At 41.7% G+C, this 72,089-nt stretch overlaps 1 protein-coding gene and 1 pseudogene across 2 annotated transcripts; both read right to left on the bottom strand.

The window, feature by feature from the left end:
- Positions 1 to 21,772: 21,772 nt before the first annotated feature.
- On the bottom strand, positions 21,773 to 63,006 carry FMO4 (flavin containing dimethylaniline monoxygenase 4). 2 transcript variants are annotated; one of them, XM_069545647.1, is made up of 9 exons: positions 62,598 to 62,978; positions 58,059 to 58,198; positions 52,685 to 52,873; positions 51,898 to 52,060; positions 38,604 to 38,746; positions 37,300 to 37,499; positions 35,822 to 36,174; positions 33,140 to 33,209; positions 21,773 to 23,710 (listed from the first exon to the last, which is right to left on the bottom strand). In XM_069545647.1, the coding sequence occupies exons 2-9, from the start codon at positions 58,188 to 58,190 to the stop codon at positions 23,557 to 23,559; spliced, it is 1,404 nt and encodes a 467-aa protein (XP_069401748.1). In that variant the 5' UTR covers positions 58,191 to 58,198; positions 62,598 to 62,978; the 3' UTR covers positions 21,773 to 23,556. The 2 variants fall into 2 exon arrangements, with proteins under 2 accessions (XP_069401748.1, XP_069401747.1); XM_069545646.1 differs by lacking the exon at positions 21,773 to 23,710 and adding an exon at positions 24,454 to 27,078 and having other exon boundaries at positions 62,598 to 63,006.
- A 1,724-nt stretch (positions 63,007 to 64,730) lies between these two features.
- On the bottom strand, positions 64,731 to 64,816 carry LOC138416711 (small nucleolar RNA U13; annotated as a pseudogene).
- Positions 64,817 to 72,089: the final 7,273 nt, after the last annotated feature.

The raw sequence follows: 72,089 nt of genomic DNA, 5'->3' as shown, positions 1-72,089 counted from the left end.
ACAGAAAATAAATGCTGAGAAGGAGGTGGAGAAAAGGGAAACTTCCTACACTGTTGGTAGGAATGTAAATTGGTTGGCTCTTGGCTTGGTTGTGGAATCAACCAAGAGCGATGACAACAGTTTGGCTAAAAAAAGCATAGAAAATCCAAGGCTTCCGATCTTCGGAGAACGAGGGTGGGAGATGGGAGGTTGATGGATGGTTGTAAACTAAAGAGTTAATAGACTCTGGAGTCTAATGGTGTGCTCTTTAAAGGGCTGAATTTTTGTTGGCACAGGGAGGGGAATTGGTTTTTACATGAGAAAGAAGAACAAGGATATTTATACCATCTCCAGACATTGTGATATGTTGAATGTGGGAAAAAATATTCACTTGGAAAGGATGCAGAGGCAGCAGTATATTCACAGAGGCTATTGGGAAGCATGCAGTAGGGCACACTCGGAGAATTATTTCAGAAAAAGGAGTTTGATGGGAGTTCCATAGGACAGAATGGTTTGGGAGCCTCAAGAAAATTGGGCCAGTCAGGTATGTACAGTGTCCTATGAGAAGACCCAATGATGATGGGTGATCTGGAAGCTTGGGCTTTTGTGGGTGACTAAGGTAAACAGAGAGGTGAGGCATGTGGACATTTGTCCAGGTGAACTCTAGGGAGAAGGTGAGCTCTCTCAGTTCATTTATAACCCCTTGCTCTGGTTTGGATTCCTAGATGGTTTCCAGTGGTAAGGCTGTAGGAGGAACAATCTTTCCAGGAGCTGGAAACAAATATTCCATAACCCCCCAGCTTCCTCCTGGTATTATTTCTAGCCTGGATATCCTGATGCCTTACCATCCTGATCACCATCTACTGGTTACATTTTACTTTATCAGCATCATTGTTAGAATGTGTTTTTTAGAACTGAATGTGAGAATTGGACTGTGAAGAAAGCTGAGTGCCGAAGAATTGATGCTTTTGAACTGTGGTGTTGGAGAAGACTCTTGAGAGTCCCTTGGACTGCAAGGTTGGTCCATCCTAAAGGATGGGTGTTCAGTCCTGGGTGTTCTTTGGAAGGACTGATGCTAAAGCTGAAACTTCAGTACTTTGGCCACCTGTTACGAAGAACAGACTGATTGGAAAAGACTCTGATGCTGGAAGAGATTGGGGGCAGGAGGAGAAGGGGACAACAGAGGATGAGATGGCTGGATGGCATCACCAACTGATGGATGTGAGTTTGAGTGAACTCTGGGAGTTGGTGATGGACAGGGAGGCCTGGTGTGCTGCGATTCATGGGGTCACAGAGTTGGACACGACTGAGCGACTGAACTGAACTGATGATACTCTGAAAGTGGGCTGGGAGGTACAGAGTGCTCTTAACTTGTAACCTCCTTTGATTTAGGTGCTATTGTTACATTCATCCACTTGTTTGCATTTCTCAGCTCATAGTGAATAATCATTCTGGGACAGTTTTTTTCCCCCTCAGAAACTGCTGTTGTGCCTATTCTTCCTACAACTCTATACTTGTAGAATCATATAGTTCTTAAGCGAGATGAGTACAAGGTATCATTGACTCTAACATATTTGATACACGAGAAACAGAATTCTAGTTAGAATAAGTGATGAGCATGATTTCATACATTTTAATCAAATACCGGACTGGTTTAGAAAAATAAAGGATTAATGAAATCATGTGCAACTAGTCTTAGTTTATTAATAGGAGTGTGAGTCCAAATCTCCTCCTCTTAGACAAGTTTAGACTGTTCTTTAGGGGGAAAAGGGTGTTCTTGTGGTGTAGGGATTTACCTTTGCAGTATTTCTTTTTTTGCCTGCAGTATTTCTTTCTTTACCTGCAGTATTTCTTTTTTAAAAAATCTTTTGGCCATACCACATCGCATGTGGGATCTTAGTTCCCCAACCAAGGATTGAACCCACAAGTCCCCTGCATTGGCAGCTCAGAATCTTAACCGCTGGACCACCAGGGATGTCCCTACCTATAGTCTTGATAGCTCAGTTATGTGACTTGGAATCAGGACAACTGATCCAGCTACTTTATGGAAGCTGAACTACCTTGACATTTTGATTTATTTCCTTTACCCTCTTAGCCCTTTTATTTGAAAGATGAAATGGTCGATTAGACATCCTGAATTTCATCCTGTCTTTTAAAAATTACCCCACTCAACAAAGTACTGCTCTTTTCACTTATTGTGACTTCTAGATTATATTTTTATCAGGGACACTGAGTATTTTTCCTGTGGCCTACTCTGACCCACCTAATCTGACTTGATCTATTCAGCAGATTTGGCTAAAGCCTGCTGCTTATATTAATAATTGCTGCTTATGTAATAACAACCACCTTACACACTGCACTATAGATGTCACCTATCTATAATAACACAAAATAAGAAAACATGCATAAAATGGACTTATTTGGAGTCTATGCCAGCAATAAATAATAATTATTAAAAAGTAACACTTTCTAATTACAGTTTGAAATTAAATTGAACATTTGATTGTGGTAGGAGGATGAAAATTTTTGCCAAATTGTTGGCAGTGCAGGCTGGCTTAGTGAGCCTGCCTTTTGTTGCACAAGATGAACAACAACAAATTAAAAGTTATCTAAATTATTAAAGATCAACTTCTTAAACACCACAGCTGTAGGATAATTCATGTACTTTGGTTTATTGAGAATCAACATTGCTTCCTCTATTTTCTCTCTAGAGAAATCAGATAAAATCTACTCTCTAATAGTCTCCTTGCTACACAAGGATGACAGCATACTTATCTCACACCTGTAGCCCTATTCCTTCCATCTGTTCCCTTTGGGCTGGTATGGTACAGTGGTTGAGAACTTACACCCTGGAATCAGCTGGGCTGGATTGGAACCATGTCCACGCCATATACTAGTTTTAAGTTACTTAGCTTCTTTGAACTTCAGTTTTCTATAAAAGGGGGACAATGAGACTTATTTAATGGTGGTGGTGGTTTAGTCACTATGTTGTGTCCGACTCTTGTGTGACCCGATGGACTGTAACCCACCGGGCACCTTTGTCCATCAGATTTCTCAGGCAAGAATACCGGAGTGGGTTGCCATTTCCTCCTCCAGGGGAATCTTCCTGACCCAGGGATCAAACCTGCAACTCCTGCATTGCAGGTGGATTCTTTTACTGCTGAGCCACCAGGGAAGCCCACTTATTTAATAGGATTGTTCTAAATATTAGTGAGAATTAATGTATAACAGGATGCTGACTGGTACATGCAAAGAAATTGCTCAATAAATACTATTTTGATTTCATGGAGTTTGAGAAGCAGGTATCTAGTAAATTGCTCTTGTTTTAATGAGAACATTAGAAGGACAAACTAAAAATCCTCGCTCTTATTTTCTTAGGATTATATCCATAGAGGAAGACCAAGTCAGGAAATCAACTCTGAGTCTTTTCCTGATTGATCACACGTTCACACAGCAGCCACAAGTAAGCAAAATGTGTGGTGTAAATCTCCTTCCTCTAGGATATTCAAGCCTTGTGGAATAATAGTTTCTCATTTGTAGCAGTTATTTGTATTTTAGCCCTATTTGGAGGTCCCATCTGGTAGGCCTTAAAATGTCTATTCCATTTTTTAAAGGTCATTTCTTCATTCCTCACAGATTATAGACCTTTAATTCATCAGTTGTTAAATCTAAAATGCTTGCCAGTAAGTCTATTCCTGGACAAACTCCATTTGGAATCTCTTAGGTAAATAGTTTATAGGACAAGCAGGAGAAAATTTTGCACTGCTCTTCCATTATTGACCATTGTCTTACTCAAGTATCACCTTGTGATGAAATCTCTTAAAAACAGCATAAAATTATGTGCAGCTCTTATTGATCTTTCTTTGGCCTTTGCCTCTGTGGTCAGGAATCTATTCTGAACTTAACTACTTAGCTGCATATAGTCCCCAGAATTGCTGAAGCTAATATAGAACTTGTACTTTAAGAGCATCAAGAGAATCTAGGTCAATAGATATTTAATTCAGTTGGAAGTAAAATGTAGTGTGATGTAGTTTATATTATGATATAGCCTGATGATTTGTATTGAAAGAAATACAAATGAAGGAAGAAAAAAAGAAAGTGAAAGTTGCTCAGTCGTGTCTGAATCGTTGTGACCCCATGGACTAAACAATCCATGGAGTTCTCCAGGCCAGAATACTGGAGCCTTACTCTCCTCCAGGGAACCTTCCCAACCCAGGGATCAAACTCAGGTCTCCCGTACTGCAGGCTGATTCTTTACCAGCTGAACCACCAAGGAAGCCCATATACCCTCCTTTTAAAGTAGCTCTTCCATAATGTCTTAACATCCTGTCCCTTTGAGCTGGGTACATGATCCCTTGCTTGCTAAGGTGTGCTAAGCACACCTATATGCTGATACTATGATTTTATTATCAGGAATAACTGTAATTCTTATTGTGAAAAAAAAAAAAAACTTAGATCAACTTTGGAGAATCTGGCTTCACTTGTGTATTTATGAAAACTTAGTATATTAAAGGTAATATTTCAAATCAAAGGGGAATAATGCAGTATTGAATAAATGCCATTGAGAATATTAGTCATTATTTAGAAAAAGAAAAAGTTTATTTTTATCTCACAGCATATCATAAAATAATTTCAAACTGTTTAGAGGATTAAGCTTAAGAAACTCTACTATGATGCACTCAAATAAAGCAAAGATTATTTTAGTAATTTGGGAGAGAGAAACACACAAGCAAGACCCCAAGCCCAGAAGCTACAAAGAAACAGAGAAACAAAAGTTCTCTTGTAAAATTAAATGTTTTCGTGATGAAAGTTATCATAAACTAAAGATAGAAAAATTGGGAGAAAAAAATATGTGCAGCATATGTAACAAGCAAGAGGATCATCATAAAAGAGTTCCTATTACCATTAATTATTAAGCAAACAGGAAATAATAGGAATTATGAAACCACAAAGGAAGAAATACAAATGGCTTCTTTACTTAAAAAGTTGCTAAAGTTTCCACACCCAGTTCCAATGTGTGGGACCAATTCCAATGTGTATGGAAAGGGGCTTTTTCACACCAGCACCAACTAGCAATTCTCTGACACCAGCTAGGTATAAAATTCGATTCAACCTGACACTGTCTACACAGAGACAGCAGCAGATTCTACAGGTAAGAACTCAGTCCCACAAGACTGCCCCCAATTTCAGATGCCAATCACAAGTCCCAGGTTGTTGCCTGTCTGACCTATTGGTTATAAATAATAGATATCAGAGGTTCCCATAGTCCCCCTCCTTTGGTTAGATTAATTTGCTAGAATGGAACATTTTACCTACTAGACTATAAGTTTATTATATAAAAGGATATAGTTCAGGAACAGTCAGATGGAAAAGAATCACAGGGCAAGGTGTGGGGGAAGAGTGTGGAGCATTATGTCCTCTCCAGGTGAACTACTCTCCCTGAATCTCCACATGCTCACCAACCTGGAAGCTCTCTAAACCACCTCCTTCTGGGTTTTATGGAGGCCTTATTATAGAGGCCATGAAATTAAAAGATGCTTACTCCTTGGAAGAAAAGTTATGACCAACCTAGATAGCATATTCAAAAGCAGAGACATTACTTTGCCGACTAAGGTCCGTCTAGTCAAGGCTATGGTTTTTCCTGTGGTCATGTATGGATGTGAGAGTTGGACTGTGAAGAAGGCTGAGAGCTGAAGAATTGATGCTTTTGAACCGTGGTGTTGGAGAAGACTCTTGAGAGTCCCTTGGACTGCAAGGAGACCCAACTAGTCCATTCTGAAGGAGATCAGCCCTGGGATTTCTTTGGAAGGAATGATACTAAAGCTGAAACTCCAGTACTTGGGCCACCTCATGCAAAGAGTTGACTCATTGGAAAAGACTCTGATGCTGGGAGGGATTGGGGGCAGGAGGAGAAGGGGACGACAGAGGATGAGATGGCTGGATGGCATCACTGACTCGATGGATGTGAATCTGAGTGAACTCTGGGAGTTGGTGATGGACAGGGAGGCCTGGTGTGCTGCAATTCATGGGATCGCAAAGAGTCGGACACGACTGAGCGACTGAACTGAACTGAACTGAATGCCATAAAGAACCATCTTGTCTGTGTTTCGATGCTAGTTTCTTTTACAGTACATAGATGGGTGGAGGGGTGAGGAAGTAAAGTGAAAAAGCAGTAAGCTGCTGCAGATATTTCCTGGTTCTGACCATACTCCAGAGGAGATGTGCTAGTCTTTCCTGCAGCTATTTACAGGTGGGCCTGGTCAGGATGTTTTTTGTGAGCTAAGCAAAAGTGTTTTAGTGTAACACTCAGATATGGCAGCAGGGTTCCCAGAGATGGATCTTAATGTATGTTTTAAGCTATAGGCAATCTTCCTTTGGTGATTCAGTTCAGTTCAGTCGCTCAGTTGTGTCTGACTCTTTGCGACCCCATGAATTGCAGCACGCCAGGCCTCCCTGTCCATCACCATCTCCCGGAGTTCACTCAGACTCACGTCCATCGAGTCCGTGATGCCATCCAGCCATCTCATCCTCTGTCATCTCTTCTCCTCCTGCCCCTAATCCCTCCCAGCATCAGAGTCTTTTCCAATGAGTCAACTCTTCGCATGAGGTGGCCCAAGTACTGGAGCTTCAGCTGTAGCATCATTCCTTCCAAAGAAATCCTAGGGTTGATCTCCTTCAGAATGGACTGGTTGGAACTCCTTTCAGTCCAAGGGACTCTCAAGAGTCTTCTCCAACACCACAGTTCAAAAGCATCAATTCTTCGGCTCTCAGCCTTCTTCACAGTCCAACTCTCACATCCATACATGACCACAGGAAAAACCATAGCCTTGACTAGATGGACCTTAGTCGGCAAAGCAATGTCTCTGCTTTTTTAGCTTGCAGTAAAGGCAGTAGAGTATAGTGGTCAAGGTAAAAGAAACATCCAATATGGAGTTAGACTTGTTCTTCCCTATTATAAAAAAATTATCTGATGACCAGCATGCACATGAAAAGGTGCTCAACATCACTAACAGAGAAATGCAAATCTAAACTACAGTGAGGGCTTCCCTGGCGGCTCAGTGGTAAAGAATCTGCCTGCCAATGCAGGAGAACACGGGTTCCATCCCTGATCAGGGAAGATCTCACATGCTGCAGAGCAACTAAGCCCATGTGCCCCAACTGTTAAAACCTCTGCTCCAGAGCCTGGGAGCCACAACTGCTGAAGCCCTCATGCCCTAGAGCCCTTGCTCCCCAACAAGAGAAGCCACTGCAGTGAGAAGCCTGAGCGCCGAAAACTAAAGCGTAGCCTCCACTCACCACAACTAGAGAAAAGGCTGTGCAGCAACAAAGACCCAGCACAACCAGAAATAAAACAAATGAGTAAATTTTGAAAAAAAAAAAAAAAAAACCACAATGAGATATCACCTCACACCCATCAGATTGGCCATTATTAAAAAGTCTACAAATAACAAATGCTGGAGAGTGTGTAGAGAAAAGGGAACTCTCCTGCACTGTTGGTGAAAGTGAAAATCGGTATAGCCACTATGGAAAACAATATGAAGTTCCCTCAGAAAGCTAAGAAAGCTAAGTTGCCAAGATGGTAAAGAATCTGCCTACAGTGCGGGAGGCCTGGGTTTGATCCCTGGGCCGGGAAGATCCCCTGGAGAGGAGGATGGCAACCCACTCCAGTATTCTTGCCTGGAGAATTCCATGGACAGAGAAACCTGGTGGGCTACAGTCCTTGGGACTGCACAGAGTTCAACATGACTGAAGTGACTTACTTGAACTTTACTATGATCCAGCATTTCCGCTCCTGGGCATATATCCAGACAAAACTATAATTAAAAATGAAACATGCACCCCAGTGTTCATAGCAACACTATTCATAATAGCCAAGATATGGAAGCAACCTGTCAAAGCTGACCTATTGACAGATGAATGGCTAAAGAAAATTAAATGTTAGATAAATATTATACTGCTTACATGTGGAATCTAAAAATACACAAATTTACAAAACAGAAGAGATTCACAGACATAGAAATTTATGGTTACCACAGGGAAAAGGAAAGGGGGAAGGATAAATTAGGAGTATGGGATTCACAGATACACAGTACTATATATACTATATATAAAACAGAAAAACAGCAAGGGTTTACTGTAAAGCCCAGGGAACTGTATTCAGTATCTTGTGATAACCAGTAATGGAAAAGAATCTGAAGCTCTGTGCCTGAAACTTACATGATATTTTAAATCAACTACAGTTACACTGAAAATAAATGAGATATTAAACATCATTATTCATTAGGGAAACACAAATTAAAACCACAAGTGATATTAATAGTATTACACACCCACTAGAATGAGTAAGATGAAAAAGGTCAGACTGTCCACAAAAAAATTAATCAGTCAATTTAAGAAAGAAATGGAAAATTTATTCTAACCAAATTGAGAATGATAACCCAGGAAGAAGTCTTTCAGAAAGCTGAGGACTGTTCTGCCCATTAAAGGTCAAAGCACAGTTATATAGGTTTTTGAGATAGAGGGCTGTACCTTAAATGATATATTCTTGACAGATTACACAGTCTGGATCTACAGGTACAAAGTAATGGGTCATGGGTCACTGTGGCCTCTTAAGATCAAGGAAGGTTATCTCCTAAGTGGTTGTGACCCTTGAGATTAAGAAGGGATGTTATCTCCTAAGGAGGTCTGTTTAATGCACAGGCATGATACCTATGAAATGGGAGGAAGGTGGTTGAAACAGCAAAGAAAATTTTTATATTTCAATTTTTCTTATCTTGCCGTAAAATATGAACTTTATTTCATCAAACAATAGCAAGTGTTGATGAAGATACGGAGAAACTGAAAGTCACATGTATTTCTGATGGGATGGAAAATCATGCAGCCGCTTGGCAGTTTCTTAAAATAGTTAAACAGAACCTTGCCTTAGGACCATGCAGTTCTGCTTCTCTACTTCAGAGAAATAAAACATATTACGAGACCAAGATTAATGAATTTTCACAGCATTCTTATTCATAATAGACACCGCCTGCAGATAATCCAAATGTCCTTTGACTGTGAATTGATAAACCTGTTTTTTGTACACATTTGAATGCTACTCAGTAATAAGAAGGAACAAACTACAATGACATTGCTGAATCTCAAAAACTGTGCTAGATGAAATAAGCCAGACACAAGAGTCTACATATCATATGATCTATTTAATAAGTCTTCCAGAAAAGAGAAAACTATGGCGACAGTCATTGAAGCTGAACAGGATCCTTTGGGGGCCCTCCTGGGTACAAAAGCCCCTCTGTGTCCCCCATTTCTTATTTGTAGAAGAAGGCTTTAGTCTCTTAGGCCCTCCCTGAGTTCCAAAGAGCATACTCTTTAGAGCAGTTACTAATTAGAGAAATGAGTGAATGTAAAAACAAAAGCAGTCAAGCAAGAAAAGTAATGATAGTTTAAACAATAGTTCAGAGATAAAGCAGAGTCTAGTTTTTCCTCAGGGGATATACATAACAACCTGACACGTGTCTTTGAGTTGTTGTGCAGAGACTAAAGTAGGTGGAAGATAAAGCAGGTAGACCCCAGACTGGTTGGAACCAGAAGGTAAATGATTAAGATTTCTGAAACATCACCCTGTTACTTCACCACCAGCCAATCAGAAACCTATAAGGTGCTCCTGTACCCTACCACCCTCAACAGCAGTGTTGCCTTTAGAAACGCTTCCCTGAAAGCCTCTCGGGAGTTTGGGTCTTTTGAGAATGAACTACCCATTCTCCTTACTTGGTCCCCTGCCTTACACTGTGCTTTCCTTCACCATGATCCAGCATCAGCAGATTGGCTTTGCTGTGCATAAGTTAGGTTCAGTAACAACATCAGATTAGTAGTGGCCTCAGGTAAGGGTGGGAATGAGTGGGTGCAAATGGGCACAACTGAACTTTTGGATGATTGCAATAATGGTTGCACAACTGTATAAATGTAATAAAACTCACCAAACTATATGCTTACAGTGGATTAATTGTATGTATGGTGGATCAATTATACCTTAATACATCTGTTGTTCATTGTTTAGTTGCTAAGTCGTGTCCAACTCTTTGCGGTTCCAAGGACTGCAGCACAACAGGCTTCCCTGTCCTTCACCAGCTCCTGGATCTTGCTCAAACTCATGTCCATCAAGTCGGTGATGCCATCCAACCAGCTCATCCTCTGTCATCCCCTTCTCCTCCTGCCTTCAATCTTTCCCAGCATCAGGGTCTTTTCCAGTGAGTTGGCTCTTCGTATCAGATGGCCAAAGTATTGGAGCTTCAACTTCAGAATCAGCCCTTCCAATGAATATCAGGGTTGATTTCCTTTAGGATTGACTGGTTTAATCTCCTGGCTGTCCAAGGGACTCTCAAGAGTCTTCTCACCACAATTGAACACCACAGTTCAAAAGCATCAATTCTTTGGCACTCAACCTTCTTTTTGGTCCAGCTGTCACATCTGTACATGACTACTGGAAAAACCATAGCTTTGACTAGATGGACTTTGTCAGAAAAGTAAAAAAACCTTTTCAGTACTTAAAATTTTTATTTACTTATTTCTTTTTGGCTGTGCTGGGTCTTCGTTGCTTTGAGAGGACTGTCTCTAGTTGTGGTGAGCCACGGCTACTCTTCATTGCCGTGCATGGGCTTCTCATTGTGGTAGCTTCTCTTGTTGCAGCACACAGGCTGAGGCATCTGAGCTTCAGTAGTTTGCAGCAGGCAGGCTCAGTAGTTGTGGCACATGGGCTTAGTTGCTCTGCAGCATGTGGAATCTTCTCAGACCTGTGCCCCCTACATTGGCCGGTGGATTCTTATCCACTGCACCATCAAAGAAGTCCAGTAGTACTTTTGTTTACAACACTTATCTGCTGCTGCTCCCACTGCTGCTGCTAAGTCTCATCAGTCGTGTCCGACTCTGTGCGACCCCATAGATGGCAGCCCACCAGGCTCCGCCATCCCTGGGATTCTCCAGGCAAGAACACTGGAGTGGGTTGCCATTTCCTTCTCCAATGCATGAAAGTGAAAAGTGAAAGTGAAGTCACTCAGTTGTGTCCTACTGTTAGCAACCCCATGGACTGCAGCCCGCCAGGCTTCTCTGTCCATGGGATTTTCCAGGCAAGAGTACTGGAGTGGGGTGCCATTGCCTTCTCCGAACACTTACCTAGGTAAAAGCAAATATCCTTCCCATGACCTGTAAGGTCTTGCTTTGTTTGGTTTGTTTAGTTTTACCTCCTGGCCAATTACCTTGCTTACTGATTTCCAGCAGCGCTATACCATCTTCTGCCTCAAGGATTTCCTGCCTGCTGGCCTTTGCCTGAGATGCCCTTAATCCTCCAGTCTTTAGCTGGGAAGTTATTACTAATTTTTTGCATTTTAGTTTAAATGTCACTTCCTTAGATAGCTTCCCTGATAACATTCCTTCACAGTTTAAATTAGGTCACTCTGTCATTTTCCTTTTATTAGACTGCTCCTTCAAAACTTCTTTCAGTCTACAGTCACATATTTACTTATGATTTGTTTAATTTCTATCTCTCCGCTTGGATGTAAGCTCGAAAAGGGCAGGAACTACACCTATTTTGTATATCACTTTCTATATCATTTTCAGGAAGTATGTTCTAGTGTTAATTCACATGAAATGAACAGATTAATTCATTTAATTACCCAGGATTACATATTGCAACTTGAAGGGTTCACTGCAAAATGCACTGCTAAATTTAAAATAAAAACATTTCATTGAAATATTCTTTTCCTTTTTTTTACCAGTTGGGCAATTGGTAATATGAGCAAGAAGGTTATTTTTTTTTTTTTTTTAGGCTAAAGTTATTGCAGGTATAGAGGACTGAGTTCTCAGAGTTGTGTAAATGTTTCTGTATACATTGGTAGAGTTGATTGTCAAAGTGCAGAGAATTACTCCCTTAATTTGCCACATATCTGTAAGGAGCTAAACCCTTGCCAAAAGCTCATTTGAGAGAAAAATAATATTCAAGGAAGATTTCTAAAGGATAGGTAGTCCTTCCAGACTGTCGGGTGCCTCTTACTCGTACTTGGCTCTTTTGGTCCCTCCTAAAATTGCTTTTAGTGACTTATGCCATCAACTAATACAACAGCATTATAAGAAATGCTCCTCCTGAATTTATCACAGAAATGCAGTGTTCTATATTATCCAGTGCTTTTCTTTGAATGAGAACCCACTGTCTTTTGGGGGCTTCAAACTTGAATATCCACCTACTTCCTGGGCATCTCCACTTGGTTGCAGGACTAGGGATGAGAGTGAGCTGACTGAGTATAACGTTTTTACACAGAATCCTTTTCTGTGTAATCCTTTGAATTGGTAGGAATGAGTGGCCTCTAAATTTTTTGCTGTTGTTCAGGTGCTAAGTGGTATCTGACTCTTTGCCACCCCATGGACCACAGCACACCAGGCTTCTCTGTCCTCTGTTATCTCCCGGAGTTTGGGGAAGTTCATGTCCATTAAGCAATATAACCATCTCAGCCTCTGCTGTCACCTTTTCCTTTTGTCCTTCTTCTCCTGCTGTCGCCTTCAGTCTTTCCCAGCATCAGGGTCTTTTCCAAAGAGTCGACTCTTTGCACCAGGTGGCTAAAGTATTGGAGCTTCAGCTTCAATAACAGCCCTTCCAACGAATATTCAGCGTTGATTTCCTTTAGGATTGACTGATTCGATCTCCTTGCAGTCTAAGAGACTCTCAAGAGTCTTCTCCAGGGTATAATAGTCCCTCAAAAAATATTACTGTGCACCCCAATATATAGAGCAGATAAAAAAGCAGGGGTGTGGGTTGAGTTGAGGGGAAGCCATGTTTTAATTTTTCCTCCCACCCAGTTATCTTTGATCTCCCAGAGGAGGTAACAGGAAAGTTAAAAACCACTGACCTAGTTGAATCCCTTCGTTTGGGACAGTTGTGACTCTCACTGAAAAACAGGCATATAATTCATTTAATGGAATGCAAACATAGTAAATGACTTCTCAGAAAGCTATAGGGGAGAATTTCCTCAAATATTTAGCAGACATTAATACAGCATACAGTGACAGGAGGCTATCCAGGGTTAGCAGTATGTGAGCTGGACCCAACCATGGTCCAGGGGATTCACCAAATGTGCCCTGGCTTGTCAGCAATCTTGTCTCCTGAAGCGTGACTTTTGTTTCTTTTTTTCAAAAACCTGACTTTTCGTATTTCACCCCAAATGTTTTTTTTTTTAATTTTTATTTTATATTGGAGCATGCTTGATTAGCAATATCGTGTCAGTTTCAGGTGTACAGCACATAATTGAAATATAAATACATATTTATCTATTCTTTTTCAAATTCTCTTCCTATTCAGGTTATTACAGAATATTGACCAGTGTTCTCTGTGCTATACAGTAGATCCTTGTTGATTATCTGTTGATATTTTCAATATAACAGTGTCACTTTTGAAGGCTTCTCTAAAACTTGAGTCACCAGTAGGAGCCATTTGTTAATGTATTCATGTTTTGGGTGGGGCTTCTCAAACTTTCCCATAGAATTATTTTATTTATTTATTTATTTTTGACCTCAGTGGATCTTTGTTACCGGGCATGGGCTTTCTCTAGTTGTGGCCAGTTGGGGCTACTCTTCCTTTGGTTTGTGGCTTTCTCACTGCAGTGGCTTCCCTTGTTGCAGAGCATGGGTTCTAGGCGAGTGGGCTCAGGCGTTGTGGCTCACAGGCTCAGCTGCCCCGACGCATGTGGGATCTTAGTTCACCCCTGACCAGGGATCAAACCCATGTCCCCTGCATTGGCAGACCGGTTCTTAACCACTGGACCAGCAGGGAAGTCCTCCCATAGAAGTATTAACATATTAATATTACTAGGTCTGGGCAGCCCTGGGTGCTGAGCAAAATACTTCTGTGAGGTTTGGGAGAGAAGAAGCATATGGCAGCAAAGCCCTCACATGGCCCAGTTTCTCTGAGGTCTCCTAATTTATTTCAGAAATTAATGTAAATACTGTATTCTGTTCCATAAATTGTCCACATTTATTTTAATATCTAAACAATGTTTTATATTATCTGGCACTTAAATTGTTAATATCCTACATCTTTCCCTATCCTACCATGTTGTTGTTGAGTTGCTAGGTTGTGTCTGACTCTTTGAGACCCTATGGACTATAGCCTGCCAGGCTCCTCTGTGGGATTTCCCAGGCAAGAATACTGGAGTGGGTTGCCATTTCCTTCTCCATTATCCCACCATACTCCGACTGTAATCTTTGAAAAAATCAATGCTTCTAAAAGATGTGCAGTTCTTACTAAGATGACTGGTGCTCTCCAATCAGTAAATACAAGAATTAAATCTCCTCTGTTTCCCTACATTGTGGTTGCCTTTGATACAGTTGATTTTGCTCATCATCGGAAGTACTCTTTTCTCTGGTTCTCTGAGACATTGTATTTATCTCCTCTGCAGGACTTTGCTCTGAGCTCTAGTCTCTTCCCTTCTCTCTTTTCTGTTTCTCCTTTCTATTTAACTCTCTGTAGGTTATCTAATCCAATATTTTGGCTTCAAATACTTGTTTTTTAACAAGCTAATGGATTCCTATTTGTATCTCTAAACTTGATTTCTCCCCTAAGCTCCGGGTTCCTATATTGAACTATTTATGTGATATCTTTTCACTATTATTTGTAACAACAGCTCAAAACTCACATGTCTAAAACAACTCCACCATGCTTTTTTCATTCATTATGCTGAATGAAATGAGTGGGCTTTTCCACTGGGTCTTCAGTTGAGGGAGGGGAGGTTGTATTATTTCTTTAATCATGTTGGGGAGGAAAAATTTCCTCTACTCCTTTAGGTTCTTCTGGCTGGTATGAGAATTAAACTGACATGAGACAGATAGAAGAAAATTGAACAAAGTTTAATAACATAGATACATGGGAGAGACCCAGGAAAACTGAGTAACTCATCAAAATGGCTGAAGCCCTCACATTAAATACCATCTTCAGCTGAAAACCAAACAGGACTGAAGTAGTAGTTTGAGGAGGCAGTTGAGTAGTTGAAGGTAATTGACATGGAGATGGAAAAGACAGTGTTTGGTAAACAGATGTTTGCTGGGCCAGGCAGAGACAACAGGACACCAAGTGGGCTCTGATATCTGGGCCCTGCCAAGTCTCCCCCACCAGCCCAGCCCATGTTTTATGTAGATGTCTTTGGTTGGAGAAGGAAATGGCAACCCACTCCAGTACTCATGCCTGGAAAATTCAATGGATGGAGAAGCCTGGTGGGCTACAGTCCATGGGGTCACAAAGAGTCAGACACAACTGAGCGACTTCACTCACTTCACTGGTGATAGCTCAGTTCCAGGAACAGACCCTTAATCTATTTTTTAAGCAACTAAGGGAGAGGGAAAAACAAAAACTTCTTGAGACTTCTGGTTCTTAAAAATAATCAGCCTAAAATAATCTTCATGCCAAAGAGACCCATTTTGGGTGGCAAACTTTACTTCTCCACAATAATTTAATCATGCTTAATCTCTTCTGAAAGTCCTATTATTCAGATGTTAAATTTCCTAGATGGGTCCTTACATTTTCTTTGCTTTTGTATTGTCCATCATTTTATTTGTCAGCCCCACCTTCTGTGAGAATTCCTGAACTTTATCTTCCATTCTTTTTTTTTTCTTACAAACTCCTTGTTCTATTGTTCTTCTTACAATAATATTGTGTTCTTGTTTCACGGGCCCGATACTATCTTTTATATCTCCGAGAAGATGGATTATAATTTTTTTTTTGGCCATGCCTCACAGCGTGTGGCATGATGGTTCCCTGACCAGGAACTGAACCCAGACCCTCAGCAGTGAGAGTGAGGAATCCTAACCACCGGACTGCCAGGGCGTTCTCTGGATTGTAATTCTTTTGATGATAACTCATACATTATTTTTATTCCTCCAAGTTCTTGTCTCCTGTGTTTGTTTTGGCCCCTGCCTTCTGTATTAGATGATTTCCTGAAACGTATATTGGCCCTTGTCTTTTGTTCACATTTCAGAGAACAGAATCAAACTGTTAATTTGTGACTTTGTATGCTTAGGCAACAGTTAGAACTGGACATGAAACAACAGACTGGTTCCAAATAGGAAAAGGAGTACGTCAAGGCTGTATATTGTCACCCTGCTTATTTAACTTATATGCAGAGTACGTCATGAGAAACGCTGGGCTGGAAGAAGCACAAGCTGGAGTCAAGATTGCTGGGAAAAATATCAATAACCTCAGATATGCAGATGACACCATCCTTATGGCAGAAAGTGAAGAGGAGCTAAAAAGCCTCTTGATGACAGTGAAAGAGGAGAGTGAAAAAGTTGGCTTAAAGCTCAACATTCAGAAAACGAAGATCATGGCATCTGGTCCCATCACTTCATGGGAAATAGATGGGGAAAGAGTGGAAACAGTGTCAGCCTTTATTTTTTTGGGCTCCACAATCACTGCAGATGGTGATTGCAGCCATGAAATTAAAAGACACTCCTTGGAAGGAAAGTTATGACCAACCTAGATAGCATATTCAAAAGCAGAGACGTTACTTTGCCAACAAAGGTCCATCTAGTCAAGGCTATGGTTTTTCCAGTGGTCATGTATGGATGTGAGAGTTGGACTGTGAGGAAAGCTGAGCGCTGAAGAATGGATGCTTTTGAACTGTGGTATTTTGAACTTTTGGGAGTCCCTTGGACTGCAAGGAGATCCAACCAGTCCATTCTGAAGGAGATCAGCCCTGGGAATTCTTTGGAAGGACTGATGCTAAAACTTAAACTCCAATACTTTGGCCACCTCGTGCGAAGAGTTGACTCATTGGAAAAGACTCTGATGCTGGGAGGGATTGGGGGCAGGAGGAGAAGGGGACGACCGAGGATGAGATGGCTGGATGGCATCACTGACTTAATGGACGTGAGTTTCAATGAACTCTGGGAGTTGGTGATGGACAGAGAAGCCTGGCGTGCTGCAGTTCATGGGGTCACAAAGAGTCGGACACGACTGAGCGACTGAACTGAACCGATGCTTGTGCAGGACTTCTCTACTAGTGGGACTGATTAGGATGTGATCAGGCTGGGATTTTAGGCACTCCACTTTTTTTGCTGAGGTCCCCTGAAAGTTAGAATCCAGATATTTTTTGCTAAAGCCATTCCAGAGAAGTGAGTGCCACACTTATGAAGGGCAGGAAGATAGGATCTGGGGCTTCTTTAGAATACAGACTTTACCTCACCTGGTTTTATCTACTTGCCCCATCCCCGTCCTTTGCCACGCTAGATGCCTTTATGTTAATTTAAGCTATAAAGTTCCTCTACTTTGCTAGTCAGTTGCTTACCTTCCATATGCTTTTTGTGTTTTGTGTGTGTGTATGTGTGTTTGTTTTTCTGGTTACACTGTGCTGCATGTGGGATCTTAGTTCTCCGACCAGGGATTGAACCAATCCCTGCAGTAGAAGCACAGTCTTAACCACTGGACCACCAGGGGAGTCTCTTCCATATGCTTTTTTTTTTTTTTTAATGGATAGTTTTTAAAATTTACATCTTTTTTTTTTTTTTTTTTGGCTGCCAGACCTTCGTTGCTGTGCGAAGGCCTTCTTTAGTTTGGTGAGTGTGGCTGCCCTCCAGTTGCAGGGTTCTGGCTTCTCATTGGGGTGCATGGGCTTCAGTAGTTGCAGCTTGTGGCTCTAGAGCTCAGGCTCAGTACTTGTGGCATCTGGGCTTAGTTGCCTGGCTGGATATGGAATCTTTCTGGAACAGGGATCGAACTCATGTCCCCTGCGTTGGCAGGGAGATTCTTTAACCGCTGGACCACTAGGGAAGGCCCTTCCATATGCTTTTTATTTGCTGAAAATGTGATGACATTGCCCATCTGCTGTTGTCTTTTTTTCCCCTTTATTGTTGTTTTAAAAAGATGACATAAAAATTATCATATGTTCTGCCGTTAATCAGGAGTTTTAAAAAGACATTTTTTATACAACACTTTAGAAAGTACTTCAAAATAAGTGTTTCTTTTTTTGGGGGGGTATACTTAGTTTAACTATGTTGCCTTTGAATAGTGAAGATGATAATTTTGAATATAGAAAAATACTTCTAGTTATGAATGAAAATTATTTCTCTGGAACAAAGTCAAGCTGAGTAAATGTTGATCTTAATCTATAACTTGGATAGAAGGCATTTTGTATGAGTAGTGGTAAGAAATGTTGGACCTAAAGCAAAGAGACTGCCAGATATTTCTACAGCAGAGATGAATTTGTTTGGGGTCAGTGTGCATGTATGTGTGCTAAGTCCCTTCAGTCCTGTAGCCCACTAGGTTCCTCTGTCCATGAGATTCTCCAGGCAAGAATATTAGAGTGGGTTGCCATTTCCTTCTCCAGGGGATCTTCCAGACCCAGGGATCAACCATGTCTCTTGTGTCTCCTGCACTGGCCAGCGGATTCTTTACCACTAGCACCACCAGGAACCCAGCAGGAAATGGAAATTCTGGGTCTGCCACCATGGTAAGCCACATGAAGGTTCCCACGTGGCAAGGGAGGAAGAACATTTTTATAGTGGGGAAAAGGGCAATAGTAAAAGTGAGTCCATGGCTTTTCATTACCAGTCCTTACCGGGGAAGAAGAGAAGTCTTTCTTCCTGTTGAGTTCTGCTATAATCGAAGGACAAGAGAGCTCCCTTTCCTGGTTTTCTGACTCTATTTAATTGAAGGCTCTACTTACTATTATCCTATTTGTTAATTTTTTATTTTTACATAAATATATGAAGAAGAGAAGGAAATTGGATGTGGACTCAAGTTCTGAAGTGGACTCTGGAGAACAGTCTCAATCACAGAGACATTACAGGTGACTGCCATTCAGAAAGTTTGCCACTGTCCTGCACTTCTCTAACCATCAGAAAATTCTTTAATTCCAAAGAGGATTTATTTGACCAACTTTGTGCCTAAATATTTAGAGGAGGACTGAGCATCTGTTAGAGGGGAAATAACTACATAAAATTTGGACAAGGGACAAAAAACTCAGTTCTGTCTATCCATCCATCCATGCATCTGTCAATCCATTCACCTATCCATCTTCAGTTGTTTGGTTGCTTGATTCATTCAACAGATACTTATTGAGGTGAGTCCCTTTTTTTGGTACCAGATTTAAACTAGATGCTGAGGAAATAATGGAGAGCAAAACAGACATATTCTCTGTCTTTCTGGCACTTACAGTCTAATCAGTGTGATAGAGGTTAATTAACTAATAGTTATAAATGTGTGATTACAAATTGTGAGAAGAGTTCTGAACTAAAGGCACACAGTACTATGAGGAAAAATAATAGGAGACGTGACTTAACTTGGGAGTCAGGGCATCTCCTCTGATGAAGAAGTGTTTGAATTGAGATATGAAAGAGGGGAAAGAATTGCAGCGGTGGAGAACAGAAGGAGAAAGAGCCAGCTCATATAGCAGTGTGAGGGCCAATTGTATGTTTATTTCCAACTCTGTGTTCAGGTTGATGGGTTGAAACCAGTCATGGTGGGAGTGTTTATACTGTGAGAATCTGCATACACTACATTTTCTTTAGACATTTGCCAGCATCCCCTTGGGAGAAGGGGAAGGTGATGTATGTACTAACCATTTACTAGGACTCAGACACTATGTTAAATGCAGGACGTATTATTTCATTTAGCACTAACAGTAACATTCTGTAGAAGAAATATGTATCCTCATTTCATGAACATGGAGTAGAACTTAGAGAAAAAGAGTGAATTTCCCCAAATTGTTGAGCTAGAAAGTGGCAGTTGTTGTTCACTTGCTAAGTCATGTCTGACTCTTTCAACCCCATAGACTGTAGTACGCCAGGCTCCTTCCTCCAATATCTCCCAGAGCTTGCTAAAATTCATGTCCATTGAGTTGGTGGGCATGATCATATATGAGCTCAGGTCTGACTTTGAAGGTCATGTCCTTTGCCTCATATTATGCTGCTCATGACCTGAGCAGTAGCAGGTGCCAAGAAACCACTTCCGTACCAGATTTCATTGTGAAAAAGACTTAGATGAGTTCTCATCAGTGGCTCACTCACTTCTACAATGTGAAAGTGTGATTTTCAGAAGTTAAAAACATAACCTTTTTTTTTTGGAGATGTAAACTGTGAACCCATGTCAAAAATTTAATTATATCATTAATTGGTGAGGGAATCAGTATGTAAACTGGTTCAAAGAGCATTTAAGGAGCTGAGTATTTATAGGCAGTTTAATAAAGAAAAGTTAGAATAAATTACTTAGATTAGAAACAAGCTGATTCATGTTTAGCAGGGCATTAGACCATAGCCTTTGGGATTATTCTTTTGCTAGGGAGGAATCATTTTATCTTTATTAAACATAAATCTACAAATTAACTTTACAGAGTCTGAGTCTCTAATAGTTAATTAGAACATTCAGACTTCTCTTAGAAAATAAAATAATCCTTGAGAGGATTGTTAAACAATGTTTCAGTGTGACATTGAAAGGACAGGCAGGTATCATCTTGGCCTTGTTACCTTCTTTTGTGTGATTTTGCTTAAGAAGTGTGAGCAGGAAATTTTGCTGTATCCTGGGTCCCTGTGGTGGTCTAACTTTGTGTGGTACAAAGTGTGATGACAGGGTTCAGGGCATGCTAGCCCAAAATATGGCACTTAGGCAAATTGAATGGGCTTCCCTGGTGGCTCAGATGGTAAAGAATCCACCTGCAATGTTGGAGACCTGAGTTCAGTCTCTGGGTTAGGAAGATCCCCTGGAGGAAGGCATGGCAACCCACTCCAGTTTTCTTGCCTGGATTTTGATTTCTTGATTTTCTACTAAAGCCCCACAGTGCTTAATAATCAAAACAGCAAATATCATGGGATAAAGAAGACTCTAAGTCAGGGAGGGGATTTTCTCAACAGCTTCTCAGAGGAAAGAGTTTTTGTGTAGTGAAAGCAGAACTGGCTGGAAGTGAGGAAGCCTGAGGTTTAGGTTTAGTTCTGTGAAAACCCAGATCTGTGAATCTGTAGGACTCATGGCTCTTTAGTTTCCCTCTTGGCTTCAGTTTCCTATCTTACAAAATAACTAATTTTAGAATATTTTACAATTGACAATTATTGAGGACACAACTTTTTAACCTTGTCAAATAAGGACAAAGAAAAGCGAACAAATAAACTGCAAAACCAAAAACTGTCATCAAACTCCATCATCATTTCACAAATGAAATGACACACTAGCACCCAAAATGCAAGGACACAATCCCACATTTTAAAAAATTAGTTTTGTGTAAAAAACTCTCAACATTTGCTCTTGTTTGTTTCTTTCCTCCATGGGCAAGTACACATTTGCCTTGGACTCACTTGGGAACCTCAGCAATAAGCTCTCTCACCTTCCCTTCTTGTGCTATCATGTTGTGGCCCTGAGCCACAATCCCCATGGACAGAGGAGCCTGGCGGGCTACATTCCATGGGGTTGCAGAGTCGGATATGACTGAGCGACTAAGCATATTGAGTATCTTAAGCTGAAAGAGTTTGAGACAACAGTAGGAGCAGAAAAGTCACTATGGCACTTGCCAGTCTCCATGTGAAAGGTACCCTCCCTATACCAGAAGGAAGAAAGATATTCTTATCACCAGAAATAGGAAATTTGGGGCTGAGAAATCTTTACAAACAAACCACGTCAAACTAACCCTTGCCTTCCCAGTTACATTTTCACCATTTATGATCCCAGCCCAAACCCCCTTGCCTTGTCAGGTCTTTACAAATGTATTGTTTCTTTGTCTAAAAGGTATGAAAGCATCTTGCTCTGGTCACTTCTTTGGATTTTCATTCTTCATTCTTTTGCTCTTTCTCCATTTTTCAGACTTATTGTTTGGAATCACAGAAGCAAATCAACTTCATTATTTATATCATGTTTCATTTTCAATCAAAAGGAAATTTCTCAGTTTGTCTTTACATCTTATACACTCATACTGAGTCCTAAATGATTTTTAGCTGCTTTCAGAAACCAAATTTCCTCTCAAAAGATGATTCAGGCTAGGAATTCCCTGGTGGTTTAGTGGTTAGGACTCGTTGCTTTCACCGACAGGGCCAGGGTTTGATCTCTAGTCAGGGAGCTAAGATGCCACAAGTTGTGCACTGCAATCAACACAAAATAATCCCCCCTCCTCCCTCACACACACAAAGAAAGATTTAGGCTTTAGAACAGTACAGGTTGTAATTCAGCACGTTCCTTCTGAACCACTGATGGAGAGACTGGGCGCCCTCTGCTGATTGGGCTGAGAAAACTGTTACTGTGGTTGACTGGTTTTCTGTCTTTCAAGTTAGTGGTGTTCTTAAAGGTTATTGGGAGTGATTTATTTCTCCCACGTGAAGAGCTGCCTCTTCCTGTCTTCCTTCTTGGTTACACCTCTTCTCTGCTTTTGTCTGTTACTGTTTGTCTGCTGCCACTGAACCATTACATCTGATTATTTGCCAACTGTTCACTTGCCAGGTACCTGAAAGTTAACTGAAGGTGGCTGAGGGAGGCTGGATTGCCTGGGTAAAGTGAGGTCAACTGAGTGCAGTGGATTGTGTGAGTGTGAATATAGTTCCATTTCTATCCTATGGAGTGAATGGTAGGTGCTCTGATTACTACCTGCATGGAGACTCAGTGTTGACTTGAAGAGCTAGCGTGAGCTCAACGTGGAGAGGGTGTTAGAACTTGTATGCATAAGAGGAGTCCAAGAAAATGTTTTGGGGCTTATTTCCTCTTACGTTGTTATATGTATGTACGTTATGAAACTAGAAAATGCAATCTCTGAAGCTTAATCCTTTCAAAAAAGAGACTTCTCCTACACTTGAAAAATTTCTTTTGGGAGAGATAAATCTTCAGAAATTATATAACAGAAGTATGTTATTGTAATGCTGAGCTTTGAGCACATTTTATTGTTGAACAAGAGACTTTTGCAGCTGGCTTATTTTTGATTTCCTTGAAAGAACTTAGGAAATGTGGTTTGCCTCCTAATTCTTCTTTAATATTGTCAATTTCATTTAAATTATACTTTTATGTTTAAAAATATGGATTATATGATAAGTGATAAAAATTAAAATGACTTTAATAATATTTCTAAATGTTATGGGACTATGAATCACCCTTGGGACCTGTGTTTCATTGTCAATCAAGGAGGTGGATGGACCCCTAGCTGCTGCTCTGAGGGTTATTGTAGGTCTTTACAATTTCTCCCGTCCTTTCATTGACCCTACCCAGGACTGTGCAGCAGATCACTTCTCCATTGTCAAGGGCTTTATAGTTAATAGATATTGTTTAAGAATCATTAAGGCCATAGAGGTGGCCTCTATGCTCTGATAGTCCCCAAACAATGAGGAAAACCTTCCTTGATGTATTCTGGTACACATGAGACTAGTTAACTTGTTCAAAGATCTTAACTTAGGAATGCATGTCCTGTTTCCAAGGACATATGCTCAGAGCCTAGGTAAACTGTAAAATTGTTCCAAGACCCCTTGGTGGTATGGAGTGCAGCTGTGAACACTTCGGGATCATTGTCTGCTTGATCCAGATCCCACCCGGTGAGTAAGCTGCCTTGTAATATGTGATCCAGTGAGTACATGGAGCTGTCCACCTCATTTTTCAGTCTCAAGATACCTTCTCGGTTTGGTGGGCACTTTTTGTTCCTTCCATCCTCCAACACCACTGCTCCTATTGGTCAGTTTTAGTTGGTTTTGAAGATCTGGAATTAGGTTGCTTCTTTGACCAGGGCTTGTTGTCAATAAAACCCTAGAGACACAATCAACAAGTTATGTCAGGAGGTCCACTCCTAATGATGGAGAATAATTCTTCCTTTGGTATTGCTGGCTTGCTGCATCCTGGAAGGTCTGTCTGAAAAGCATGGGAGTGGTGCTGTGGCGATGGTAGCAGTGGTGGTGTGGGTGGACTCAGGTCTTGGGGGGAGAGGGGGGCACTGGGACACAAGAGTGATCCTAGCTGGAAGGTGCTCCCAGGTGACCCACAGACAGCAGAGGCCATACTCCCTGATTAGGCAACAGGGAATAGAGCCAGGTCGTAGTTTGCAAATCCTTTAATTCAGAGAATTAAAATGTCCTCAAACTCTTCAGCTGTTAATAGTTAACTTATTATGTAAGTAATACCCTATATTGTCTCACTTCACGTTTACTTTCGAGGTAGGTGATATTCTTGTCGCCTCATTTTCCAGATGAGGACACTTGAGGCTCACAGAGGCTAAGTAACTTGATCAAAGCTTCACAGTTAATAGCAGAGCTGGGGTTATAATCCAGGTGGCATTCTAGAGTTAGCGCTTTCCTTCAGTACCCCTGGCTCCCAGTTGCTGATCAGTTGTATACATTCTGACTGCCACATGGATTGTCTTATAAAATTAGATGTTGGTGGATGGTTCTTGTTCATTTGCAGAGCTGAAGTAGTCTGAAGTAATTTATCAAGTTGGCAGAAGAAAAGAATGCGGGTAGAAGAGAGACAAGGAATGCCAGCCAGTGAAGCCACTGTTTAGTCATCAAATATTTATTTTGCAGTATTTTTATCAGGCAGTGTTTTAGCTGAACAAGATGATGGTTCCTCTCAAAAACCCAGCATTTATTTGGAGACGGACACAAAAAGAAAATTACACTAATGTTATAATAAGAACAGAAAAATGATGGAGTGGTGTGTGAGATGGCAGTCATGAAAAGTGAAAGAAAGTGAAAGTGTTACTCAGTCATGTGCAACTCTTCTGCAACCCCACGATCTGTAGCCCAACAGGTTCCTCTTTCCATGGAATTCTCCAGGCAAGAATACAGGAGTGAGTTGCCATGCCCGTCTCCTGGGAATCTTCCCAATCCAGGAATTAAACCTGGATCCCTTGCATTGTGAGCAGATTCTTCACCATCTGAGCCACCAGGGAAGCCCAGTCATTATGTAGTGGCAGTCAGCTCTGCTTTGGGGACTCAGAGAAGGCTTCATAAAGGGAGATAATCAAGCTTGCCCTAGAAAGACAGGTGTGAATCTGAGTAGCTGGAAAAGGCAACAGCTTATGCCAAAGTGAGGAGGTCTGAGTGCTAGATGGTAGGATTTTGAAGAGGAGGGGTAGCTACAGCCCAGGATTCTGGTTACCTGGGCAAATGGACTCAGATCAGGAAGAGTCTCCTCTTCACGGCTAAGGAATTTATTGTCTCTAATCCAGGGAGAAACTTTGAAGGATTTTTAAACTGGAAAGCAACATGTCTGCTCTGGATCCTTTCTGGTTGTCCTTCCACATACACCCTCCATCACCTTTGCTCTACCCTGTGGCCTAGGAGGCTGACCTCCACAGGACACATCAGTTGGTGCATTGTATCCTAGGATTGCCGTAGCAGAGTGGGTGGCTTCTTCTTTCACAGTTCTGGAGGCTAGGATTCTTGAATTGTTGCTGGCAGGGCTTTTTTCTTCTGTGGATTTTGAGAGAGAACCTGTTCTGTGTCTCTTTCAGTGTTTGCTTGCTTGGCGATCCTTAGTGTGTAGATGCATCATTCCAGCTTCTGCCTGTCTTCACATGGTATTCTCTACTACGACTGTATCTCTGTGTCTTATCCTCTCTCTATAAACATTTTATTTATTTGGCTGCACTGGGTCTTAATTGCAGTACGCGAGATCTTCAGTTGAGGCATATGGAATCTAATTCCCTGACCAGGGATCGAACCTGGGCCCCCTGCATTGGGAGCCTGGAGTCTTAGTCACTAGATTGCCAGGAAGTAGCTTTATCCTTTTTTTATAAGGATCCTCTTTTTATATTGGATCTAGCTCATCCTGTTTCAGTATGATCTCTACTTATGTACATTTGCAAAGATCTTATTTCCAACTTATGTACATTTGCAATGGCAACCCACTCCAGTATTCTTGCCTGGAAAATCCCATGGATGGAGGAACCTGGTAGGCTACACAGTCCATGGGGTCGCAAAGTCGGACATGACTGAGTGACTTCACTTTCGTCCTTTCACTTTCTATTTCCAAGTAAGTTACCTCTGGCACCGTTCACAGGTACCAGAGGTTAGAACTTGACTATATTTGGGGGGGGGGGTGGGTGAATGCAGTTAAATCCACAATAGTCAGTAATGTTGCCTTCTGAATTTTGGCTGGGTTAGGCCATTGAGAAGCATGGGCAGAAGATCAGAGGGAGGGAAGAACGTAAGATTAGGAAATGAATTTCCCTAGCTCTGTACTTTTGGGGTCACCATGGACTGCCTTCAGTGGTGAGCTGGAGATCACAGCTCTTGAGAGGTGGTCCTCTCCACATAATCTCACTCTCTTATTCATATTTGTTCTCCCTTTGCCTCATTAGAAAAACTATGGATGGTAAAAGCATCTCATCGTTACTAGTCTGGAAGTATTTCATTCTACTTCTGATTTCCCTACACTCTGCTCAAACCACTGGACATAATCTTTATATTAAAGTTTCCACAAATTACCTAATTTGAGTTCTATCTTGTTCCTACCAAGATCTTGATGGAAACGATGACAGTATTTTTTATTTTAGAACAACTGCTTAAGTAAAGGAGGCAAGAAAGGAGGTACTGAGACTTGAGAGGAAGATAGAACAGTAATTCAGGTAAGAGATGATTAGACCTAAACTTGGATGATAACAGCTATGATGGAGAGGAGAGGGGAAAAACACAAGATATTTGGGAACAGAATTAATATGACTGGGGACAATCCTCATAACCCATCAGATTTATCCTCACCAAATACTTATTAATTAAGGGGATAGCCTGTCCTGTAGTTTTTCTGGCACCAGTTTCAAAAACATTGAAGATTTGTAGATCAGTAGAAGGGAAGCAAGCAGTATAGGTGCCCCCCAGGCTTTCAAATAATGTGACGTGGAGGCAGGTTTGAAGGAACCAGGAATGGTTCGAGTTTTTAAGGGTTTCAGTGTCCTGTCCCACTGGGTCAAGATGGCATTTCGGGCTCCATCCCATTTCCCGGGGCCCATTAGGCGATACTGGTAAGGAGTACACGGTCCAAAGAAAACTTCCCATGCTAGTCTGGGATCCGTGATGAACAGAAGTGGGATGTTGGGCTTTACGCCTATGAAGGAAGCGAGGTCATCCAGGTAGGAAATGTAGTCAGCTTTGTCTACACCGGGATCTTTCATCAAACCCCTGAGAGGGAAGAAGATGGATCACTTGATTTTCAAGTTATAAGTTTCCCCACCTCCCACCATTTTGTTTCTTTCTGCTGGAGTCAAACCATGTTGGGAACATTTTCCTATGTTGGAGAGAAAAAATGAAAGGAGTTTATTTCCATAGGGTATTTGTGAGTGTAATTAATTTTGTTAAAGGAGATGGCAGAAGAAGACAATGCAAAGAGGAGCTTTAAATAATGTTTCAGGTTCTTGAATTTGATATGAGGGTAAAATCAGATCAGTCCAGATACCACAGTTATTGAACAAATAAAGATCATCAGGAATCATCTCATATGTAACCACCTGAATTATTTTTATTTATGTTAATTGTGAGTTGAGAGGGTCATACTTGGTATAGCAGAACTGAACATGACACAGATGTAAGTACAGTTGACCCTTGAACAATGAGGGGTTAGGGGTATCAATCCTCTGGATAGTTGAAAATCTAAGTGAAACTTCATTCCCCTCAAACCTAACTACTAATAAATTCTTAGTAAACTAAAGGCCATACTGATAGCATAAACAGGTTAACGCATATTTTATATGTAATATGATCCTATGCTGCATTCTTAGAGTAAACTGAGAAAAGAAAATGATATTAAGAAAATCATAAGGAAGAGAAAATATATTTATAGGACTATACTGTACTCATCAATACCATAAGTTTATGTTGTCTGTGTATAAGATGACTCACCTATCAGTACCTACATCAATATTGTCTTATATGATACCAAACACCGTAGATGTCATTTGTGTTCCTAACACTGGACATCAAAAATGAAAAGATAATGTGAAGAAGAAATTCATATTTATTTACAAGGATAATGAATCATACCTTGATAATGAAGAAGCAGTAGCAATATGATTGTTTCATGGAAGCCTAGCCTATATAATAATGAATAATCATTATAAAACTTTTATGGTATACGGTATTATAGTCATATTCATAGTGTATTGGAAACATTGTTACATGAAAAAAATCCCACTTACCTGTGATGATGGACTGTTTCTCCAAATATGAAAGAAAGAGGCATATTGTATAGTAATATAATTCTTTGAAAGCAAAGTTAAAAACCAATAAGAAAGCTAACACATTATTAATTTTATATTACTGTAAATGTCACTCACCTTATGCCTAGTAAGGATGGGCTATCCACTCCCTACAAATCTTACACATCAAGTTCTATATGATAAATACTTAAGCAGTGATGACGATGATGACACAAAAACTTCTCATTCAGTTCTTGCTGTACAGGTTTTAGATTTTCACATCAAGACACATACACAACAGATAAATTATTAACAGTGGGGTATGATGATTATTTACTATTCATTAAGAGGAAGTGGATCATCATAAAGGTCTTTATCCTTGTCGTCTTCACATTGAGTAGGCTGAGGAGGAGGAAGATAAAGGGTTGATCTTGCTGTCTCAGGGTGGCAGAGGGAGAAGAGGTGAGGAGGTGGAAGGGGAGGCTGGAGAGACAGGCACATGTGGTGTAACTTTATGGAAATACTTGTGTAACTTTATGGCAATACACTATAATTTCTGACTTTTTTGCCTTTTCATTTTTCTTAAAAATGTTTCTGTATGATACCAAGTTTTCTTCCATTGTTTGCTGTAGTTTCATTGCCTATATCATAGAAGGGTCCATGCTGTAAAAGAAGTCAAAATCAGTCTTAAATAACTGGAATCCTTTTGCTGGATTGTCTGATGTCAAGTTGCTTTCTGGCACTGCTTCTCCTATGTCTTCTTCCTCAGCCTCTTGCCCTGGTTTGGAAGCACTCATCCCCCTATCAAATTGTCTTCTGTTAATTCCTCTGGCATGGGGTCTATTAGCTCTCGAATTTCTCTAAAATCCTTATCTTGAAAGCCTTCACTCCCAACCTTTTTTTCTCCCCTCCCATATCTACATTCTCTTTCAGGACTTCCTTGACTGGCTTTGTTGTAAACCCTGCAAAGTCACACACAACATCTGGACACAGTTTTCCCTAGCAGGACTTCATTGTTTCAGGCCTGGTGGCTTCCATAGCTTTTTCTATAACAATGATGGCATCTTCAAAGGTGTAATCCTTCCAGGCTTTCATGATATTTTCTCTATTGGGATTCTCTCCCATAGCACTGACAATCATTTCCATAGAGCACTTCAGATGCTTTGTGTTCTGGGTGGCCAGGGGATTATCCAATATCAAAAGAACTTTCAAAGACAGTCACTTATTGGCAAGGTACTTTCTGATTTTAGGGACAGAGCAGTGAAGGAACTAATCCGGAAAAAGGGTTGTCATTGTCCAGGCCTTCTTGTATACAATGAAAAGATGGGTAGCTGGTATTTATCTTTTCCCTTCAAGGCTGGGGGGTTAGCAGTTTTACAGTTAGGGCAGTCCTGACTGTGAACCTATCGCCTAGAGAAAGGAATGGCAACCTACTCCAGTATTCTTGTCTGGAGAATTCCATGGATAGAGGAGCCTGGCAGGCGTGTTCAGACACGACTGAATAACTAATATAACCATAAACCCAACTGCATTTACACATGAATGGAGAGTTAGCCTATGCTTTCCTGCCTTAAATTCTCATGCTCAGTTTTCCCCTTTAATAATAAATGTCTTTTGTGGCATTCTGCTACCTGCCATCCCCAGGATAGGGCACTTTTGTCTGCATAAAACACTGTTTTAGGCAGATATCCTTTTTCTCCAGTGACTGTCTTCACGGCATCCTGGAACTCTGTCTGCTTCCTCTTGGTCAACAGAAGCTGCTCCTCCTGTTATCTTGACATTTTTTTTAAATACCCTGCTTTCTAAAATCAGGAAACCATCCTTCTCAAGCATTAAATACTTTACGTTTCTTTTGCTTTCAGTTGTCATATAATGACTTCACTATTTTTCAAATCTATAAAAGTCTATAAGTATGCCTTTCTTATAGCAATCCTGCACACACATAAAAGCTGCATTTTCAACACAAGATGAAAAAGTATTTCACAAAAAGGGCAAAGTTTTCATGCCTGCTGACACAGGTACAGTGATGGCTTCACAAATTTTCTTTTTTATAATGGTCCTTATGCTGAATTCATTTATTGTGAAATGACAGGCCACTGCAGCTGCAGACCTCAGTCTATAGTACATGTTGAGCAATTCAACTTTTTCTTGTAAATTCAGGACTTTTTTCTGCTTCTTGGGAGCACTTCCAGCATCACTAGTGGCACTCTAATGGGTCCCGTGTTGTGATTCAAGGTTTACATTATTGCACTAATCACGATGGAAAATACATGAGAAATGTGAGAGATCACTTTTTACTGTGATACGAAATTTGCTGGAGAGTGAAGTGTTCATGCAGAGGTGATTGGTGTCATATGACATATTAAGCAGCTGTGTGAAACACCTGAGCTCATCACCACAGCAACAGAAGGTAGCTATGCAATTACTGCAGTAGCGCTACAGTTAGTTTTATGCTGTTATGATTCAACACTGCATCTTTACCCTGTTTGGGCTTCCCATGTGGCTCAGTGGTAAAGAGTCTACCTGCCAATGCAGAAAACACGGGTTTGATCCCATGGGTTTGAGAAGATCCCCTAGAAGAGGAGATGGCAACCCACTCCAGTATTCTTGCTAAGGGTAATCCCACGGACAGAGGAGCCTGGAGGGATGCAGTCTATGGGGTCACAAAGAGTCAGACACGACTGAGTGACTGAGCATGCATGCATGCTTTACACTTGCTTATATTTCTCTTGCTTGCGAATGGCACAATGTGTGATCTGTGTTTATGTGTGTAAGTTTTGATAAATTTTAAATTTTATAATAGATTTTTGTATATTTGATGGCAATAAATGATAAAATAGACTAATATCTACCTGTATTTTACACATTCATGACATATCTTTTTATTAATTTTTTCAATACTTCTAGGCTTCATGATTTATCTGCAAGTGTTTTCAAATTGTCACAAACCTCCCTCAATTTTTCCTATATATATATATATATATATATATATATATAAATCTGCGTATAAGTGGACCCATGCAGTTCAAACCTGTATTGTTCAAGGGTCAAATGGACAGTGTATAGGAATGTTCTATCCCTATCTATTTCTGTTATTAATACGTTTTCATGATGTGCCAATGTCATTCTTTCACTTATTCATTCATTCCTCCAATCAGTCAATCTTAAGTGTCTGTCACATGACAGGTATTATCCTAGGTGTTGGGACTCCAACAGTGAGTAAAACAAAGTCTTCGCTGTCAAGGAACTTACAGTCCAACAGGCAGAGCAGCAGGCTGTGAAAAACCCAGCCAGGGACTTTCCTGCTGGTCAGTGGTTAAGAGTCAGTTCTCCCTCTATAGGGGGCACAGGTTCTAATCCTGGTCAGGTAACTAAGATCCCGTATGCCACTTGGCACAGTGAAAAACAAATAAAAAAAGCAACAACAAAACCCCAGCCAAACAGATATAGAATATATCAAGTAGTAAGAGGAATTAGGAAGACGTTCAAAGAAGGGGAAAGGGGAAAGACGATGAGAATGGGTGTGTTGCCATTCATGCAGTGTTCTCAGAGAAGGCTTCTCTCTTATGAGGGGATATTTGACCAGAGAGAGCCAACAGGTACGGGGTAGGGGGCAGAACATTCCAGGCAGAGCAAGTGCAAAGGTTCTGAGGCATGCCTGAAGCCCAGGGAGCTGTCTGGAGGGACTGGAGCAGTTTGGGTAAGGTGGGAGAACAGGAGACACTGAGGGCATAGAGAGAGCTGTTGCCTGGATGGGTGCAGAGCTGCAGGAAGTTTTGGGGAGTGAAATGGGAAGCAGAGGGTTTTCAACAGAAGAACAGTGTGGCATTGGTCACTCTTATGTGGAGTCAAGAGTAGACCATGGAAGAGAAGAGAGGAGGCACAGAGACCAGGTAAGAGGTGACAGCAAGTGTCCTGGTGAGAGACCGCAGTGGCCTGTTCTGGGGTGGTTAGCAGCCAGGGTAGTCAGAGGGGTCTGGATTCTGAATTTATCTGAAGGTAAGAGTTAACAGTATTTGCTGAGGATGTGAAAGAAAAAGAGGAAAAAAGATCACTCCAAGGTTTTTGACTGTTCAGCTGGAATAAGTACCCATTGACCAAGAAGGGGAAAGTCTCAGAGTAGCCCATGTGCAGGTGGAGGTTGAGGGTTAGTTTCTAGACATGTTAAATTGGAGATACCGGGACTTCCCTGGTGGTCCAGTGGTTAAGAATCTGCCTTGAAAAGCAGGGGGCACAGGTTCAATCCTTGGTCAGGGAACTAAGATACCACAAGTCACAGAGGAGCAAAGCCCACGTGCCACAGCGAAAGATCTCATATGATGCAATGAAGATCCTATGTGCCACAATGAAGACCTGAGGCAGCCAAATACATAAATAAAATGTTTTTTGTTTTTTGTTTTTTTAATTTTGAGATACCTATTACATTTCTAAGTGGAGATACCTAGAGGGAGTTGGTTTAGGATTTGGAGTTCCAGGGAGAGATCTGGGTTAGAGACCCAAGTTTGGGAGCCATGAGTACACGATGTCATTTAAAGCCACAGGCCTGGTGAGGTTACCTACTAGTGTTAACAGAAGTAAGAAGAGGTTTGAGGATTAAGGTTGGGGTTCACCAATGTTTAGGAGTGAGGAAGAGGAGACACTTGTAAATACAGAGAAAGAATAGCCTGAGAAGTAGGAGAACAAAGAGAACAGGGTTTTGGGGCCAAGGAAACAAAGGATTGCCATTGTCTAGGGCCAAGTTCTGTGTTCTGCTGAGGCGACCTGATGTCCCCACCAGGAACATCATCTAAAGCCAAAAATCAATTTTTTTTTTTTTTTGACTACACTGTGTGGCATGCAGGGATCCCAGTTCCCTGACCAGAGATGGAACTCATGCCCCCTGCAGTGAAAGCACAGAGTCTTAACCACTGGACCACAAATCTAGCTGGTGGAAGAGTTAGCACTAAAATTATATTCTTTTGGCTCATAATGCAATTATTTCTAACCTGCCCCACTGCTTCCCAAATTTATAATGGTAAATTTTCCCTGTAGCAGGGTATATTTCATACCTTTCTATGAGCTGCTCCTTCTTCATAGCCTCAGCCATCAGTTTTTGAGATGGTGGTATCTTACAGAGTCCTGTGAGAAAAGCCAGAAACAACACCAAAGTCACATGTGGCTCTTCCTTTGAGTTCTCTTCCCCTTCATTTCTGGCCTCCCACTGCTCCAACCTCAGAACATGTGATTGCAATAGCTTAGAATGGGACTAGGGCTTTCCCAAGGTGGTAAAGAATCTGCTTGCAATGCAGGAGCTGCAAGAGATGTGGGTTTGATCCCTGGGTCGGAAGATTCCCTGGAGGAAGGCATGGAAACCCACTCTGGTATTCTTGAGAATTTCATGGACAGAGGAGCCTAGCAGGCTATAGTCCCTGGGGTCGCAAAGAGTCAGACACAACTGAGTGACTTAGCACAGCACACAGTACAGAGTGGGAAGAGAGCACAGAGGATAATTTTCTGGAGGTAAAATCCCTCTCTGAACTCACTTAACCTGGGTACTCACTAATCTACATGGGAAAGCTCTGACTTAGCCCTGGAGTGTACTTGCCACTGGAATCATTGCATCCTGTATAAAGCTGTAAAGACTTCACTTGGTGGTACCTGGTCTCTTGCAGGGTCTCTGGAGAGGCATGCAATCACTACTGGGGTGTGATCTAATCAAGTTTTGTTTTGTCAGCTCTATCATTCTCATAAGCATTTTTGAGCTCATTATAAAATACTTTAAAAACTCAGGTAATATAATTCAAAAAAAGACACATGTACCCATGTACCCCAATGTTCACTGCAGCATATTTACAATAGCTAGGACACAGAAGCAAACTAGATGTCCACTGATAGATGAATGGATAAAGAAGTTGTGGTACATATATACAATGGAATATTACTCAGCCATGAAAAGGAATGAATTTGCATCAGCTCTAGTGAGGTACATGTGTGCATGCCAAGTTGCTTCAGTCATGTCTGACTCTTGTGACCCTTGGACTGTAGCCCACCAGGCTCCTCTATCCATAGGATTCTCCAGGCAAGAATATTGGAGTGGGTTGCCATGCCTTCCTCCAGGGGATCATCCCAGCCCAGGTGGATGAACCTGAAACCTGTTATTTAGAGTGAAGGAAGTCAGAAAGAGAAACAAATATTGTATATTAACTCATAAATATGAAATCTAGAAAAATGGTACCGATGAACCTATTTTTGGAGTAGGAATGGGACACATAGAGAACAGACTTGTGGACACAGCAGGGGAAGAGAGTGGGACGAATTGAGAGAATAGCACTGAAACATATATTACCATATGTCAAACAGATTGCTAGTGGGAATTTGCCAGTGGGAACTGGCACTCATCTTGGTGCTCTGTGACAGCCTAGAGGGGTGGGATGGGGTTGAGGGGGTCGGAGGGAGGCTCAAGAGGGAGAGAATATATATATACTTATGGCTGACTCATAGTGTTGTATGGCAGAAACAAACACAACATTGTGAAGCAATTATTCTCCAATTAAAAAAAAAAATTAAGCCTCTCCCCCAAACCCAGGTACTTAAGAGTTTTCTGTGTTTTTAATATAATTGGAAAATGCTGTAAAAGCACTTTAATTTGCCTTAAATAATCATTTGGATAGTTTAATAAAAGGCCATGGGATTTTTTGTGTAATACAAATAAATGAGATTCCTAATCACCTTCTCCTCCCTCTACTCCCCATCCCCCCATTAAAATGCCATGTCTGTCAATTTAGGACATTTTAAAGTATAGTTGATACACACTACATTTGTGCAGTATGAGAGAAGTCAGTACTACTTAATACTGTATTATATGCTATTTATAAATTATTGATGATTTTTATTCATGAAGGGCAAAATTCTGCTAACGAACAAACTATTGGTCAACTGTGATTATTATTTATAATTATACAAATGTAATAATACAAATCCAATTCTTTACAATGCTTACGAATCTAAAACTTGCCCTGGAGAGGTATGATAACAATAGAAAAAGTAAGAATAACAGCTATCAGTTAATGAGCAGTTACTCTGTGCCAAGTACTGTGTTAATTGCTTTGTAGACATTATTCATTTTACAAAACCCTTATGAAAGAGGTTTTGTTATTCCCATTTTAACAAAGGGGCTGAGATTTAAAGAGGTTCTTGCAAAGCTAATGAGTTGGGATTGGACTGGGATTGGACTCTGGCAGCCCTGACTCTGTCACCTGTGTTCTGACAGTGATAACTGACAGCCATTAGTGCCCAGTGTCTACAGTTTTTATGAGCATTTCTTAAAAGTCACTACCTTCTTAGACCCCAACTTTATTCACAGTGTATATTACTCCCAATATCTTTCTTAAGAAGCAATATAAAACTCTACTGCTAGTGATAAATGGAAAGACAGGAGTAAATAGACTAGACTAGATTTGATTTGACTACAGCAGAATAAAACGGGATCCTGAGTACTTCCTCAGCAAGTGTGATTATTCTGTTGTCCAGATTTATCCTATCCACAGAGTCAAATCTTCTTTTTTCCACACACATTAGTGATATAAGCACAGTCACCATAATATTACATGCATAGAAAAGTAATTCTTCATTAAATTTTTTTGGATATTTTATGGTACGTTAGCTCACATTTGTTGGATTTTAGATAAATCTCAGGGGACTGATTTCAAGATTCAGTTGTTCACACAGGGCTTTAAGTAGAGTCCAGGTACCTTTGAATATTCTTGTGGCCCATCGTGCTTGGAGCTCTGTGCCTGCTAAGATGGATCCTGTAAGGCTGATGAAGCCAATCATAGCTAATGTCGTCTTCTCTAGGTTTGAGGGGAAGACCAGCTTATATAGGAAGATCTTCTTTGTACAAAGGGTTTTGAGAGGTTCTTCGAAAAAGGGGAAAGAATACGTGTATCCTGTAGTGAAGATCACAACATCAATGTTTTCTTCCACTGTCCCGTCTTCAAAGACAGCAGAGGTTTCTGTAAACTCCTTCACGCTGGTTTTAATAGTGACTGTCCCACAGAGGATACAGGTTGGCAGCTCATCATTCACAATCTTTTTTGGTTTTTTCCTTTGACACAGAGGAGAAAATTATTCACTGTAGCTATATTTATGAGACACTCAGCAAATGATTTATTTAGTCAGTTCAAAATAATTATCTGCCAAGTCAAGGGAGTAAATCGACCAATGTCTAATTCAAAGTTGTCAATTCTCAAGTTGTCACTGACAGCAAGTGCCAATTCTCAAGTTGCCACTTGCTCTTTCTATAACAAGCTTTGTTTTCCTGCTCTCAGTAGAAGGCATGTAGAAATTGACTAAACCTATTTTTTTCCTGTGGGGTTTAAAATTCTCTCTCTCTTGAAATTAATTTCTGGAGCAATGTCAGGATCAAGTGTATGACAATCCACTTGATAATCAGTTTTGGATCTCACATCACCCAGGCCTCAAAAGATTGACATTTGGCAAAGAGGAAATTGCAAAAAACTTTCTGGATTAAAAAAATTGTATCTATTTACTAATGGATTTTCATAGTGAACATATTTTCATTATGAACATTTTCATATTTTCATATGAGCATCATTCTACCTAATTGCAGCAGACATGATGTCTATAAAATTTATATATTGAATCATTCATTGTTATTCATTTTTTCCTTAAGTGAAAGCCATCTTACCAAAGAAAAAATATTTGGGTCAAGCATTTAATAAAAATCATAACTTTATATGCATTTCCAAGGTTTTCTTTTTCCTTGCCAAGTGTAGGTCTATACAGATGTATATTAAAATATATAATTCTAGGAAGTCCTTTTGGCAATTCATACCTCTAATCATTCAGCCAGTGTGGACATTTATTAAAGGTTAGTGAGAGCTAGCCGTCTGTACTCACTGGTGCTGTCATTTACTTGTGAATGGTAGCCAACCTGAGAATACTCAAGGCCAATTTAATCCTGATTTTCAAACTGGAAATAAAGTTTCCATCCTTCATTTTCTTCATTTACTAGTCTGCTAGCAGACAGAGAATACTCCTATTTCAAGACCTTCTGTGGTACTGATGGACATTGTCTTAAGAAAATAAGCTTAGAAAAGGATAAATGAAGGCAAAGTCACAATTATTGAACATTTTAAGATCTGAATTAAAGAGAATGAGAAATATTGATTAAATAACTTTACCATTAATGAAAAACATAATTCAATACCCCTTAGCAATATTTAGTCCATAATTCGCATGGTCAAATCTTTTATTGAGGTGCCTCTCTTGAATCCACTTCAGAATACAGGAGGGCAGAACTTGTGCAATAAAATTATGGTGTCTTCTTGTAACCATCATATTAAATGGGTAGCCCCCATCTGAAGAGCGGTTGATAACCCAGGTACCAGTTCTAGTACTGAGAAAGACCTAAAAATAAGGCAAGAACACTAAATACAGGTACATCATTTTGTAGTATTTTTTTTCCAGTATATTTCAAATGGTCTTATAACATTCTGGTCTTATAACAACAGAGGACTAGTGAATTTGTACACAGATCTACAAATGACTGGGCTTCCCTGGTGCTCAGTTGGTAAAGAATCTGCCTGCAATGCAGGCGACCCGGGTTTGATCCCTTGGTCAGGCAGATCCCCTGGAGAAGGGAACGGCAGCCTGCTCCAGTGTTCTTGGCTGGAGAATTCCATGGACAAAGGAGCCTGGTGGTCTATAGTCCATGGGGTTGCAAAGAGTAGGACATGACTGAGTGACTAACACTATCTACAAATGACTAGTTATTCCAACCGCTGTTATTGTTTTCATAAATCACTTTGACTAATCTATGTATCAGTTAAATATCTCATCATGTTTAAAGAATAGTAGATACATACTGTTTATCAGGCAATTTTTTACATAAATAATATGGAATTTAAAGTGAGTTTTGAGATAGCAATTTTAGCTGAATTAAATAAAAATCTACTATTTCCATATCTAATCATTGTTCTATAACTTATGATAAAGTAGAAGATTTCTAATGGGATTTCTAAAATCATTATGTATACATCTTGGGCAAAGTAAGAGGTGCTTTTACCTCAAAACAAAGTATAAATCTGACTCCTAATTGAAGAGATGTTCAGAAAACAAACTCCCCTTTCTCTTTGTATGTGGGAGTTTTTCCAGAATTACTGAGAGTATGTAAAAGAAAGATAGTTGATGTGGGTGGAGCAATTTGTCCATTTGACCTTGTTTCAGGAGCTCCTCTGAAAAATACCTAGTGGTTTGGCATCCATACAGTTTTCCTCGACCCTTCTTGGAGATGGTTCAGTTGTGTAAAGCATGCATCACAAAAGGCTTTATGGATTTTCAAGATTTTCTTTTCCCATTTACCCTGTTTCCACATAATTTAGCAAATGTGGAATTCAGCAGTTCCACATAATTTCCACATATTTTGGACAGTGTGTTTTATACCCTTGAATACCACCTTCCGGACACCAGAAGTGATCTAGGGGCGGGAGTGCAGATTCAGAGATGGTGTACCTGAGATGCGGTTCGACTGAGCTCCACTGCAACGTCTCCTCCAGTGTTTCCAAGACCGATCACTAAGATGCGTTTGCCCTGAAAGCCTGCTGGCATCTTGTACTCTTGGCTGTGTAGGATCTGGCCTTTAAACCTATGGATTCCTGAGGGGAAGGAGGGATCAGAAATATCTAGAGTTATGACTCCTTTAGTTGGTAGGCATAGAATCTTTGGGAAAAGGGACATCTCGGAAACATGGCAGCCCTTTGCTTCTGCTGCCAATTGCAGGAAGTAGAATCAGTATACCATCTGCTAGCCCACTGGATTCTGTAAGCCCAGATATTGGTACAGTACAAAATGCCTTGATAAAAACAGAGGAGAACTTATATTTCTGTGTGTTCCATTTTAAAGCAATTACTTAGGGAAATCAAGCTTACTGTAGACGATAATAAGAAACATCTCATGCATGACCCTGAACATCCTAGACAAGAAGCATTGGGTTGGCCAAGTTCATTTGGGTTTTTCTGTATGATTGTAGGGAAAAACCCAAACAAACTTACTGGACAACCCAATAAATTGTTGATGCTTTATTTTACCCAACAGTATATTCTATCAGAATGTGATTTATGAATACATTAATAACATATTTACAGATTGAATTAAAACTCCTTTTTTGCAAAAAGAAATTTTGTAGCATGTTTTCATGTAAATAATTACTCTTGTTATTTAGGCTTGTTACTTAGCGCTTATTTTACTTTGTGTTTTATCACACACTTATTGAGCTTTCCAGGTGGCTCAGTGGTAAAGAATCCGCCTGCCAACTTGGGTTCAGTCCCTGGGTTGGAAAGATCCCTGGAGTAGGAAATGGCAACCCACTCCAGTATTCTTGCCTGGGAAATCTCATGGACAGAGGGGCTGGTGTGCTACAGTTCACGGCATTGCAAAGAGTTGGACACAACTGAGCATGCACTCATATACTTACTGTTTTATTATACTGTATGCTTATTTATACTTTATTCTTTTGTTATTTATATTTGTATTTCTCACTGATCTTTCAAGCTCCAAACATCGTCAATAGAAGTATCACTATTATGATATTTATATACTGTATATGAAAAGGGCTACCAAATATTTCTTCTCTTGATCTTTTTTTTTTGGTAGTTATCTTATTGGCATCTATAACAGACATAAACTGTGGGTTCATAGAAAACTAAGAATTGTGGTAACAGTGGAAGCAGACCTATTTACAGTGGTGGCCGTCACTGGCAAAGTCCATTAACAATTCCCAAGAAATAAAAGTAGAATCTGAGTAATAAAGTCTAACCTTTTTCTTTTCCTTTGTACTTAGTCTAGTTTCACTTGATTATAGGATATCCTGTGCAGAGGCCTTGTGCCCAGCATTTCAGACTAGAGTTCCTAGTGTGAAAAGGCTGTGCCTCATCCTTTTGCTCAGCAGAACATGTGCAGAAGTGCTGTGCAGGATGCCTCAATTCGAGATGGTGGCAGGGTACCATGGGCAGAGATGCTGCACTGGGCACTACGATCTGAAGCCATGAGCAGCACGGCTGTGCCTGACCCTTAAGAACTCCACACTCTTTCCTACTGATGAGGTACCTATAAAGCAGCCCCAGAGCTGGCCTGTTGGCGCAAGATGTTCTTGAGAGCACAGTCTCACACATCTCCATTCTCTGATGAGAGAATAAAACTTACTTTTGCTTTTGATCTAACTTGGTCTCGTTCTTATTGGCTTGAATGATTTGGGGCAGGAATATCGCTGGGGACTGACTCAAAAGGGTCAGTCTAACCCCCAGTTAGATTGGAGTCCAGGCCATATTGACACCTCCCATTTTAGTCTTTTGAGAAATCTGTTAACAGTTTGGTGCTGGTTCCAAATTTCCTGAACTGGAAGTCTTAGTAGTAGTTGTAGTCTTTTTATGTCAAATCATGTGGAATTTGTGTGCCAACAAATCACTTCAACTGCTCCCCTTGATAGTTTGAAACAAACCCAAAACAGAACATCTAAGTTATGGGGAACCAAATGTCTGCCATATGGAAGGACAGCTCATTAGGGTGCATCCTGCAGAACTGGAAGTTTCTGAGTATCACCCCCTGACTCAGGAGTGTTTCTGTAGGAAAGAAACCTGGGCATTGGAATAAGATTAGGGAAATCAATCAAGAGTCTACAGAAAATCTTTGGCATTCCTTCAGGTGCTTCAGGTAATGCCTCCAAATCTATACTACCACTTATCCTGAGTCATGGGACGGGAATGCCAAACAAAAGAAGAATGATGGGGGCAGGGAGCTGCTAAGCTGGCACTCCAGCTGACCCCCAGGAGCCCCAGTGGACATTTGACAGAGAGAGAAAGCCTGTCAAATTCTTAGTTGACACTGATGCTACCTACTCAGTTCTGAACATCAAATCAGGAACACTCAGTCACAAGATGTATAGAATTATGGGGCTATCAGGGAAGGCTCATGAATGGGTATTCATAGGACCATCAGAATGTAAAGTGGGCAATCATAGGCTCACCCACTCCTTTCTGTATGTTCCCACATACCCCATACTCTACCAGGAAGGGATATCTTAATAAATTGGGGGCTACTATACACCTAATGGGAAACAAATTGGAGATTGGTGTCCCCTTAGACAAAGGGCACAAGATGATAATGTTAATAATGGCTGATGACAAACCTTCCCAGACAGAACAAGTTAATCTCCTTGAAATAAATCTGAGGTCTGAGCCCAGGGATGGGTGGGATAAGCTGCAGGAGCCAGTTTCATGATAATCCATCTAAAATGTATATATAAATGGCCAAATAGAAAACAGTACCCCCTCCCTTGGGAAATCTTGTTCGGTACTGCCCTGTCACATAGCCTAATTGTCCAGGGCCTTATTAGAACATGCCTAGCAGCATATAATACCTCCATTCTCCTCCTAAAGACACCCAGTGGGAAATAACATATGGTACAGGACCTCAGGGCAATCAGTGAAGCCACCAAGGATATACATCTACTGTGAAGAAAGCTGAGCGCCAAAGAATTGATGCTTTTGAACTGTGGTGTTGGAGAAGACTCTTGAGAGTCCCTTGGACTGCAAGGAGATCCAACCAGTCCATTCTAAAGGAGATCAGTCCTGGATGTTCTTTGGAAGGAGTGATGCTGAAGCTGAAATTCCAGTACTTTGACCACCTCATGTGAAGAGTTGACTCATTGGAAAAGACTCTGATGCTGGGAGGGATTGGGGGCAGGAGGAGAAGGGGACGACAGAGGATGAGATGGCTGGATGGTATCACCAAAATGATGGACGTGAGTTTGAGTGAACTCCGGGAGTTGGTGATGGACAGGGAGGCCTGGTGTGCTGTGATTCACGGGGTTGCAAAGAGTAGGACATGACTGAGTGACTGAACTGAACTGAACTGAACTGAACTGAGTCTTTAATACTACACACTGCTGGTTACTCTGCTGTCCCCTGGGACCTGGAATTCTGTATCAGATTTAAAAGATGCTTTACCTGTATTGAAAACAATAATACTGCTGGGCAGTCCTGCCTTAAAGGGTCAAAAATTCCTCCACCATCTTTGGATAGACTTTAACTAAAGACCTAAAAGATCTACACCAACACTCCTCCAATGTAGACAAAATTCTGATTGTCAGCCCTACTGAGGAGGCCTTTGATAAAAATACTGTAACCGCCTTGAACCACCTGGGGGATAAAGAATATAAGGTATCCAAGAAAAAGGCTCAAAAAGCACACACTAGGGTGACCCCTAGGCTTCATTCCTACAGAAGGTAAGAGAAGTGTAAAAAGCATTGGCAGCCTCGCCCCTCCAAAAACTAGAAGATAGCTTAGGGGTTTGTCCGGGGATGGCTGGGTTTTGCCACGTCTGGATTCCTAACTGTGGTCTAATAGCCGGGACTCTATGAAAAATTAAAAAGAAAGGATGATTTTTTTGGAATGCAATTCAGAATGTGAAAAGATCTTTCAAGAACTGAAAATGTAATTACTTTACGCCCCTGTTCTGGCTCTCTAAAATTTAGCTAAACTCTTTTGACCTTTACATTCATAAGATAAAGGGAATCATCTTTGGGGTATTTGCTCAAAAACTGGGGACCCCTTACTCAGGTGGTGGTTTCTATCTCTAAACAATTAGATCAAACTGCTAAGAGGTGGCTTCTTTGCTTCCCAGCAGAAGCAGCTACTATAACCTGGCTAAAGGAAGCTGAAAAGTTAACATTTTGTCAGCTGATCACTATATGAACCCCATACCAGATTTAGACTTTGGCTAGTCCCCAGAAAGTCAATTCAAATTCAGGCTATGCTTTTAGACAATCCAGTAGTTACCATAAGAAACTGACAGGCTAAATCCGGCTACCCTGCTACCCACAGAAACAGGGCCCTGGAGCATTATTACACAGAAGCCATAGATGATCTATTCCAGTTGCCCCGACCCAGGAAATGAGCCTCTCCCACATGCCAAAGAGGAATGATTCATGGACAGGAGCAGTTTTATGAGAGAAGGAAAAAGCCTGGCAGGATAGGCAGAGACCTCCCAGGCCTATGTCTTAGAGGCGAGAAGCCTACCCCCAGGGACTTCTGTCAAAAAGGCCTTGCTGGAGCCTTTGGGATGGGGAAGATCTTTGATGTTCACACAGAATCCCAGGATGTGTACGCCATCCTACACACATGGGGCTATTTGGAAGGAAAGAGGCATGTCTGCTGCAGAGAATAAACAGGTGAAAATGGCTTAAGCATGTTGAAGCAGTATAGCTTCCAAAAAACATGGCAGTGCCTCACTGTAGAGGTCACCAAGAGAAGAATGCAGAGGTAATAAAGGGAAACAACAAGATGAGTGCAAGTGCCCAAAGTGCGGACCCAGAACCAATAACCTGGCAACTATTCCCCCACATCCCCATTCCTCAAAGGCCAGATCCATCCAATTATTCCTCAGTCTGCACAAAGGAAGAATTAGACGCACCTGGAAATGGGGATTCACTACAGATCTAGGAGGCCACGGCTGGCTAGGTAATGAACACAGGCAATAGTTCTTTTCCCAGACTGCAGCTTCTCAAACCATCAGCGGGGCTCATCAAGGAACTCACTCCGGGTATATAATTGGTTCTCTGAGTTCATGGTCACTTCTGGCACGAGAAGTATAGTCAGTCAGATAGTTGAGACCTGCCCCATCTGCACAATGAACAACCCCAACACCAGACCCCTGAGAGGTCCCCAGATCAGGCCTGTTCAGACCCGAGGAACATGTCCTGGGGAAGACCGGGGGGCTGATTTCACTGTCATGGCGAGAGTACCCAGCAGTTTCAGCTATCTCTTGGTGCGAGTAGCCTCTTTTTCTGGGTGGATAGAAGCATTATTAGGGCTCCCCAGGTGGCACTAGTGGTAAAGAATCCGCCTGCCAATGCAGGAGGCAAGAGACGTGGGTTCAATTACTGGGTCAGGAAGGTCCCCTGGAGTAGGAAATGGCAACCTGCTCCAGTATTCTTATCTGGAAAATTCCATGGACAGAAGAGCCTGGCGGGCTTCAGTCCCTGGGCCTGCAAAGAGTCAGACATGACTGAGCAACTGAGCATACACACACAGAAGCATTATTAACAGAAATAATTCCTAGGTTTGGGTTCCCAGGGTCCTTGTGTCTCAAATGATGAAAGGGATAATGAGTGCCATGGGCAAATCCTGTGTTTAGCTTGGAGGCCTTAATTGTTGGAGAGAGTAGAAAGATCTAAACAGAGCTTGAAATGGGCCTTAGCCAAGCTGTGTCAGGAAGCTCAAGAAAACTGGATTAGGTAGCTTCCAATTGCCCACTCCCTCTGTGGTTAGCCCCAAGGGATAAGTTAGAGTTAAGTGCATTTGAACTCTAGTGTGGTAGACCCACCCAGCACCCGCCCCCACCGCCCCCACCCCTGCCCCAGCCCCAAAGAAGGGAAACCTTAGCTTGAAATGGAACAACTCTAGCATGCCCTCCAGGTAGGTAACCAGGTGATTACCCCACCCACCGACCTGGCTCTCTACCCATTCTGGTTAAGAGACTGGGTGCACCTAAAAACCTGGAAAACCAGCAGCCTGCAAGACCAGCTCAGTCCTAAGTGGAAGAGACCCCACTCGGTGATCCTAACACCCACACTCTGCCCTGAAGTTGCAGGGGACCACCCCGTGGGCACATCACCCTTGAGTGAAGAGGTTCCCGAGCCCCAATCTGTGGAAGGACACCCTGGGGCAACAGACGCCCCCCCACCCCACCCCGCCCCCAGCCTACTCAATTGAACCTCTCTCTGAACTGAAGCTTCTCTTCCAGAAAACAACAAACTATGGCCAGGAAAACTGAGGCCACAGCAATGAGCCTCCACATTGGGGGATGCTTGCCTACAGGCAAAAGACCTAGACACTTGCATTATTAGGAAAAATTTGCTCTTGCTAATACTTGGGCCATGTACGTTAAATTGTCTGGTGTCCTCTGTCTCCAAAAGGTTAGACAAATTGTCGCTCAGTGATACGAACAGTTAGGGTTGAGGCCTGGTGACCATCAACACATCTAAAGGCAGCTGGAAAGAAGCTCTGGTCCTTTACTCGGGGTTGTGAGGATGCCTGGAATTAACAGGAAGCAATCACAGAAGACAGACCTGAGCCCCTAATACCTCTCAAGGATGAGGAACAGGACAAAAGACAGAGGAGGGATGTGTGGTTGGTAGAGCCCATTCTGGGTGATAAAGTCTAATCTTGTTTTCTTCTCCTTTATGCCTAGTCTAGTGTCACTTGCTCACAGGATGCCACATGCAGAGGCCTCAAACCTGGCCCTTTAGACCTGAGCTCCTAGCATGAAAAGGGTTTCCCCAGTGGCTCAGATGGTAAAGAATCTGCCTGCAATGTGGGAGACCCCTGGGTCTGGAAGATCTCCTGGAGGAGGGCATGGTACCCCACTCCAGTATTCTTGCCTGGAGAATCCCATGGCCAGAGGAGCCTGGTAGGCTACAGTCCAGGGGGTCACACAGAGTTGGACATGAGTGAGCGACTAACACACTCCTAAACTGTGCAGATTCCTCAGCGCCAGGGTGTATGCAGAAGCATGTGCACGTCACTGAATTCAAAATGTTGGCGGTGGTGGGCCTCGTGCAGAAGTGCTGCTGCGCCCTGCAGTCTGGAGCTGGAGCGTGAACATCACGCCTGTACCCGTCTGGGGAGAACTCCACTACAGAACTCTACAAAGCAGCCCCGCCCATGATCCATCCTTCCTGGAGAGCTATTCTCTACAGCCAGATCGCACTCCTTTCCATTCTGCAATCAAAGAGTAAAGCCTCCTGTGCTTCTGAACCGAATTTGGTCTCTAGGCTCCAAGCAACACCAGGCAGGAGGACCCTTCTTGGGGACCAGTTAGAAAGGGTCAGTGGTCACAGAGGCAGCAATGGAAATTATGAGAGGTGGCAAAGGGAACAAGAGCCATGGGGCCAGCGACCTTCAGACCCACTGATTGGTGAGATGACAAAGAATCAGAAAGGGGGGCTCTGCACTTTAGAGGACTCCTCAGCCTCTCACCCTAATACTTCAAGTACTTTTGCAATTTTCATGTAAAAAGATAAGACTGTCTCACCTTATCATTCTCTAGTCACTGATTCATTCATTTATTCAATTACATTTATTGAAGAGCTACTATATAAAACACAGTATTTTAATTGGGAGTCTTTGCCTGCTGAGGACCCCAAAGCTGAAAACAAAATGCAATAGTTGCCACCTTTCTAGGGCCCTGCTAAACCAGCTAGGCAGAATTTGCACAGGTGTATGCAGACCAGTTCTGTCATCCTTAGCCCCTTACTCACTTTCAAGGATTGAGTCGAAGTGGCCAGAGGTTGGAAACAGCAGACTTTCAGGAAAGGATTTAAAGTGCTGTTGCATTTTCGGTCCCCTTGACATGAAGCCAGATTTGAGGGGCTTCCGGGAGACCCCTGTATGACCTCGACCCTTGGAATCTATGGAGCACAGAGACTGGTGTGTGGCCCATGCTTGACAGGTCGTGACAGCAATTGCCTGCAAGGGGTGGTGGAAAAACTTGCTGCACTGGTAACAAGTTTTTCTTTTAAATGCTGACAGTGTGGAATGCATGTTTCATGTGGACCAGATGAAAGTTATGTAGGAGAGAGCCTGTGTGATGGCAGTTTAAAGGGACTTTGCACATGGTAGCCATCTGGACTGACAATGAGACCTTAACCTAGTTTGTATGGAGATGACCTGGGGAGAAGCTAGGATTGAAGGACTTGTAACTGGGCAGCCCAGAGTGCTTGGTCTATTAACAGGGGCTGCACTGAGAGATCCTTAGTAGTGGGGCTGGCTAGTCTCTGGAGCAGAGCCTTGGAGAGAATCCCACAAAGCATGGATCTTAAACACCCCTGAGGGCTGAGAGAACTAGCACCTCATTGGTGCCAGTCAATAAAGAACTTTCCTGCCCCTGTACTTCTTCATGTCCTTCCCCTGACTTCAATTCTGGAAGTGCCAGAGACTGGAGCAGGTGGGCAAAGGACTTGCAGGAGGAAGAGAGTCAGAGAGGAACAGAGAGGAACAGTCAGAGGAAGACAGTAGCCAAGCACACCATCTCTTTCCCACGGCCACAGTCAGCACAAAACAGGCACCGGCTGAGGAAGGGGAGAAACCTCACCATTACAGGTAACTGCAAGTTTTTACTATTACAGAACATAGAATATTTCAGTTATAAAAATGAGAAGTTGGGGGAATTCCCTGGAGGTCCAGTGGTTAGGACTCTGCTTTCACTACAGGGGGCATGGGTTTGATCCCTGTCCCTGGTTAAGGAACTAAGATTCTGCATGCTATGTGGCAAAGACAAAAAATAAAAATTAAAAAAAAAAAAGATGACAGAGGACTTTTTATTATTTGAGAGTGAGGAGAAAATTGGTGGGAATAGCCTGCAATTGCAACCAAGGGCAGGAGAAGGACAAGCCCCACAGATGAGTCCTGCAGGCATGTTACAAGACAAAACACAATTGGTTAATAACTACCTTACATGACCTTTACTTTCAACATTGTACAACTCAAGGCACTGTTTCCTGTTTTAGGCTTAGGAGATGTGAGGATAAAAGGCAGTCTCTAAGCTCAAGGAGTTCATCCTTGGGCAAGAGATAGGTAAATAGACAATAGATAACTAGTATTTATTCAGCCCTTACTAGCAAGTCCCAGACACTCTGCTAAGGACTTTATATATGTTAATTAATTTAAACCTCACAACAACTCTACAAAGTGAACAATATTGTGGTTCAGTTTTACTAATGCTGAGAAAATGGCACAGAGAGGTTAAGCAACTTGCCCAAGGCCATACAGTAAGTAGCAGTGCCTGGAGAAGTCAGGTCATCTGCCCCTGGGGCTCAGCTGACAAGAATGCTTCTATACTGCTTCATAGAACAAGAGGTGTTACAATGGCTCCCATGGGGCATCAGCCTGGACTGAACCAGGGCAGGCATCCTGGAGGAGGTGAATTTTTTTTCCCAAAGAATGCCGTTAGAAAGATGATTAGGAATTTGAAAGGGGAAGCACTAGAGAGTTTCGAGAAGAGGGAAAAGCCTGTGCCTCAAACGCATTAGAGAGTGGGGCTTCAAGCCATTTACTGGGGTTTGGCTGGAGAGAAGCTTGCTGAAGGCTCGACCTTGGTTCATAGATTTTGTATGTATCTAACACAATGCTTTTCAAATAATAGATTCTCCATAACTGCCTACTTGAGTAGGGCACCCAAGAAAAAGTGTAGAATGCATAGGTAATTCTAAATCAATGATTATGTCAATAATGCAATGCCCTTCCCTTCAAAGGAATCTATTTGGTAAATCAAAACAACTAATTCAGAAAAAGGGGTTCTGCTGAGAGGTATAAGGCTTGGTTTGCCTTGTCACCAAATATCTCTGGAGTACTTTGCTGCTGTGGTTTATTCATCTTATACTCATCACCCTAATGTTATGTGTTGGAAAATGCTTAGCGACTACCTTAGGAGAAGGAAGACCAGGCATTTGAAGTCCACGTACACCGCTGACAAAGTTCAATGACATTTGTTAATACTTGATTAAATATAACTAGGCATTTGTGATCATTAATCTGTAACTAATGATTACAACTGATGTGTTTAAAGAGTCACTCTTACACAACTTCTGAGTGTGAGAGAGAGAAGAATGATGAGAGGTTGACCTGCAGAGCTGGACTTTGTGCTCCCTGTCCTGTGATTCCTGTGTGGGCTCTGGGAGGGTCCAGCTCTCTGAGGTTATAACTGAGGCCAGGGTTATAACTTAACTAAGAGGGAGAAACACTTAATCTGGGGAATCACATGTTTCTTTCAAGCAGTTTTCAGATAGTGGATAATAACTTACCAAAAAGGATATGATTCATAACAGTAGTAGCTGTTGTTTACAGAGAATTTATTGTAGGCTCTGTATTATACTGTTTTATTTTTAAATTTTGTTTTATAAAACTTTTTATTGGAGTATAGTTGCTTTACAATGTTGTTAGCTTCTACCTTACAGCAAAGTGAATCAGCTATGTCATGTCATGTGAAAGTCGCTCAGTTGCCCCATGAACTATAGCCTGCCAGGCTCCTCTGTCCGTGGAACTTCCCAGGCAAGAATACCAGAGTGGGTTGCCATGCCTTCCTCCGGCGATCTTCCTGACCCAGGGATAGAACCCATGTCTCTTATGTCTCCTGCATTGCAGGTGGGTTCTTTACCACTAGTGTCACCTGGGAAGCCCAAATCAACTATACATATACATATACCCCTCCTTTTTGGATTTCCTTCCCATTTAAGTCACGACAGAGCACAGAGTAAGAGGAGAGTTCCCTGAGCTATGCAGTAGGTTCTCATTAGTTATCTATTTAATATATAGTATCAATAGTATATATATGTCAATTTCAATCTCCCAGTTCATCTCACCCTCTTTTTCCCCCTTGGTATTTTAAAATATCTAAAACAAGAGCAACAACAGTAATAAAGCAAGCTAATGTTCTGGGAAACAATCATGTTTGTCATGTAATGTTTTGAAGGACCCAAGAAGGAGCCAAAATTATTTATTAGATTTTAGGGTCTCATGGTTGTATTGGTCTAGCCCAGGTATGAAAAGGCCCTGTTGTATCAGTGTCAAATCATAGAATCTGCATACAGGAAACAGATTTACATTCTGTTTCTGCCTGCCATTCACCAACTAGGTGCAATATTTTGGGTTATTTTTTCCTTTGGGGCTATATTTCATAGTATTTCACATTTAATCCTCATCAATATTCTGAAATGGGAATTTGTATTTCCACTTTGCTGAGGCTTAGGCAGGTTATGTTTATCCAAGATTATGCAAATAGCACCACAGTCTGGATCCAGAACTTTGTTCATAACTATCATGCTAAATGCTACTTATCCAGGGCCATTGTTTGCAGGGAACCATTGCTGTTATTGTTTGGTCTTTGAGTTGTGTCTGACTCAGCAAACTGGAACTTCCCAGAAACCTTACACCATATCCACTCACCAAGGTACCTCACTCTGGAAACATGGAGGAAATTGGGATTATCTGTCCTGCTGTTCCATGTAACAGACTCTTCCAAAGTCTGGACATAAACCAAAACCCCTCTCAGGACAAGTCTCTAAAATCTGTATGTGTGAGTTTCTTCCTTCGCCAATATCTGGGTTTTAGGGCAAAATAGAGGGGGACCTTAGAGAAGGCAATGGCACCCCACTCCAGTACTCTTGCCTGGAAAATCCATGGACAGAGGAGCCTGGTGGGCTGCAGTCCATGGGGCCGCTAAGAGTCAGACACAACTGAGCGACTTCACTTTCACTTTTCACCTTCATGTATTGGAGAAGGCAATGGCACACCACTCCAGTACTCTTGCCTGGAGAATCCCAGGGACGGGGGAGCCTGGTGGGCTGCCGTCTATGGGGTTGCACAGAGTCAGACACGACTGAAGCGACTTAGCAGCAGCAGCAGCAGCAGAGGTGGACCTCAATATTTCTATTACGATAATTCCTCCCCTACCTCTCTGATTAAAGTTTTCCCCATAGAAACATTGTTATGAGTCAGCAGTTAGATATTCCTTTAGTACCAGGTGATTGTCTGTTTAGCCCCTAGATTAACAGCAAGCCTGAAGCTGGCCCACTATTTACAACATTGCTTCATTGCAAAATTATATATTGAAGTCTCCCTCTATCCCTAACACATTTAAAAAATAGAATATCTTGTTAATTTGAGATTATGTTCATCAGATTTATTTCATATTTTATTGGCTAAGGCTTGCAAACTTTGTTCTTTACATCTTCCTTTCTTAAAAGTTCTTTTCATTCCTCAGAGAAGTTTCAAAAATTCATACTCCACTGCCTTTAGGGCCACTTATAAGTAACAGAAGAAAAGTAGCTTTGCTACATTTTAGTAATCCTCATTTGACCTCAAACGATGGAGTTTTGCCAATTGTGAGTATATTAAAAAGAATGTGCTATTGAATCAAAAGCATTTACAAAGGGGACTTTCTAAAACTGCTTTGTGTGGATAGTTCAGGAGGTGGATGAATTCTTATTGTGATGGTTTTTAAAAAAAATTAATTAATTTTATTTTTGGCCGTGCTGGATCTTCACTGCTGCAGGTGGGCTTTCTCTAGTTGTGGTGAGAGTGGCTACTATCTGGATGCAGTGCGCAGGCTTCTCATTGCAGTGGCTTCACTTGTTGTGGAACCTGGGCTCTAGATGCACGGGCTTCAGTAGTTGTGGTGTGTGGGCTTTTAGTTGCCCCGCAGCACATGGGATATTCCTGGAGCGGGGATCAAATCCATTCCCCTGCTTTGGCAGGCAGATTCCCAACCACTGGACCACTTGGGAAGTCTGAAATGACTACCTTGAAGGGTGACAATATTTCTTTATATGTATAATTTCTGGGCTAGTTCCTTAAAAAAATTCTGTCAAATTTCCTTATACTGTCACTTCCTTTAAGTTATTGAATTTCAGTTCACTTCTGATTCAAATGACCTGTAATTTAATGATAAAATTCAAAGCCTATCCTTTTTCATGACAGATCTGATGGTTTTGAGCCCTAAACTTGATCACTAAACTTGAATCAGACAGGCATGATAAAACTTAAATGATAACATCAGCATTTATATTTATAAGTACATAATAAACCCTGACACCTGTATAGTACTTCAGCCTTTCAAAGTTATTTGGTACATATTATTTCTGAGGGTGGACATAAAGTTGTCTAGAATCATGAGAAAATATTTCCAATTACAAATCAGCAACTTCTAGTAGAACCTGGAAGAGCAGGCATGGTTTCAAGTAGAAATGACTCACCAGGAAATGACTCCAGAGGTAAACGGGGATTCAGGAAATGTCCAGTGCAAACCATGACAGCATCAAAGACAGCTCTGTCCCGCCTCCCCTCTGTCTCTGTGACAACATCCCATTGACCAGTTTCGGAGAAGTCAGGACGCTTTGTTATGCTGCACACGGTGGTCTGAAAGCAAAAGACAGACACTTGTTTTCCACCAGTCATCTTGGGACTTCATGCAATGACTGTATGGTAACCATGTTTGTTATTTCAAGTGGGTCAAGTGAGTCTCATGTTAGAAGGCCTTTCAATATTGGTTTATCTTCTCCCTAGACAAGTTAAATAACTTGTGCAAAGTCTCAAAAGTGGTCATAAAGATTAGGACCCAAAACATCTGAATGACTTCACTGCAAGGAAGAAACATTCAGTTTTTATTTCTGGTGAGAAGAAGATGAGTTAAAATACTGAATGTTAGAAAAATTTAGGAAAATGAGTTTTGACCCATTATAAATTCTGTGGTTCAGACTTCTAGTTATTTCTTTCCAATGGGTTTCATGAACAAAATCCAGTTTTCCTTTGCTCTGAAAAAAATTCTAAATTTCATCCTGAATGAGACTTTGGATTTAGAAAAGGAACCAGGAAATTCAGTATTTTAGTGACTTCAGTAAAACATGAACAGCAGGATTATTATCTGCCTTATTCGTAGAGAGAGAAAATTAGGAAGAAGTTTTCTTAGGTATCCCATTTCAATTATATTGGTGAATGGGCCAGCCCCTATTCATTAACCTTCCATAACCCAAGCCATCTTACCTTAAATTGAATGTATTTCAGAAGGTCAAAGTGCTCAGCAAACTCTTTGAGGTAGTTCCAAAATTTTTCTTGGTTCATGAAATTAGGATAATCTTCTTGGAAAGGGAAGTCGCTGTAACATGACATTTCTTTGCAGACATTCGTCACTAGTGACTTGTAGACCCTAGTCATCCCATCTTTAGAAGTTTCCTGTGTAAAAGCACAGGTAACTTGATGGAGTGGGCTGAGGGGGGTTGGAGGAAGAGAACAGCGATCACCAGCAGCTAGCATTCCATATGTCATTCCAAAGAGTTTCTGGAAAATTTAGCATTGGATCCCCTTGCTATAGATATAAAAAATCACTGGTGGGGTTGGAATTGTTAAATACAATATCTTCATCAAACTACAAAGAAGCTAACAACATTTAACAGGGCTCTGCAGGACTAACACTGTCTTTAAACAGATCCATGAACGTGGGCCCGTGGTCCATCTTGCTTATCTTCTCCTTCTTCCCTTGCCATGATTACTCCCTCCTCTCAGGTTCTGAGCCTCTTCTTCTTGCCTTTGCTTAAGGAATGCCTCACAAAGTTTTCTAGTTATTGTATATGTATATATTCAACCACTCTCTCTTTATCACGTCTTTCCCATCCACACTTAAAATACTGAAGACTCAAATTTTCAAAACAATCCCCCCCCCCCCCCCTCAACTTATATTGAAGGAGGAAATAGAACAGGCTCTATCTCGAAGGCAGGACTCCATCTTGGGGCAGACTGTGGACTTGAGCTATATGCCCAGTATCTATGGAAACACATACCAACTGGAAAACCAGATCCCTGGATGGAAGACTCCCAGGGCTCATACCTAGACTCTCCACGCTTAAAAGAATACCCTAATTATCTGTATAACTGAATAGAATCATACATTCTATTATGCTTACTGGGCTATGACCACAGGCCTATTGATAATTGTCCACTGTTAACTGCCTAGGCTTAAGGCTTATGAATCACAGGTTAACTTTGATTGTATCTTTCTTTTCCTTTGTTCAGACTAGTTTCAGGGAATTTGGGGAGGTGGGTTTGGGCACGGACACTTAGGGTATATAAGGTTTTCACAAAAACTGGTCGGGGTCCTTGGCTAAGAGGAGACTCTGCCTTGGGCCTGCCAGTGTGATAAACTGCACTCCACTATTGCATTGTCCTTCTGAGTGAGTTTGTTTCCCGGAATGTGTGGCCACAACAATAGCCTCTTACACCCATGTCTCTCTCTGTCTCATCTCAATTTTCATGAAGGGGTCATCACACACTGACTTTGTTTTCTCCTGGACTCCTCAACTTCTTATCTTGGTCTTTGCCATCCAAAAACAAAACAAAACGACCTGTATTAAGGACACCAATGAACTTGTTCAAAGCTAATCTCTTATTTCTTCTTCAAGTCTCTTTCTTTGCTATCACATTCTCTAAGAAGCCTTCCATAACCCTATAGATCTTCACAAGGCAGCTATCGTACTTGCTGCCCCAACCTAGTACCCTGAACTTTGAGCACAGAATTGATTACACTGCATTGCAACGATCTGTTTACAGTTTCTGTTGCCCACTAGATTCTAAGGAGGGTTGGGGCCCTGTCTCTCTTGTTCCCTGTGTGTCCTGGGAGAGGGACATCACAAATACTTGAATGAATGAAAATGAATATTATCATTGCATTTTTGAAAAAAAAAAAAAAGTGTATGACTGAAAAAAATTACATCAAAATTTAAATAGTGCTAATTTATTTAGTGATCATGAGTATTGATATTATATTTAATTTATATATATTTTTTTCTTTTTTGGCCCTGCCTCATGGCATATGGGATCTTAGTTTCCCAACCAGGGAATGAACCCATGCCCCTTGCAGTGGAGGTATGGAGTCTGAATCATTGGACTGGCAGGGAAGTCCTGTATTTTTTCTTTTGTTTAACTCAATATTATTTTTTATTTTTAAATTTATTTTTTATTGGAGTATATTTGCTTTACAATGTTGTGTCAGTTTCTGCTGTACAGCAAACTGGCTCAGTCATATATACACATACACCCACTCTTCTCTCGATTTCCTTCCCATTTAGGTCACTACAGAACATTGAGTGGAGTTCTTTGTGCTATACAGTAGCAATATTATTTTCTAAAATTAGTTTATATCACTTTCTAATAGGAGAAGGAAACCAAGCCAACCACAGTGTTAGGGGAAGCACACTGATTGAAACTGCCCACCCTGGCCAGGCACCATAGTAACCATTTGCATGAGTTGTTTTATGACAGGATATCCTGATAAGGAATACGGAACTAATAAGCCACCACCAACCGGAAGAGTTGCCTAGTTGCTGAGTCGTGTCAGGCTTGGATGCCACCATTCTCAAAACAATGTCTGCTGGAAGCTAGTAACTGCAACCTTGCTTTTTATAAAACTAGGCAACCGGCTACCTGGCTACAAGTCTCCCTGAAGTCTTTCTCCCGAAAGGAGACACTGCGTGTCCGTCCACTTCCCAGGATCCCTCTCGTTAGCATCCATCTTGGCTGAGCGATGCTTGCGCCACCAGGAAAGACTCTGAATTAGAGTGATTGGCCAAAGACCACCTGGAAACTAATCCCATCACCATAAAACCTGAGACTGCGAGCCACGCCGCAGAGCTGTTCTCCTGGGTTCTCTTACCCTACAGCTCTCCACCCGGGTGCACTTTCCCAATAAAATCTCTTGCTTTGTCAGCAGATGTGTCTCCTTGGACAATTCATTTCCGAGTGTTAGACAAGAGCCCAGTTTCGGGCCCTGGAAGGGGTCGCCCTTCCTGCAACAATAGGGTCAAATAGCAGAAAAGTACACAAACCAGACCGAATATTTTCTTCCATACTGACATTTGGTGGCTTGATGAGGCCCACAGTACACAAGAAAAAAAATACTAAATTTTTTTTCCTAATGGCAAGCCACTCCAGTACTCTTGCCTAAAAAATCCCATGGACAGAGGAGCCTGGTAGGCTGCAGCCCGTGGGGTTGCTACGAGTCGAACATGACTAGCAACTTCACTTTCACTTTTCACTTTCATGCTTTGGAGAAGGAAATGGCAACCCTCTCCAGTGTTCTTGCCTGGAGAATCCCAGGGATGGGGAAGCCTGGTGGTCTGCCGTCTATGGGGTCGCACAGAGTTGGACACGACTGAAGTGACTTAGCAGCAGCAGCAGTATACTATGGGTTTCCCTGGTGGCTCAGAAAATTCTTTCCCTGGTGGTAAAGAATCTGCCTGCAATGCGGGAGACCTGAGTTCGATCCCTGGGTTGGAAAGATCCCCTGGAGGAGGGCATGGCAATCCACTCCAGTATTCTTGACTGGAGAATCCCCATGGACAGAGGAGCCTGGCGTGCTACAGTTGACAGTGTCACAAAGAGCCGGACATGACTGAGCGACTAAGCACAGCACAGTACACTATAATCCTAGAGTTGTGATCATTTACATACATTTGCTTATTCTGTTTTCTTCACCATCCATCCAAGACTGGCAAATGCCACTTCCTCCATGCAGGCTTCCCTCATTCGTACCAGTGTAAAGTACCTCCCCAGCCCTGAGCTCCTGCCAAATGCTGCTCTTCTCTTCCTCCTGAAGCACTTACTACTTGGGCCTCCATCTTTTGACACCTTATACCCTACCAGAGGCAGATCCCTTTATTCCCACTGAAGACCCTGATATTCCCAGTAACCAGGACCAATTCTGGCCAGAGGCATGTGTGAGAGGGTAGCAGGTAGGAAGGGTAGGGGTCTCCAAATGGAGGAAACAGGCTGCAAATGTCAAACGTCTTTTATCTCTCTTTTAAGTGGCAGGAGGAAACAAACTACACAAGTCAGATTTTTTTCCTTTCTCTATACAAAATAGAAAGATTTCCTTTAAAATTCTGTGTTGCCATGACGACACCTGTTTCCACCTGGACTGAACTTTTTTCAAACCTTGAGCTAACCAATGTGTTTTTTCTTATGGAAATATTTTTCTTAAGTTATGTTAATGAACTATATTTACCCTAGACTCTCTTTCTTCAAGTAGATTTGCCTAAGGCTCAGAACCAGTATGTTTTATTGATGTAAATATTCTCTTAAGCTATGTTAATGAAACTATGTATTTGCTTAGAATTTGCTATATATTTGCTTGCCTTTCTTCAAGATTCATGCCAAGCATTTTATGGCCGGGGACAACTCACCTTGTGCCAGTGTTATCTCAAAATGCATGTTGTGGGTAAGGGGCCTGGTGCCAGTCTCTGAGTTTTGAGACATTTCCTTTCTCTAACTAGCAACCTGCTACTAGCTATATAACTTCCTGCTAAAGACTAGCAGGGGGCACTCTTTCTTCCCCCTTCTGCTGTCTATGTCAGAAGCTTTCTCTCTCTCTTTTATACTTTAATAAAACTTTATCACACAAAAGCTCTGAGCAATCAAGCCTCATTGCTGGCCCCGGATGAATTCCTCTCCGCTGAAGGCCAAGAATCTCAGTGTCTTTCATGACTCAGCAACAACCTTTCCTGTGTCATTTAGCCATTTCCAGCCCTACTTCCTGATGCTCAAGTCATCTAATGGCTGACCGAACCTTGAGCATACACCCTGGGCTGCACATTCCACTCTTAAGAAGAGAAACAGTGCCTGGTTATTTACATTATTCTTCTGATAATGTAAAAACTGCCCCCTAGACCTAACAAGGTCTAGATTCTTGCCTTCCCCTTGGCAATTCTCTTCCAAAAGACATGAACAACGCCTTGGGGCTGGGGCTCCACCCCCTGACGCCAACTTCTGTCCTTCTTAAGGTGCCATCTGCTTCACATTCACCAGTGAGATTCAGCTTACCCAATGTGGTACTCTGCTGCTTTGTCTTAGGATGTTCATGGTCCAGAAATCATCATAACGTTCAATCCTATGTTTGTGTATCAGACTTAACTCTTTCTTCCTCTTTCCTCCAAATTCTCTTGCCCCTACCCCGCTGATTCTCCAAGTTCATCACCTATCAGACTGCATCCTGCGTGGGGTCAGCACAACTCCATACACAAAGCTGTGATGCTGCGATGAGCGGCTCCCTTAACAATCACCATGCATGTGTGTTCAGTCATGTCCGTCGCTTTTGAGACCCCATGGACTACAGCCCACCAGGCTCCTCTGTCCATGGGATTTCCCAGGCAGAATACTGGCGTGGATTGCCATTTCCTTCTCTGGGGGATCTTCCCTGACCCAGGGATCGAACCCTCATCTCTCTCTTTGGCAAGCGGATTCTTTACCACTGAGCAACCTGGGAAGCTCTTAATGATCACCAAATAGACTACAGACACCATGCCTGGGCAGGGACAAAGCAAATGGCCAGATTATGGTTGGTGGAGGGGGGAGGGTATGAACTACGCACAGTAAACTTCCATAGTCCGCCGATGTCATTACTTCTTTCAAAGCAGATGGGCTCCAGGTGTTCATCTAAGCAGCATTTGATGGAGGACAGGCCACTCACTCCAGCTCCGATCACCGCAACTCGCTTGGCCATGGTGTGTTCTGAATGATACAGATTAAGCAGAGCTTCTTCATATGACAAGGCTAGAAGGGAGCCCTCGTCACAGAATTCAACTTTCACAATGGTATAGATACCCTCCTTTTGTCTCTGAGCTGAGGCAGAATCATATTTTGGCTAAATATGAGGGCTCTGAAATCAGACTGTTTCAGTTTGGATGCTGGCTTCATTTATTTACAGGATGATCTTGGGCTAATTGTTTATCCTTTCTGTGCCTCAGTTTTCTCATCAGTACAATGAGAGTGGAAATAATAATGCCTATCTAAAATAGGCATTGTCCAGAAATTAAATGACCGAGATAACGTTGGAAAGGTTGTAGAAGTGTGTCTGCTACACAGTAAGTACTCAGTTAAATTTTGCTCTTATTCTTAGCTAGTTAAGCCAAGATCTAGCACCAAATATTTAGTCAGCTTTCGTTTACCACTTCGCTAATGACTCCTTCCTTTCCTCTCTTCTTTCTGGAAAAGGCAGCTCACCCAGGTAAAATTTATCAACGTTTGGGAACACATAGGTAGACACACCTGTTGCTTCCTTTGGACTGAGGAGTAAAAGGTCTTGATCCCCTTAAGATTTTATATTCCCTCAGTATTAAAAACACATTGCTATCACCTAACCCTCCCAAAATCCTAGGAACTGCAACCAGCAAAAATGTTCATTCTTATTCAAAGCATCTAAAGTCCTAAAGAGTAGCTACTCATGGGTCATGCCCTGCCAGCAAAAAAGATACTACGTGAATTGAGGGGAAGTTCTTAACTTTGAACAATGAAAGCTTGACTGACCGTAATACAGAACTGGGAGGGTGACTTTTTTGAATGCAAACCAACCAATCCAGAGCCCATTTCCCCCAGTCACCTCCTTTACTGACACTCACTCTTCTTGTGCCTGAGGATTCCGATTTGGCTAGAGAGAAACTGCAAAGCCCTGAGGACAAACCCCCCACCACAAACCCAACCAGAAAGCATGGCAGCAAACCTGAGCTCAAATTAGGGAAGAGGCTCAGTAGCAGGAATCATGGGACACTTCAGACTCTCATCCCAGTGAGATGTGCACATCCAGACTCATACTCAGATACCTAGAGTCTCTCTCGACTCAGCCTCTTTCTAGCAGACTGGCCTTAAGTCATGTTCTAAGACTCAGCAGTTACACCTGAGTCCACCTGACAGTTCAAAGCCCTCCATGTGACATAAACCTGATTCGCTGGAATTAACTTAGTGTTAACCCATCTGATCAAAGAAAAATGTATGTTGATATCGCATATGCCCAAAACTACAATTTTAAAAACCTGCTATAAATTGTCATGACACCATGCTTCCTCCAATCTTTCCTGACAAGGATAACATCCCCATTTCCATGTGATCTCATCTTGGTCTCTAGAATCCGCTATATGGATTTCCATGGAGGGCTTTGAAGTGTCAGGTGGACTCAGGTGTAACTTCTGAGTCTTTGAACATGACTTAAGGCCAGTCTGCTAGTAAGAGGCTGAGTCGAGAGAGACTCTAGGTATCTGAGTATGAGTCTGGATGTGCACATCTCACTGGGATGAGAGTCTGAAGGGTCCCATGATTCCTGCTACTGAGCCTCTTCTCTAATTTGAGCTCAGGTTTGCTGCCATGCTTTCTGGTTGGGTTTGTGGTGGGGGGGTTTGTCCTCAGGGCTTTGCAGTTTCTCTCTAGCCAAATCAGAATCCTCAGGCACAAGAAGAGTGAGTGTCAGTAAAGGAGGTGACTGGGGGAAATGGGCTCTGGATTGGTTGGTTTGCATTCAAAAAGTCACCCTCCCAGGAGGGCTGTTTGCTACCTCAAGGAACTGTCTAAGCCTGGGAGCAGCAGTCCCATCGGCATCAGCAAGGCCTTAACTGTCAAAGCATCAAAATTTAGAAAATAAAGAGGTATGGTTAATACAAGTGAGAAAGGGGAAAGCTCTGGGAAAAAAAATAAAAAATAACCCCTCGGCACAAAGACAAGGGAGTTAATGACTTTACAGAGGGCAGAAGACTTCTGAGCCCTTGGACCCCTCAGACTTACCTGGTTCCAGAGGAGGACACAGGGACTTGCAGCATCAGAGGGCTTTTCCAGGCTTGCCTGTTTCAAAATCTTACTTGCCATCCCGCCCTTTGTAAGGTTGAGAACTTCTTGCCTGGCTTCATTATTTACAGCAAAATTAACACTCTTCCCCCTCAAGACTTTTGGTTTATTTAGGAGTCTCTTTTTGATTTTGAAAGAGTTGAGTAGTCTGCAGTAAGAATGGACTCTGGAGGCAGCAGAACTGGGTTTGACCTCTGTCTCTGCAACTGACGAGCCATGTGCCCCACAAACAACCCACTTACACACTTTAAGATTTACTGTTTGCAAATAAGACACAAAGTCACACGGAAGGATTGTTTGAGTCTGAAACTGTGATAATAATTACACAAAACTGTCTAGCACCAAATATTTACTTAGAATTCATTTCCCACTTCCCTAACTCTTCCCTCCTTTCTTCTCTTCTTTCTGGAGAAGACATCTCACACAGATAAAATTTATCAACAAGTTTGGAAACACATAGGCAAACACACCTATGGCTTCCTTTGGACTGGGGAGTAAAAGGTCTAGATAGCTTTTAATCAGAAATAAATGGCCTCCACAGATAACACATATATTTCTAGGGCAAGAGGGAGAAGTCTGGAATTGGCAGATCTCTCTGTGCTGTGCTTTTGCAATAATAAGATGAAAGAAATAGTTGTTAAGTGATCTGGTTAAAATGCAAAATGTGCTGCAGTGAAGAGACTGCAAATTAATTCACTCCACACGTGCACTCTGTGTAACTCTAAGGGCAGATACCAAGTTTGGGGGCCCCCAGAATGATTAAGAATCAGTGACTAACAGTAATAAATACAGACCCAGCGACTGTCCACAAGAAGATGCTACAATATAGACAGGGGCTGACACACATGATATCGGGCATTATGTTCTATAATAGCAGCATGCTCTGGGTACAAATGCATGCAGACACTCTTGGGCTGCTTATCTATGCCTGGAGACCTAGCTAGAGACACGTACTAGGCTGTGTTTTTCCTGAGCAAAAACACCCAAGTGCCAAATAACTGATGCCCCAAATAGATGTAAATTGAAAGGCAGGGGAAAATACTGCAGGTTTGATGGGCCGGGAGGACACAGTACTGCTAAGCTCTTTGTAAACTATAAGAGTGTGCTATAATCGTAAGGTCCATTGTAGGTCAAAGGTTGCTGATATTTATTTCCTTAACAGAAGAAGCCCTAATCGACTGAGGTGGACTTTTGAACAACAGGAAAACCTTATCCCATACCTGACACACCATAAAATGTAGCAGTCATTTTTGAGACATGGAGAGACTTGGATGATTAGCAAATCATACAGCTGATTATGATTTATATAAATACAGAGGAAGAGGGGAACAATAGTACAGAAGGTGGCAAACACTAACAGCTGGCGAATATGGACAAAATGTTCTCTGAAACTGGGTCCTTTGATGCATTTGTGAAACGTCTGTGTATAAATTTGAAATTATTCAAATTTAAAACTTACAAAGAAGCAAAGGCAGGGGTTAGGGTTGGATTCTGCTTAGGGCTAGAATCTAAACTCAGGGTGAAAATAAACTCAACTTTGTGAAGGGAGCAACTGAACCAAAGTTGGGTTTTTTGCTTTCTTTAGAATCATTCTTTGCAAAAGACTGACTTAAATGTGTTCTTCAGATGTTATTAATAACAATTATCGACCATTGAGCTTCCCTTATAGCTCAGTTGGTAAAGAGTCTGCCTGCAATGCAGGAGACCTGGATTTGATTCCTGGGTTGGGAAGATCCCTTGGAGAAGGAAATGGCAACCCACTCCAGTATTCTTGCCTGGGGAGTTCTGTGGACAGAGGAGCCTGCTGGGCTGCTGTCCATGGGGTCGCAGAGTCGGGCACGACTGAAGCGACTTAGCATGCATAGCATAGCATGGACTTAGATCTGTTTATATTTCTTATTATATCACTCTACCAGTGTTCTTCCTTTGGTACCGTCTTTCCGAACGTGATACTTGTGGAATATGTTGTGTTTCTCAGTGACAGGCAATTCCATCTCATCCAAAAGATGAAATCAGAAAGGAGCCTGGACTCACAGACAGTCCCACAATTCTGTTATTCTCACCACATCTTCCTTCCGGGTGGCTTCTCCCTACAGCATAACTTTGTTTCCTTAAGAAGTTCCTTTACTTCCTGGTTTTCTCCCTAATTCTGCTGCCTTAACCCTAATCAAGAGACTCTCCAAAGAGAGGATCACACTTAGCTCTAAGGAGTGCACTCACCAAGGGGAATATTTACCCTCTGTGAAAGCAGCTTCTGGAAATATTTCCCCATTAAAAGAAAAAAATCCAGGACACTTACCTTGTTGGCACAGAGAGGTACTTTTACAAATTATTTCTCAAAGCCAATAGCCAAAGACAGTGTTTGTCTTAAAAAAAAAAAAAAAAATTCCAAACGCAAACTGTTTTCTCTAAAAGACAATAAAAAAAATAAAGGAATGCTGACTTTACTCAAAGTGCTCTCGGTTTAAAACAAAACCTGCCGTTTTTCCTGTCATGTTGATGACAGGAAATATACTCGCTGAGGGAAAAAAAAGTTGTGTAGGGCACCAGTTGAAACTTCCGTGATCTCGACGGAGAGCTCAATGACGAATTAGAATACAGCTGTCGGATTGGAAAGCCACAAGCGACTTCTGCCCCTTTCGCCCACCCTCCTAAACGTCACAGTGTTCCGACGGAGCTCTAAACTTAAAGGGGAGCACGTGGTAAGCGACTGCTCTTCTCGCGGTAGCCTTTAGAGGGCGCCAAATCACCCCAAACCACAATCCCCAGTGAATTGGGCGTTCTGCTTACCTAAATTGTGACTCTTGAGAATTAGTCTCTTGAACTATTATAGGAACTGTGCATAGGAGAAGGCAATGGCACCCCACTCCAGTACTCTTGCCTGGAAAATCCCATGGATGGAGGAGCCTGGTAGGCTGTAGTCCATGGGATCGCGAAGAGTCAGACACGACTGAGAGACTTGACTTTCACTTTTCACTTTCATACATTGGAGAAGGCAATGGCAAGCCACTCCAGTGTTGTTGCCTGGAGAATCCCAGGGACGGGGGAGCCTGGTGGGCTGCCGTCTATGGGGTTGCACAGAGTCGGACACGACTGAAGCGACTTAGCAGCAGCAGCTGCAGTGCATAGGAGAAGGCCAATTAGGTGACTACTGTGTCATCAAGTTCTCCCAACTAGGGTTAGTTCCCTAACGCCAAAAGTGTGATTTCAAAATTCAGAATTTATAAGGAATTTAAGCAGCTTCATCTTTTCAGAAAAGGTCAGCAGAGGGAGCTGGTAAACCATGTTTGAAAAAGCTTAAAATTGGTTTTAGATGTTAGCCTAGGGCACAAGAAGAGAAATAATTACATAAGCACAGGCAATAATAGAATAATAGAATACAGCCATGAAATTAAAAGACGCTTACTCCTTGGAAGGAAAGTTATGACCAACCTAGGTAGCATATTCAAAAGCAGAGACATTACTTTGCCAACTAAGGTCTGTCTAGTCAAGGCTATGGTTTTTCCAGTAGTTGTGTATGGATGTGAGAGCTGGACTGTGAAGAAAGCTGAGCGCCAAAGAATTGATGCTTTTGAACTATGGTGTTGGAGAAGACTCTTGAGAGTCCCTTGGACTGCAAGGAGATCCAACCAGTCCATTCTAAAGGAGATTGGTCCTGGGATTTCTTTGGAAGGAATGATGCTAAAGCTGAAACTCCAGTACTTCGGCCACCTCATGCGAAGAGTTGGCTCATTGGAAAAGACTGATGCTGGGAGGGATTGAGGGCAGGAGGAGAAGGGGGTGACAGAGGATGAAATGGCTGGATGGCATCACTTACTCGATGGACATGAGTTTGAGTGAACTCTGGGAGTTGGTGATGGACAGGGAGGCCTGGTGTGCTGCAATTCATGGGGCCTCAAAGAGTCGGACATGACTGAGCGACTGAACTGAACTGAAATGAACTGAACTGAACTGAAATGGCGTTATTTGAGAGCGTAAGTCCCAAATTGCAAGGCTTGAGTGAAAGAGGAGAGTGAAAAAGTTGGCTTAAAGCTCAACATTCAGAAAATTAAGATCATGGCATCTGGTCCCATCACTTCATGGGAATTAGATGGGGAAACAGTGGAAACAGTGTCAGACTTTATTTTTTTGGGCTTCAAAATCATTGCAGATGGTGATTGAAGCCTTGAAATGAAAAGACACTTACTCTTTGGAAGGAAAATTATGACCAACCTAGACAGCATATTCAAAAGCAGAGACATTACTTTGCCAACAAAGGTCTGTCTAGTCAAGGCTATGGTTTTTCCAGTGGTCATGTATGGATGTGAGAGTTGAACTGAGGATGAGATGGCTGGATGGCATCACTGACTCGATGGATGTGAGTTTGGGTAGACTCTGGGAGTTGGTAATGGACAGGGAGGCCTGGCGTGCTGAGGTTCATGGGGTGGCAAAGAGTCAGACACGACTGAGCAACTGAACTGAACATGTCATGCAACAGTGTGAACACCCAATCATCCTGCTTATGAACTTCAAAAGGATCATAGCTTCTTAATTGTATAGCCTGGAATCTATACCTCCTGGGTCCCAAGCTCCTCTTATTTAAACTGAGCACATTGGCTCCATTGCTTTCAAGCTACACTTTATCCTAATCTGACCTGACTTGAGTAGCATCTGCAGGGCAGGTCCAGGACCATTTCAAGTACATGAATTTGTTGTAAAGTGAGTATTGCTGTCATTACAGGTCATAAGTAGACTGCGATTCCTCCACTGGGCCCCTGTAAAACTCTTTTCTTTCCTTTCGTGCAGGCTATGTGTTGTCTCACCCACTTCTGCTGCGGTTCGTGGGGCCTCAAAGAGTCAGACGTGACTGAGCGACTGAACTGAACTGAGATTCCTTTGACTAGAAACTACAACCTCAAATTTTTATATAAAATCTTCGGTTGGCAACAAATTAGTTTTTATTTTGAAAAATGTTAAGCCCAGAGGAAAGTTGAAAAAACAATCTGATTAATGTGCATCAACATATCCCTCACCCATTTCACCAACTAGCAACCTCTTGACACATTGGCATTTTCTTCATCTCTCTTCCTCTTTCTCCACACACATGTACCCAGAGACACAGACACATATACACCTAAATACACAGATCTGAATGTAGTCTTCAAACATCAGGATGCCATCAGAATATTTCAGCATATATTTCACAAAAGTAAGGGCATTTCCCCACAGAATTGTTATCATTACTACGTCCAAGTCAATATAATTTCAGTATCATCCTACAGTTCACTTTCAAATTTCTCCAGTTGTCCCCAAAAATGTTCTCATCCACTGGTGTACTGAAGCTGGTCTGCACAAAGGGAATATGTATGTCTTCCAAGTTCAGTGATAGCTTGGCATTACGCATAGTAGTGCTTGACACAGTAGCTTGACATTGTTCATGGTGGGGATGTTTACATCATGGAAACTGGCAAACACTACAAATTTGGGATGTCCCCCACCCCAGCCATTTGTTAAATATTTACCCTCTCATTTTTGGCAAATGGCTTTATTGGGGCCTAACTGATATACAAAAAAACCCCTGTATATATTTAATGAATATAATTTGATGAATTTGGACATATGCCTGCAACTGTGAAACCATCACCGCTCAAGGTAATAAACACATTCATCACCTCCAGAAGTTTCCTTATGGACCTTTGTTTGTTTTTGGTTAAGAATATTTGACATGAGATATATCTACTTGCTGCTGTGCTGTGTGCAGTTGCAAAGTAGTGTTCAACTCTTTGTAACTCCATGGACTGTTGCCTACCAGGCTTCTCTATCTATAGGATTTTCCAGGCAAGAATACTGAAGTGGGTTGTCATTTCCTCCTACAGGGGATCTTCCCAACCCAGGGATTGAAACCAAGTCTCCTGCGCTGGCAAGCAGATTCTCTACTACTGAGCCACCTGGGAAGCCATACACTCTCTTAACAAATCTTTAACAAAATTTTAAAATCCACAATACACTGTTGTTAACTATTGGCACTACATTCAACGGCAGATCTCCAGAATTTATTCATCTTGCATAACTGGACGTTTATATCCATTGAACAACAACTCTCCATTTCCCTCTCCCTCCATTCTCTGACAAACACCATTCCACTGTTTCCTTCTATAAATTTAACTGTTTTGAATACCACATATAAATAGAATAATACAGATTTGTATTTTTGTGACTGGCTTATTTCACTTACAGTAATGTCTCCAGGTTCATCAGTGCTGTCCCATATTGCACAATTTCTTTTCTTTTTTAAGAGCTGAATAATAGTATGCTGCTGCTGCTACTGCTAAGTCGCTTCAGTCGTGTCCGACTCTGTGCGACCCCAGAGATGGCAGCCCACCAGGCTCCTCCGTCCCTGGGATTCTCCAGGCAAGAACAATGGAGTGGGTTGCCATTTCCTTCTCCAATGCATGAAAGTGAAAAGTGAAAGTCAAGTCACTCAGTTGTGTCTGACTCTTCACAACCCCATGGACTACAGCCTACCAGGCTCCTCCATCCATGGGATTTTCCAGGCAAGAGTGCTGGAGTGGGGTGCCGTTGCCTTCTCTGTATACTGTATGTATATAGCACATCTCTTTATTCATTCATCTGTCCATGGACATTTAGGTTGTTCCCATATCTTGGCTATTGTCAATAATGCTGCAATGAACCTGGTAATGCAAATACCTTTTTGAGATCCTGATTTCAATTCTTTTGTACAAATACCCAGAAGTAGGATTGCTGGATCATATGGTACTTCTAGTTTTAATTTTTTTGAGGAACCTCCATACCATTTTCCATAGCAGCACTATTTTACATCCCCATCTACTGTGTAGAAGGGTTCTGATTTCTTCACATCCTAACACTTGTTATCTTTTATTTTGCTTTTGATAACAACAGTCTTAACAGATGTGATGTGATATCTCATTGTGGTTTTGATTCACATTTCCTTGATAATTAGTGAAACTGAATACTTTTAAATATACCCATTGATTATTCTTCTTTAGAGAAATGTCCCTTCAAGTTCTTTGCCCATTTGTGAATTTATTTATTTATTTATTTATTTATTTTTTAGCTGTAGAAGTCCCTTATATATTTTGGATGTTAACCCCTTATCAGATGTATGGTTTGCAAACACTTTCTCATTTTGTAGTTGTAGAAAAGACAACTTTTCTACAACTACAAAATGTTGTCTATTTTGCTGTACAGAGACTTTTAGTTTGATGAAATCTTGCTTGTCTATTTTGTTTTTGTGCCTTTGGTGTCATATTCATTGCTAAGAACAATGTCAAGAAGTTTTTTCAATATGTTATCTCTTAAGAGTTTTTTTAAAAAAGATCTTGCTGCAAATTATGTTAAAGAATGTTCTGCCGACAAAAAATAAAAGAGTTTTATAGTTTCAGTTCTTATATTTAGGTATTTCATACATTTTGAATTGATTTTTTAGCATGGTGTAAGAGAATGGTCCAGTTTTATTAGCACGTGAACATCCAATTTTCCCAGCACCATCTGTTGAAGAGACTGTCCTTTACCCTTTCTGTGATCTTGGCAGTTTTATCGAAGATCTACTAACTATATATATGTGGGTTTATTTCTGGGCTGTCTATTCTGTTACATTCCTCTGTATGTCTGTCTTCATGCTAGTATCATACTGTTCTAATCACTATAGCTCTGTTTATTATTAATAGTTCTAACTTTTTTTTTGCAGAGTATTTAAAGGTTTTCTATATGCAAATCATGTCATTTGCAAACAGAGATAACTTACTTCTTCCTTCATGATTTGAATAGTTTATTTTTGTTGTTTAATTGCTCCAGCTAGAACATTGAATCTAAGTGGCAAGAGTGAACATTCTTGTCTTGTTTTTCACAACTGAGCATGATGTTAGCTGTGGACTTGTTATATATGACCTTTACTATGTTGAAGTAAATTCCTTCTACATCTAGTTTGTTGAGAGTTTTAATCATGAAACTGTTGAATTTTGTCAAATGATTTTTCTTTATCTATTAAGGTGATCATGTGATTTTTATCCTTCATTTTGTTAATGTGATATATCACATTAATTGACTTGTATACATTGAACCATATACCACTCTTTATGGTTATATTTCTCCTGATTAAAGAGTCAGTCAAAGTTTATAAGTTATGTTTAACTATTAGATATCTTTAGTTTGTCCTATTCCATAACAGTTTTCCATCCTCCAAAGGGTCTAGTTTAAGAATGATCAACATTATCGAGTTTGCTACTACTGGAACTAATCTCCTAAAATAGCCTTTTACTTAGTTTTCTTACTTCCACTTGCTCTCCTACAAACTGTTCTTCAGAACTATCTTTCTAAATCGTAAATCAGATCGTATTTTTTTTTTTCCTGTTAGTCACTCAGTTGTGTCTGACTCTTTGTGATCCCATGGACTGTAGCCTGCCAGGCTCCTCTGTCCATGGAATTCTCCAGGCAAGAATATTGGAGTGGGTAGCCATTCCCTTGTTCAAGGGATCTTCCCGACCCAGGGATCAAACCTGGGTCTTATGCATTCCAGGCAGATTCTTTACCATAGTTTGACTGAGCGACTTCCTTTCACTTTTCACTTTCATGCACTGGAGAAGGAAGTGGCAACCCACTCAAGTATTCTTGCCTGGAGAATCCCAGGGATGGGGGAGCCTGGTGGGCTGCCGTCTATGGGGTCGCACAGAGTTGGACATGACTGAAGCGACTTAGCAGTAGCAGCAGCAGAGCCACCAGGGAAGCCCTCTGATGTATAAAAGTGTTTGCTGAAAGAGTTGAGTGGTTTGGGAGGGTTTTTAAAATCAGGAATAGTAAGGCATGTTTATGTACTGAGGCAAATAACCAAGTAGAGAGGAAAACTCAACAATTTGGGAGAGAAGTTGGTGGAAATCTGTCAAAGTTATCTGCTAATTGCTACTATTTTTTCTCTGAGAGTGAGATGAGAAGGAAGTGGTAGAGATTTGTGGTAAGAGGAGATGATATAAAATAGTCATCTAGGACATGAGATTGAGAAGTGAAGGAATTAAAGAAATCTACCAGGGTTTAGGGGGTGGTAGGAGAGGCAGGAGTTGAAGAGTGATCAGTTAGGAAGCTGAACATTTTTCCTCTATCTAAGATGAAGTGCTCAGAGAAGAGTTGGATTTCGGCCAGAGTTTGAGTCCTGCCATGCGAGTGTGAATGAATGAGAGAAGACAATGGAGCTGAGAAGGAGACAATGGAGCTGGTAAGGCGGCTTTCTGGCCCGAGTCACTCTTGTTATTCTGTCATCTTTGAGGACTTTGAATGATTGAAACTGGCTTGCTGCCATGACCACGATACAGCTCTCAGAAAGGAGAGACTAAGGAAGTCCAGAGTAAGCAATTCCCTTTTAAGTATGCAAATATGATGTTATAGAATCATGAACTCTAAACTGGGTAATGAAGGAGATGAGAAAATAAAGGGAGGCTGGACAGTGAAAGATGGTGGAATGTTTGGATTGGAAGTCCCAGGAGTTTTAAGGGAATATCACATTAGGAGAGTAAACCAGAAGAATACAATGATGTTGGTGGAGAGTGGGATGTTTGTAATTCAGATTGTGGAAAATTACACTTGTTGAGAATAGTATAGCCAAGACCAGCACTGTCTAATACAATAGCCACTAGCCATATATAGCTTTCTAAGTGTGTTCCTAATTTCTGCAAATGTTAATCATGCAGTTGTGTCCAACTCTTTGCAGCTCCATAGACTATAGCCCACTAGGCTCCACTGTTCATGGAATTCTCCAGGCAAGAATACTGGGGTGGGCTGCCATTCCCTTCTCCAGGGGATCTTCCTGACCCAGGGATCGAACCCAGGTCGCCTGCATTCCAGGCAGATTCTTCACTGTTTGAGCCACCAAGGAAGCCTATAGCTTTCTAAATTTACATATAAATCAACATTAAGTTAAACATTCATTTTTCTTTGGCACTAGCCATATTTCAAGTGCTTAACAGGCACACGTGGCTAGTGGCTACTGCACTAAAGAGTGAAAATTGAATTTTTCCATCATGGCAGAAAATGCAATTGGACAGCACTGGTTTGGCATATGAACATAGTACTATGTGGGCCTCCCTGGTGGCTCAGTGGTAAAGAATCTGCCTGCAGTGCAGGAGCTGCAGCTGAACCAGCAGTTTCAATCCCTGGGTTGGGAAGATCCCCTGGAGGAGGGCACGTCAACTCCTCCAGTATTCTTGCCTGGAGAATCCCATGGACAGAGGAGCCTAGCAGACTGTAGTCCGTAGGGTCACAAAGACTGAAGTGACCAGGTATAGTAGTAGGTGACTGAGACAGGTGGAGGATAAGATTGTTAGAGGGAGCTAGGTTAAGGAGCTGATTGGACATGATGTGGAAGGATGGTATATCTGATTTTGAAATCACTGAGAATTATGACAGGTGTCACAGGCAAGAGAGAGACATTGAGTCGGAGGTTGATTCACAGCTTCTCCATGCTGCTCTGAGCTTCTTGGAGACAGCTGACCTCACCCCCAGCTCTATGTGTGGGTCTTTTAACCAAAGGAGAATCCCATCCCCCTAGCACATGATTAGATTTGATGCAGTTTATATGTGAGGACTTGAAACATGAGGAGAGATGCACTGGAGATTTTAATTTGTTTCTATAGTGCAAAGGGAAGCTGATGTAGCAGAGACTCTTAAATACAATGGAACAAATAAGACAGCATTTTATTTGTCTGCCATGCAACCATTTGCCCACCCTAGGCTGGTAAGGCAGCTTTCTTGCCTGAGTCACTCTTGTTATTCTGTCATCTCTGAGGCCTTTGCATGGTTGAAACTGGGTTGCTGCCATGACCATGATACAGTTCTCAGAAAGGAGAGAGTAAAGAAGTCCAGAGTAAGCAATTCCCTTTTAAGAAATTGAAGGAGAAACCACACACATAATTTCCATTCACAAGAAAATGATCACATGGCCATACCAGCTGCAAGAAAGACAGGGAAATGTTGTCCTTAGTTAGGCAGCCATGTGACCAGGAAGAAGAGGTAAACAGACTTTTAAAGTACAAGTTGCTGTCTGCCATATTCTGCTTCTGAAGGAATTCTGGAGGCAATTCTCTCTTTTCCTTCAGGTTGTAGTCTGGAATTGCAGCAGCTGTTTTCTTAGCATGCTGAGGATGAGCTGAGTAAAGGCAGAAGGGCAAAGCCAAGGAAGCTGTGGAGAAATGGCACTAGAGCCACTGGTTTGCGAAGCCCACGTTACCTCTGGACTCCAGTTAGATGAGCCACGATGTTTTCTTGTTATGCCGGTTGGAGTTGAGTTTCTGTTTCTTGCAGTTAGGATGCACCCCAATTTATTTAACCACTCCACTGCCGACACTATTTCTCTTTGTCATTGTTACAAGCAATGCAATAAACGTCTTTGTACACATGACCATTTCTATAGATAGAGTCTAAGATGAATCATTGCTGTGCCAAAGAATATGTGCATTTAACATTTTGGTGAACACTACCAAGTTGCCCCAACCTATGTTTAATATCATTTACATTTCACAATCACCACTCTCCTCTAATGTTCTGAGATGTCTCCTTTTGTCTAGATTTTGTAGGATAGCTTTTACAGGAGAGAATTTTGGTGATGTATCCTCCTCTGCTGATGTTGAGGCTTAGATTCTTTTAAAATTTATTTTATTTTATTCTTTTATTTTTGGCTGTGTGGGTCTTTGTTGCTTTTGTTGTGTGGGCTTTCTCTGGTTGTGATGAGCAGGGGCTACTCTTTGTTGTGGTGCACAGAGGTTAATAGCCACCTGTTGCTCTGGCT

This window comes from Ovis canadensis, chromosome 12 (assembly GCF_042477335.2).
Source record: "Ovis canadensis isolate MfBH-ARS-UI-01 breed Bighorn chromosome 12, ARS-UI_OviCan_v2, whole genome shotgun sequence".
In the NCBI taxonomy this organism is placed as follows: domain Eukaryota; kingdom Metazoa; phylum Chordata; class Mammalia; order Artiodactyla; family Bovidae; genus Ovis; species Ovis canadensis.
Note: the sequence above shows the minus strand (reverse complement) of the source record. Positions and strands in the feature narration are given on the sequence as shown.

Excerpts from the sequence above, each read along its gene's own strand:
- FMO4 (XM_069545646.1), bottom strand. The coding sequence starts at position 58,190 with ATGGCCAAGCGAGTTGCGGTGATCGGAGCTGGAGTGAGTGGCCTGTCC. Across the intron at positions 52,874-58,058 it reads GCGGACTATGGAAGTTTACT|GAAACTTCTAAAGATGGGAT; the intron begins GTGCGTAGTTCA and ends GCTTTTACACAG. Across the intron at positions 36,175-37,299 it reads GGACTAAATATTGCTAAGGG|GAAAAAACCAAAAAAGATTG; the intron begins GTATTGAATTAT and ends TCTGTGTCAAAG.